The sequence below is a fragment of the Gavia stellata genome, chromosome 10 (assembly GCF_030936135.1).
Source record: "Gavia stellata isolate bGavSte3 chromosome 10, bGavSte3.hap2, whole genome shotgun sequence".
Classification (NCBI taxonomy): domain Eukaryota; kingdom Metazoa; phylum Chordata; class Aves; order Gaviiformes; family Gaviidae; genus Gavia; species Gavia stellata.
Genome location: NC_082603.1, coordinates 26203259 through 26265216, shown reverse-complemented (window position 1 = coordinate 26265216; position 61958 = coordinate 26203259). Strand labels below are relative to the sequence as shown.

The 61958-nt window shown below is 49.1% G+C and overlaps 5 protein-coding genes across 5 annotated transcripts; 2 read left to right on the top strand and 3 right to left on the bottom strand.

Moving 5' to 3' along the window:
• Nucleotides 1–4880: 4880 nt before the first annotated feature.
• On the top strand, nt 4881–14690 carry LOC104260933 (vitamin D3 hydroxylase-associated protein). Its single transcript, XM_059822197.1, has 15 exons — nt 4881–5102; nt 6298–6411; nt 6755–6898; nt 7853–7986; nt 8377–8583; nt 9062–9102; nt 9324–9448; nt 10078–10203; nt 11035–11132; nt 11308–11407; nt 12277–12320; nt 12793–12832; nt 13319–13427; nt 13778–13923; nt 14565–14690. The coding sequence occupies exons 1-15, from the start codon at nt 4893–4895 to the stop codon at nt 14688–14690; spliced, it is 1764 nt and encodes a 587-aa protein (XP_059678180.1). The 5' UTR covers nt 4881–4892.
• Nucleotides 14691–15738: 1048 nt separating this feature from the next.
• Nucleotides 15739–19647, bottom strand: NSUN4 (NOP2/Sun RNA methyltransferase 4). The gene is made up of 6 exons (XM_059822196.1): nt 19540–19647; nt 18400–18830; nt 18084–18238; nt 17765–17919; nt 16955–17079; nt 15739–16166 (listed from the first exon to the last, which is right to left on the bottom strand). The coding sequence occupies exons 1-6, from the start codon at nt 19645–19647 to the stop codon at nt 15893–15895; spliced, it is 1248 nt and encodes a 415-aa protein (XP_059678179.1). The 3' UTR covers nt 15739–15892.
• A 1030-nt stretch (nt 19648–20677) lies between these two features.
• On the bottom strand, nt 20678–22143 carry LOC104260773 (cytochrome b-c1 complex subunit 6, mitochondrial). The gene is made up of 4 exons (XM_059822231.1): nt 22053–22143; nt 21932–21955; nt 21451–21612; nt 20678–20943 (listed from the first exon to the last, which is right to left on the bottom strand). The coding sequence occupies exons 1-4, from the start codon at nt 22092–22094 to the stop codon at nt 20911–20913; spliced, it is 261 nt and encodes an 86-aa protein (XP_059678214.1). The 5' UTR covers nt 22095–22143; the 3' UTR covers nt 20678–20910.
• Nucleotides 22144–22530: 387 nt separating this feature from the next.
• LRRC41 (leucine rich repeat containing 41) lies at nt 22531–30736 on the top strand. The gene is made up of 10 exons (XM_059821973.1): nt 22531–22618; nt 22705–22791; nt 23390–23460; nt 24276–25440; nt 25872–26117; nt 27024–27188; nt 27519–27617; nt 28106–28228; nt 29166–29241; nt 30490–30736. Exons 1-10 carry the CDS (start codon nt 22531–22533, stop codon nt 30722–30724), a joined length of 2355 nt encoding a protein of 784 aa, XP_059677956.1. The 3' UTR covers nt 30725–30736.
• Nucleotides 30737–32136: 1400 nt separating this feature from the next.
• RAD54L (RAD54 like) lies at nt 32137–51997 on the bottom strand. The gene is made up of 18 exons (XM_059821972.1): nt 51970–51997; nt 51806–51889; nt 50592–50711; nt 49766–49826; nt 47853–47988; nt 46990–47059; nt 44247–44535; nt 43652–43776; nt 41677–41827; nt 39662–39788; nt 37466–37540; nt 36905–37035; nt 36691–36801; nt 35809–35932; nt 35423–35501; nt 35138–35317; nt 33567–33730; nt 32137–32364 (listed from the first exon to the last, which is right to left on the bottom strand). The coding sequence occupies exons 1-18, from the start codon at nt 51970–51972 to the stop codon at nt 32163–32165; spliced, it is 2232 nt and encodes a 743-aa protein (XP_059677955.1). The 5' UTR covers nt 51973–51997; the 3' UTR covers nt 32137–32162.
• Between the last annotated feature and the right edge of the window lie 9961 nt (nt 51998–61958).

The window sequence follows — 61958 nt, the reverse complement described above, 5'->3', positions numbered from 1 at the left end:
GCTCAGCCAAAGCTCTCCTGGCACTGAAGTGGATGAAGTGGAAACGTGTCCAGAAGAAAATGGATGAGGTGTGAAACAAGATACAGGTTTGAACCAGATGTAGGGGTCTGTTCAGGAGTTTAAAGAGCAGGTAAGTGCCTCAGCTTGGCAGAGAGCAAAGCACCTTCCTGAGAAAAACTCAGGGTCCTTCTCAAGACAGGTTGTCCATGATGTCAGCATTGGTGCATAAATGTGGGGGAAAAGTGGAGGGGGTGATGCTGAGGGCAGTCTGGTGAGCTCAGGTGCTGAAACTCAAGGAGGGAAAGGCCTTTAGTAGGGTGTAACTTTAGGTTTGCAGGAGAGTTCTTCCTCCAGACCTCCTCCAGGCTGGAGAGAGGATGTCAGCTCCTCCCCACACCCACCAGCACAGTGTTGCTGTGTTTCAAACCCTTCCATGGCTCCTTCACTGTAAGCTGTTGGCCCAGGCTGTGCAGCCCTTGCAGACCTGCACCATGTGTTTGCAGAGTGCTGCCTGGTGCTGACCAAAGTCCAGGCTTTGGTCTGTCTCAGAGAATTACGTGGAAATGCTGCTTGGGCCAAAAGGGCGTTGCTTCTACTAGTTTCTCTCATCTCCAGCACAATAACCTGGCTGTGGTCTTTGCTTTGATCATTTTTCCTCCTTCCTCCTGATTTTAATAAGAATTTAAATCTGCTCTCCTCAACCCACGTTTCATTCTGCAGTCAGATAAGTAACTGAGCAAGGTTGAGAGACTGAATCATCAGACAATCCAGCTTTTTTATTTGGTTTTACTTTATTTTTCAGGGTTTTTTCTTTAGTTTGCAGGCTAGACTTTGTATAGTCACAACATGAGGAGCAAATAAAACTCTCTAGAAGAACTGATATCAGCAGAACATGAGTTGTTGGGACAGGTCAGTTGGTCTCTTACAGTATCCGAAGCAAACAGATCTCTGATGTAACAGAAAGTGGCAGAGGGCGTTTAGAAACACGAATGTCCCCAGGATCTCAGACATTCATTTCAAACAACTTTCAAGGGAGGAGGTAGTTGAAGTAGCTAAAAGCAAAGGTTTAAAAATAGGTGAAATGAAACACCTTGGCATAGCAAGACTCACCCTTGAAACACAAAAATGCAAGAATTAGGGTTGGTGCATCTTTCACTCTGAAACAGCTGTTAGCAGCACAAATCCTCATCTCTCCAAGCACAGTCTCAATCTACTCTTTTATTTTCTTTTTTTTCCTTTCTTTTTTATTTTTCCCCCCTGTTACTGTTCTCCCACTTTGCACTCGAATCACCCAGCTTCCCCCCTGCCCTGCTTGCCCATGGTGAGACCAGTGAAAAGCCCAGCTTCCTGCTGTAAGCTTTGTGCCCAGCTGTGGAGCAGCTGGGAACATCCCAGTCCTTCACCATCAGGGTGCTGAAGACTCTGCTGTCACTCGGTGGGGACAGATCTGTGCAAAACATCAGGCAGGATGGAAGAAGTAGGAATGTTTCTGGACTTCTGATAAAGAACTAAGAGCTCTCTGCAGCATCTTTGCTGATGGTGTCTCTACCTTGCTGGAGAAGTTGTAAGTAGGATCCATACAACCCACTTGGCTATGGGAAGGCCCAAGGAAAATAGTACAATACCCGCAAAAGTGGGAAGGATGTAGGGGTGGTCAGGAGAGAAGGGAGTCCCTGCTGTCAGAGGTGTGAGGGTTGGTATGGGCGGTTTCTCTCTGCATCCTACTGCAGTTTATTCAGGGAGAGCCAACAGGATCCTGGCTAAGCAACATGAAAAAGGCTTGATAGAAACAGACCCTCACCTCTCAACTGGTGTTCTTGGTTATTGGAAAGGTGCAGATTAAGTAGTGGCAAGTTTCTTACCAGCTGTTATGTTCTGTGAGTGTTGGTGGAGTTGGACTGGAATTGAGGAAAGTCTCATGCTTCCAATGGATATTCCAGGCTGAAATGAGTCAGAAACTGGAGGGTTCCCAGAAAACATTTATTCATCCCTCTGAGCCAACTGGAACAACTTCTCCAGAGTGGACCAGCCCATTTCACTGTGATTTCAGCATTTTGTGAAATGTCTTTAAAATTCTTTCAGAGCAGCGTAGTTAACATACCTCGTTTTGTAAATTGTTTTGAAAAAGCACAGCAGAGTGTTTGATTCCAAAAACATGAACATGAGATACAACTGTCAGGATTTGTTGTTTGTCGTTTTAATCAAAATGGAGTCAAAGCTTACTTTAAAATAATTATTAGCAAATTAGAGGGAAGACAGTTTAGTTACAGAAAATTTCTGTCAAAACTCAGCCTGCTTGAGAGCTGAAGGTGTTGGATGGAGTGTGATGATAATAAGTCAGTGCAGTTTTGCTTTTGCAAGCAAAGACGGTGCAGCTCTTGCTGGGGACAGGAGTGGACTGTCAGAGTTGGTCTAACTGCCTTTTTTCTGTGATGGTCCAAAGTGAAGGAGATGTCGTGGATGCCACAATGAAATCCCAGACCAGCTGCTACAGGCTGACTCTTCTGAAAAGGGTCTTGGCTTTCGTCTTAACTCCACTGGTGAGTTTGACCTTGAACCTGTATCAATTCAGGCGAGTAAAACATTGCAAAAACATGCAAAAGCATTGTTTAGTGCACACCAGTGCAATGTGGAGGAGTGAACAGTGACCTGTGAGTCAGGCAGGTCTGTCTCCTCTGCTATGGACTTGATGTTTGACTTGAGACATCCCTTTGCTTCCCTGCCTCAGTTTCCCCATGGGCACAGTGGTCTCTTTCTCAGCAGACTTTTCTCCCAAGGACCCCTTGCTCCCCTTTGTCTAGATGTGGGTCCACACAAAGCCACCCACTGCGACCCAGCCCATCTGCCTCCATGTACCTGCTCGCCTCCATGTAGCTGCTCCCCTCCATGGCAGGGACTCTTTAATCTCCTATGGCTCTTCGAGTGCCTCAGCAGGTCTACTTGGAGGGTGCAAAGCAGGCTTGGATTTTTAAACCATCCCAGTCCTGAGGGTTGATTCAACCTTCACTCCCTCCAGTCACTCCCTACCGCCTGTGTCGCTGCTGCAGGCTGTGCTAGGAGCCGTGGGGCTGCCCATGGCCATGCCGTTCGTGGCAGGAGGAGCCGTACCTCCGGTTCAAGAAGGAGGTGGAGATGCTCGCATATTGATAGGGAAAAGGGCTTCCTCAGCAGCATCCGGCCACCTGGAAACGCAGCTGTGCCTGCTGATAAATCTGCCCTTTGAAACATCGAGTCAGTCCGGACACAGCTGGCTGTGTCTCCATTAAATATTTACCAACTGTTTAAAGAGCAGGATCGGAGCACAGGTCACAGTGTGCAAGTGGATGCGGGAAGACGCTGCCCTGATGCTTCCCAGCACAGGCAAAAAAAATCCCACCTCTGCTCAGCCCATCATAAAGGTTATGTTGCTGTCACACAGCCAAAGAGCCAACCTCTGCCTTGGGAAGCCCTTGCACGGATTTCCGGAGACTGGGAGAGGGCTGGGTGCTGACCCTGTTCACATGCGCCTTCTGGAGGCACCTACTGCAGCCAGCACCGTGGGGCAGGAGCAGGAGCTGGATGGGCTGCAGGTATGTCCCCATGCCGCTGCTCTCGTAAAACCAGCAGTGCCTTAGCTGAGGAGGCATCCTCTGAGCAAGGGTGCCACTGAACGGGAACGCAGTAGAAGGCCAGCTTAATTTGTTACCACGTAGCTAATTGCTGTCAGCTCCAGACAGTTTCTTAGAGGATGCCAAAGCCAATTTTGTTCAGAGCCCTTCATAAATTTCCCCAGTTAAGAACAAAGAGAAGAACATTCCCTGCTGACACATATTGTTACAGAAAACAACAGTGAACTCTTATAACCGTTAATAATGGATGTGACAATGGATGAAAAATCAAGCATTAGAGGACTACCTAGCCCTGATGGGAGAAGGCTATTCACCTTCCTTTCCATATCCAGTTCCACACTCTGTTGGAACAGGATCAGGTTCTGGGCCTCTGGCCATCAAGTGCAACCTTGCAATGTTTTGTAATGCACGATCTAGCTGCCCAAAACCCTTTTTCAAGGTGGGGCCCATAAGAGGACCCACCATCCAAAACCAGCAGAGATCATCACAGACAAACTATGGCATTTGTTTTGGGGCTATGTTGGCTGCGTTATTGCCTTCAGCTCAACTCATGGTTCTTGTGTGCTTGTAGTGAGAGACATCTGTGCTGGAAAGACCTCAGATACTAGCTGTTCCAATGTCTGTTGGAAATAGTTTGCTTCTGACCTGCAAGCCTGTGGGATTTTCTACTCCTAAGGCAATACCAGCGTGCTTTGTCATGGGGTGGAACAGCCTCTCTTTCTGGTGCATGCAGACATCACGGCAGTGCTGAGCCCTACCCCACGAGCCTCCTGAAACAGCCTCTGGCCACCATGGGAGCAGCACAGGCTAAGGGAGCTGGTGAGCAATTGGGTACCCCACAGCTATGCATCTTCTCATCATACCATTCCCCATCCCGTGCAGGGAAGTCTTGTGATTTCAAGCTGTTTTTTCCCCTTCTCCCATTGTCCTCTCAGGCTATGCAGGAAATAAGAGAGCAGCTATTTCCTTGCTTCTTTGTTCAGCTGATCCCACAGCCCTTCCTCCCCAGCGAAGAACTTCCCACAGTCCAGAAAGCCCCTGTAAACCTGACGCCCCAAGGTTCACTGGCCAAACTTCACCTTTTCCGTTTCCCAGTCAATCATTCTCCCCTGCACGCTCCACTGAAGGCAGCTTTGCAGGGGTCAGCTTTGGACTCACAAACTATTTGCTGACCCGAGGCAGAGGTGCTAGGAGGAGGGACAGGTCTGGGGAGGCAGAGAAGGTCTCCTGCTCCTGCCTTGCTTTTCTTTCTCACTCCATCCCCGGAGACCAGAAGGCCACGTTATGATCCAGCAACAGCTGAGACAGCTCCTGCCAGAGAGGGAGGTGAATCTTTCTGCTGCCCTTGCCCTGCTCTGCGGCTCGGCGGCAGCCGTGGTGGTCTGGAAATGGCTGGGCAAAAGGCAGATCCAGAAGAAAATCGAAGATGCTCAGAGGACCCGGGATGAGGGTGTGAAGAAAATGGCAAAGGTTGTCCAGCAGTTCAGGGAGCAGGTAACCCATCCTTCTGGGGGGTCTGAGTCTCACAGGGGTGTCTGCTGATGTTGTTCTTCAGCTCCTTCTTCCAGCTCATGCCTCCATAGCTTTTATAACAAGGAGTCCAGGGGAGGTGTGCCCGCAGCCCTCAGCAAGAGGAAAGGCTGCCTTGGGAGGAAGGGAGATGACTGCTCTCCTCAAGCTGGATGAGATGCAGTGGGAGTCTACAGCCATGGAGACGTGAATTACTTACTGGGAAGAGGTTTTGGACAACACAGATGATGAAGCACTGGACCTTCATTGATCCAAAACCCAGTTCTTTTGGGATCTAGAAATGTCTCTTGCCTCTACGGGTAGAAGCAAGAAAGCTGCTTCTTCTTCCTCTTCCTAACTCTGAGTTTACACATCTCTCCACACCCCCGTATCTTTGTCTCTAAAACCTGGCTTCTGGATGGCTCTTGAGGAGTCTTCAAAAGAGTTTTCACTAGAGTTCCCAGCAAGTGAGACCTCCCAGCCCCGCAGGCTGCCCAGAAGATGCTTGGCCTAACTTAACACTATGAAGCACAGGGCATTCAGTGTCCCTGGGAGCAACCAGGACATGATGTGGGGACAAATGAGGCAGTCACCCAACTAGCATGGGTGTGGCCCTGAATTTCTACTGCAACACTGATTTCTAACCAGTGTGGTTAGATGTGAGTAGACCTTACTCACCTGCGAGTCCCTATCGACTTCTTTGCAGTTTGCTGGGCTTGAGCTATTAGACGTTTGTCCTCAGACCGGGCTAACCCACACTGCTTGTACCCGTTCTGAGGGGTGAAGGGCCAGCCTGAGACTTGTGTGGAAGGACTTTGGTACCTTCTGCCCAGGTTGGTGTTTGCTCAGCTGAGATGATTGCCCCTTGGTCAGTGGGTAAGCCCCACAGTGCCAGGAGGAAGGCCCTGATGTGAGGCATTGCCTTGTCCTCTGCTGCAGTGGATGCACGAAGCTTTTCTGCACCTTCAGAGACAGCAGGGCTCCTGTGCTTGCATCACGTTCATGACATCCAAACTCAGGATGAAACACTCAGCAGCTCAAGGTCTGAACCCCCACACGCAGGGTCCGCCTTTCCAGCAAGCTCTTTATAATATTGGCAAAAATTAAGAGACTTATCCTCTCTGAGCCAAAGGGTAACTGGAGCTGCTGTCCTGGCATCCCCTTCATCTTCCCTTTGCAGGTCCCCAGTGTCCAGACGGATGCCATCCTGTCCCTGCCCCTGCTGGAACTCACTGGGAGACTGCAAGAAGGGTCTCTGTCCCCCAAGACTGTCCTCTACACCTACTTAGAGAAGGTGAGTGCCTGTCTGCGGTGTGATGTGCAAACCACTTATGTTCTCCATGCCATGGTGTGTGGGCTGGTGGATGAGATTTGTTGGAGCTGGTGATTATGACAAGTCTTTAATATAGCAGATATCAGAAGAAAGATATGAAAAGGCAGGGATCTCTCTGTCTTCTGGGTCAGACCCGTCACTGGACAGTCCTTTGAGATGGCTTGAGCTGGAATGCTCTGGGGAGGGGGTTACCATGCATACCAAGCCACTAGCCCTTGTTTTGAAGATCCAGGTAGCTACTGAATGCAGCTGTGTAACGATACTGTTCTTAACTAACACCCGTTTCTCCACATGTCCGGCAAAGGCCCTGGAAGTGACCCAGCAGACAAACTGCTTACGACATTTTATCCCAGAGTGTGAGGAGCAGCTCCAGAAAATACAACAGCAGAGGGAGAAAGGGCTGCTCTATGGCATCCCCGTCAGCATCAAGGATCACATTGGCCACAAGGTGCTTCCCTTTGTGCTCATGAAGTGTCCCAGCGTGGGCTGGGTTGGGTGGTGAAGTGGTGGGACACAGAGAATGGGGAAGGGGCCTAATCCCTCCCTGCTTACACCATGGGAAGCCTGGCTGGGTCTGAGGCTGTGGCCCCACATCTCATTGCAGCTGCAACCCTGGCAGTTAGAAGCCTCCATCAGCAAAAAAAAAGGGGTGAATAGTTATACACTTGAACGATTTCTTCTCTGATACGTGAGATAGCACAGGCTGGGCTACATGGTCATTTGGGCCATAACTCAGACTTCTACACAGAGGTTTGCAGTATCAGGGATAAGAACATGGCTCAGCTTCTAGAAAGTCATTAGTAGCAGGAACCGTTGACCTTGAATCCCTGTTGTGCTGTAGCCTTGCCACTGAGCCCTTTAGCAAAGAGCCTGTGCATGAAATACACCAGGGACCCCCTCACAGACAAGCCCTGGTGAGGGCTGACCACACACTCCTGAGCTGAATTTGTTAGGCAATGTCCTCCGTGTTGACCTACCAACACAGTTAAGAGGACTCTAAGCCCAAACCAAGCTCCAAACACCAAGGCTAACTGAAAAAGGATCACACTGTGTTTGCCTGGGATGTACATTCCCTCCCTGAACATCCACTGGTGGCTTCACTTGGTCACCAGGACAGTGGGTTTGATCCTGAGCTAGTGCACCTATGGAGTTGCATCTGGGTCAGGGGAGAGAAATAGCATGGAAAAGAGCAAGGACAGCTTCAGGAGAAGCCTTGACCCTGTAGGTGCTTGGCAGCCCTCTGCCAAGGATGGAAGGAGAGGGAGTCCTTGGCTCTTCATGCAAGAACTTGCAAGGGAGTGGGTTAGTACCTGCCCCACCCCAAAGGGGACACCAGATCATCCTTCCAAAACTGCAGGGGAACTGAGCTGACCATGTCCGTTGTCACTTCTCCTCTCTGCAGGGGCATCTGTCAACCTGTGGGCTTGCGCAATGCCTGGGCACTCTGGTGCAGGAGGACAGCGTCCTAGTCAAGGTTTTGAAGAGACAGGGGGCCATCCCATTTGCAATGACCAATGTGCCGCAATCCCTCTTCAAGTAATGTACATCATTAGAAATCTTTTCTCTGGTTGTGCTCCTGAAGCTAAAACCCAGCCTGTAGGTCCCGGAACAGGCTCCTTCCTGTCTCCCGAGATGTTGCCTGGACAAGTCTCTCTTCCATCAGCTGCTAACAATCTCAGTTCAACTGAAAATAGCTTTCAGATAAGATTAAGAGGGAAAAAAACTACCATTACATAAGAGAAATCAAGAGCATTTATGCATGGGAGGGAGGGCAGAGGCTCATGGGAATGAGCCATGTTCCAAAGGATTTATGGGATGGCAGGATGGGGTTGGCTATGCCACATAAACTCACTGTAAGGGAGAGCTGACAAACTCAAGGCATTAGGTTGTTTCCAACAACCCGCTTGCTGGTTTTCTTCTCCCCAGCTATGACTGCAGCAACTCCATCTTCGGCCAGACCTTGAACCCCTTCAACCACCAGAAGAGCCCCGGGGGCTCCTCGGGAGGGGAGGGAGCTCTGATCGCAGGGGGAGGCTCCATCCTGGGCATCGGCTCAGACATCGGTGGCAGCATCCGCCTGCCCTCCAGCTTCTGCGGGCTGTGCGGGCTCAAACCCACGGCCGAAAGGCTCAGGTAGGTGCTGGGGTCTGCCCTTCCCACCCTGCCAGGAGCCTGTTAATTTTCAAGCTCAGCAGAAGGGGCGAGGTGCTCAGCGAGTACTTGTGGGGAAAAGAGAGGATGGTTTCTTAAAGGTTGGCTTGCTTTGCTCAAAACCTCTCCCAAGAGGCAGCGTTGTTAGGTTTTGTGGGGAAATGGCTGTGTTTTCATTGTAAATCTGGCCTGCAGTTAAAAGGAAAAGGGGCCTGAAGTGGTTAAATAATGCCAAAATGGAACATTTTTGGTTAAACCAAAACTAAGATTTGTTGGGGTTTAGGTTTTTTTTTTTCATTTTGACCAAAATTTTCTTTTTCACATGACTCAACTCAAATACTTTTAATAATTGCCTTCTGGTTCGGGTCCAGAACTGAAGACCCCACTATGCTATTCAAACATATTGGGACTATCTCACTGTTACTGAAATGACAATATGCTTCTTTCTCTTTTCCCACAGCCTGTCCGGAGTGAGTGGCCCAGTCAGTGGGATCCTGTCAGGTACTTAAAATTGCTTTTCTCTATACGCTGTGAAGAGTCCTATGTACTTCTCTAGGCCTGAGGAAAGCCTGAGACACCCAAGATCTGTTCAGAGTCCATCTGAAACATCCCACCTCATTGCCTGATCATCGTCTGCAGCCAACGCGGCCGCGCAGAGGGGTGGACCGGTGTTTGGCACACCCGTTTGCTTAACGTGGACATCCGCTCTCGTCCCACTCCAGTTCCTTGCGCGCTGGGGCCAATGGCGAGGGACGTGGACAGCCTGGCCCTGTGCATGAAGGCGCTGCTCTGCCAGGAGATGTTCCAGCTGGACCCCACTGTGCCCCCCATCCCCTTCGATGAGGAGGTGAGTCCTTAAGTCAGCAAGCCCCAGTTCTTTCGAGGATGCTGCACGCTCAACGTATGCATTCTTTAATGGTCCAGTGATCTTTACTGTACTGGTTGCCAGTAACTTGTTAGCTTTCTTTGAGGGCACAATTCATAATTATTAGAAAAAAATATGTTAAGAAGTAGTTATCCTTTCTGCCTTCTCAGCTGGCATGTAGCTTATCAGATTGAGAGAAAAAAGTGGGGAGGAAGGCAACACCAGGAGCAAAAAGATGGAGATTTTTAGGGGAAGATGAGACACGATCAGAAACTTCTACAGCAAATCTCTTGACTGAGGACATTTCCTTTTCCTCTGCAGCAGACAAACTTCAGGAGGTTTCTCCACCTCCATCCTTTGTAGCAATGGTTGAATCTATTAGTCTTGAGTGGCTGTGCTCTATCTGAAGGGAGGGATGAAGGGGAGGCTGGAGAAAAAGGCAGGGGTGGACATTTGGAAAGGGTAACGTATGGACTACAAGCAGCAAACCAGAAAATTAGTTACTCCCTAACATCTGGAGCTTTTGTCCCCTTCTACAGTGGGCTTCAGCACGGGGGAAGTCCTACCCCCAGCAAGGTTGGAAATGCTTAACTGGTGGCTCTTTGCTCCAGGTGTACTCCAGCTCCGCTCCCCTGCGGGTCGGGTACTACGACACAGACGGCTACTTCCCTCTGCCCCCCTGCATGCGGCGGGCAGTGCAGGAAACCAGGGGGGCTCTGCAGGCAGCCGGGCACCAGGTGAGCACAACCACCCCGCGCTCTTCTCCCCGAGGCGTCCCCAGCTTTGCTCCTCACTGCTGAAATCACCCTTCAGAGACCAGACATAGACCCCAAGCCCAGTTGTGGGATAAATGACCTAGCAGAGGTACAGAATTAAGTTACTACAGCCACATAACACAATGCAGACGCACGCCTACCTGGGCTAGTAGTGCATCTCATGGGGAAACAGCACTAGCAATCAGCAAGCTTGTACCTGCAAGGTGCAACGAATCCATCTCTGATCTGGTGGCTGTGGTCCGCACCAGACAGCAGCATCCATAAAGTCCTGGATTTGACTCTGGAAGGTTCCTCTGGCATTTTCTAGGTCTGTTGTTCCCCAGCAGGGCTCTGAGAGGTGTTTTTTCCCCTTCCTCCCCAATGTCCATGGAGACTTCTGTTTTTCCTGGACCACTGAGGGAAAAGGACTGTGAGACATGGCATGGGAAACACCTTTCTCTCCCTATGGAAACATGCTAGTGGTGGTCTTCATAGCAAAGTGAGTCCATGTCTGAGCAGGTGTTGATTCTGCTGGGACAGGTGGGAAACTGGTGTAGTTTCTGGCTCAGTGAATGCCTGAAGCAGGATGGAGGAGGAAACAGCTCTGGAGAGATCTCAGAGCTGAGCCAAACAGCCATCAGGGAGGAATAATCCCACAGGGAGATGCCTGGGCTAGTAAAGTGTTGAACCGGGACCTCCATTGGCATGTGAAGCCCAGGGAGGTGCTGCTCTGCCTTTGAAGTATATCCACAGTCAGACCTCGGAAATTATTCACATCCCCAGACTGCCACATAATCTTGTGTTTTGGTGCAGCTGGTGCCCTTTTCTCCACCTCGGATCCACTATGTCATGACTGAACTGTTTTTGAAGACGTTTTTTGCTGACGGAGGCTGTGCTTGGCTGGATGTGTTGTAAGTAGGAGCCTCCTGGCAGCAGTGCTGTAAAATACCTCCACCCCCACGCCCATGAGCACAACGCACAGGCAAAAGGAGCCCATCTCTCCCACCCCAAACAGGAGATACTCAGGTTTCTGAGAAGGAGCAAACAGCTTCTCTGGCATGATCCCCTCCTCTTGTCATCTCTCAGCACAGGAGATATTGTAGATCCAAGCTTGAAATCACAGGTGAATTGCTGCAAGATCCCAACTCTGGGGAAGAAGCTGCTGGCTCTGATTCTTAAACCTCTGGTGAGTCCCTGGCCTCAGACTTGAAGCAGAGTGGTGTCAGCAAGGCCTTGAGATGCTTGAAAGTGTGATGCTACTGAGAGACTCCTTTAACTAAAAAAAACTGGTATTTCAGGCCACAGCACATGCTATCACTTTGGAGGGTCTTTTCTAGACCCCTGCTGGGATTTCTCCAATGAAAAAGGAAATGAGAGAAGGACCATCCAAGAGCTGTAAAAGATTAATGAAGAGCCCACCGCAAGTGGTTCCTCAAATGCTAGACCTAGCAGTGCCCGGTTTCCTACAGATTCATGCATTGGGATTACTGCAGCAGAGGGACTCGAAGTTGAAGGTCTATCCCTGTGTTGGAGGCCTCCCAAGGATCACAACTTCATGGGGACTCCTAGTGATTAATAAGGGCTGTCTCTCCCTGTAACCCTTTCACCAGCTGCGCATCCTTTTGTAGGGCTTTTCTCCTCCTTTTTCTCTGCCTCTCTGTCCAGTTGGGTTGTTCTCAGCTGAAAGAACCAAAAAGGTAGCAGTGAGTGGGAGTCAATCAAAGTGCTTGTAGAGGTCTTGTCTTGTTTCTGTGAGATACCAAGCTAAAAAAATGTTTGATTTATCAAAAATAATGAAAGGTGGCTTAGTTCAAGTCAGTGCATTCCTCTGTGAGCAGGAAATATAGGGCTGTAAGAAACAAATTGGGAACCAACAACCAGAAATTGGAAGCAAAGTAAATTCAGAACCATGAGAAGCATTTTTAATTATCATCATTCACTCTCAGTGCAGCATCCCCAGGGACGGAGGCAGGATGGGACCGGGGGTTTCCCGGGATGGCACAAGTTACTGCACCCCCATGTCATGTCCCTAACAGGAACCTCTTGCCTTTTCAGTTTCCCCGCCTGGCTGACTATCTGAGTGCCTTGGGTGGAATGAGGTAAGATGGCATCATCCCCAGGGATGTCCATGAAAATGAACGGTACTTTCTCCTCTAAGTGTCCATGGTGGGGGGAACTGGATTCATGACAGGCTCTGACCTGCTCTCTGCAGGGGCTGTCCCTCCACCCTGGACATGGCTTCAGCCTTTAGGAACACATCTCCCCAGTGTTGCACTGCCCCTAGTGTTATCCTGAAAGGATTGAGGGACTTGGATGGATAAGGTCATATAGGAAGCCTGTGCCGGAGATGAGTACTAAATCCAGGCTCACAAGAGAAACCTTCTCTCTACCACTTCCAGACATTTGTTGCTTAATTGCTCGGCTAAATGCCAAAGGAAACTTTAGACAAATTGTGAGAGATGTATTGTTTTAAGTAATTGCTAAAATTGCCAGGGCTTATCAACCTGGAGGATTATTTAAGCAACTCCTCCTCTTAAAGCTTAAAAACGTTGCTACGCTTTCCACTTGCAGGTCAGTGAAGGAGATGTGGAATCACCACCATCAAATAGAGGTACGTTTTGAGGACTTTTCTCTCTGGCATCATGCTTCAAGTTGAGGCTTTATGGCAACTGCCAGCTCAGAGGATCATCAGTTAGGAAAGGGGTTGTGCAGGGGCATGCTGGGGAGGAGACAAGACAGAGGGAAAGGCACAAAAGAGAGATAGAAATGGGTTAGACGGGCTTTTGGGTCAATCCAGCCAGGACTTTATCAGTTGCCCACAGTGCTTATGCCCAAATGCCCACATTCGACAGTCCCAGCACCACAAAGGCTGTCCTGGGAGTGGGATCGGCTGAAGAGGGACCTTTCCAATTCCTGGCCACGGTCTGGCCACGTGCTGTGGAGGCAGACACTTACACACTCCCCTGCCTCTTCTCTTGAACACAGCTGCCTGCTGCTGCCTCCTTGGCCATGCCAGAGCCTGGTGCATACCCTAGAGAAGCTGAGATGCTCCAGGCATGGACTTGGCCTCCATGTCATCTCCCCTCTCCTCCCCAAGGTATACCGCACTGAGTTCATCGCCCAGTGGAGGGAACTCCAGCTGGATGTTGTGCTGTGCCCTGTCCTGGGCCCTGCCTTCACCACGGGATACCCCGGGAAACTCCTCAGTAAGTGAGTCTGGGACCTTTCCAGGAGGGCAGAAGACCACAGTGGTTGAGACTGGACAGAACCGTCCACTACCATGGAGGTCTACCACCCACCTAAGCATTTTATGGGCATTAGAAAGGAAAAATAACTACCGCAAAGGTATCTGAGCAGGTGGAGACAGACACATGGAGGAACAACAGTTGGCAGTTGTTTCTTGCGGTAGAACTTGGACCTGCAGGTGACCAGCCCTGTGCAATCTCTCCTCCCAGCAGCAGCTGGTTCTCAGGGGCTTCAGTGAACACGTAATGTGTAAGTTTGAAGGAAGACAGAAGGCTGTGACTACCTGCATTCTCTCTTCTGCTTCTCTCAGCTGCCATCTCCTCCACAATGCTGTACAATGTCTTGAACTTCCCTGCTGGGGTTGTGCCCGTCAGCACCGTGACAGAAGCTGATGAGGAAGAGCTAAAGCTTTACCGAGGATACTGTGATGACCCCTGGGACCGAACGCTGAAACAGGTACGCAACATGGGAAGTGGTGGAGCAGAGAATGCTGATGGATGTTCAAGTAAGTTTCACTGAAATCAGGGGCTCCTAAATGTCTCCATCAATAGGGGCACAGTGCAAAAAAATTCACCTCTTCTTTATGTACCCCTTGCAAATCCCTTTTCTCCCAAGCCCCAAAAAACATAAGTCACTAAGCTTGAGGGGACTGGGGGAGCAGCCCCAGGCTGGATAATAGGCAGAAATCAGAAAGGAGCCATGCAGCAAAGCTTCTTTGGGTAGATCCTTGTGACAGCCACAGCCCACAGCACCTTCCTCCTGCTCTGTGATGCCTTCACCAGGCTCAGGCTGTCAGTGGAGCATGGATCAGGAATGAGGATGCTGAAGGAAAAGGGATCTGGCTGCAAGACAGCTCAAAGCAGAGCTGGGTGGGGGGGTGGGCGTCTTAAACACGCTGCCCAAGATTTGGTAACCATTTCATGAGAACAGCAAGAGCCTTCCCTCCGCCTCAGCGCACTAAGGCTGCTTGAATGGCAGGGCTCAGCCTCCAACCTCCCACTCTCTGGAATGAGCCACGTGCCTAACCCAAGTTTCCAAAAGCTGCTGGAGGTCTGAGCCCCCCGGGTAACCCCTCACCGCTTGTGCCCCCGCTGCAGGCTGTGGCAGGAGCCGTGGGGCTGCCTGTGGCTGTGCAGTGCGTGGCCTTGCCGTGGCGGGAGGAGCTGTGCCTTCGCTTCATGAAGGAGGTGGAGACCCTCAGCCGTGAGAAGAGAGCGGGATAGCCTCCATAGTCCCACGCCTGCAGGGCCAGAGGTGAGGGGAAAAGGACAGTGCTGCACGACTCCTCTTCTGCAATCAGCAGTGCAGAGATCACAGCGAGGAGGGAAGGAGGAAGGAAAAGCTATTTCCTGACCTCCCTCCTTGCCAGTAAGCACAGATCCTGTAAGGAACCAAGATGCCATGCAGAGGGCAGGACTGGCTTAAGCTGGGTTCAAATGATGATAAATCTATGAACTGTACCTTCCTGGAAGGATGGACATGGATGGGGAGGTTCACCTTCATTTTCATCTATGCTGCCTCTTGCAGAAGCAGGGTGATGCTTGAGAGAAAAGGATTGCAAAAGCTCAACAGCATTTTCTTGCTGGCACTGGAGTAACTTCATATGGATGTAACTGTGGGCTGCCCTGTAAGGAATACAGCCATGTCTACCCTCCCCATCACTTTATTTTGCTCACAAAAATAAAAATGTAGCTATTAAGCAACTCTTATTCTAAACTCCAATAATCCTGATGGCTATGATTATACGAATGCACAGTTTTTACTCAAAATCTTACAAACACCCTCCCACTGGACATTAAACAGCATCTAGCATGGGAATGGTCACACCCTCCCTCTCAACCACAGCTATCCTGTCCGTGAGGGATGGCAACAGTCACTGGCCTTTCCACAGCACCAAGCTCTTCCCACCACCAGTTTTGGAGCATCCCAAGCACATTTTCAACCTCACAGCAGGGGCATTCTTAGGACCCTCTTATTTCAGGACCTCTAGCTGCTCTTTCTGAACATAGGAGATGATAGATAACCACAGATGCAACTCAATCATGCAGATGGTGAGATCTGGGACAGAAAGGCTGAGACCCCCAGATGGTGTTTGTTAACCCAAACCTGTTCATGTAGGATCAAAGCAGGAGGGAGAGAGCAGCATCCACACAGGGCCATTTACCCCATCCTGAGATGGATGGATAAATAGCTCCCTCTGATAAGACCTCTCTCTCTTTCCTAGATTAAAAACCTCAGTTTCAAACAGATAAATATTCAGGAGACTACACAGCAGGTCTTTCTCATTTATTCTCTACGACTGCAGTAAAAAAAGCAGACCTCCTTTGGGACATTTTAAAAAGAAAAATAAATATAAAGCAGTTTTGCTTTCCCTGGAAATTTGGGGTATTTCCTGATAGCCAGCAGACGTAGTCTGTTGCCCCTTCTACATCCGACGTAATTTGCAGAAATACATAGGTCCAAAGTTGGCTGTGAGGTGGGGCAGCACAAGCTCCCCTAGCCGGCAATCCGAAAAGAAGGAAAACGTGTCCTGGAAAAGCGTCCGAAAGTGCCTCAAGTCCTCAACGTGGACACTGATGTTAAACTGGGTTTCTGCAATTTCTACCGCTCTCTCGATCACATACTCATTCTGCAGCGGGGAGAGGGAGCACGTAGAATACACCACCTCTCCTCCCGGCTTGGTAGCGAGGATCCCAGCCCTGCAGACAAGAGGAACACACACACCGTCACAGGAAGAGGAGGACTGTGTGGGATACCAGCATTCCCACCCACCGAAATGGGGAAGCTAGCACGTAACTCGTAGGAGGCAAGAGACAAATCTCCTTGAACTCCACAGGCTCAGCACACTCACTGTGTCACTGCAACCTGAGGGCTGTTTTAGACCAGGGCAATATGGGTCAAACAGATGTTTAGATTGATAAAGTACTTAACATGGGAGAGACGCTACTGGAGAGCAGCTGGAAGGAGTAATCCTGCACTCACCTCCAAGGGAATAAGAGTATGTACAGGTGAAGAGGCTCTCACAGTTCAAGCGCTGACATGGGACTCTAATCTGTTTCCTTATTGCCGCAGCTCGCAGTCAGCCCATCCAGCCTTCCCAGCAAAATGGGGTGATGAAGCGCCCCTGTGTCCTCCCACATGCTGGGAGATGTGGACACTTGGGAATCCTCCAGGGCTGACTGCCAGGACCCAGGAGATCATCACACAAAAGGACAACACTATATCCATCCTGTTCCTTACAGGCTCCTCCCTACCTCCTGTGGCTACTGCTGGGCAGGAAGGACATTTGATCTGACTGAGAATATTTGCACCTTCTTACACTTATGATGATTTGATGTGTTGACCTGTTGCCATTCCAGAAAACTACACATGGTTTCTACATTTCCCAGTCGGGGACACACAAAGTAAGAAGAGGTTTCGGTGCTGGCCATGGAGAGCTGCTACCGTAACACAAGTAGCACCAGAACACAGCATCGAGCTCACTCACATCAGCAGCTGCAGCTGCAGCATGGGCAACATCTGACGCTCCTTGGTTCGTCTCCTGTGGAAGATGTTGTTGTCGTCCTCCATGACAGAGTGCCTGTCCGTCGTGCAGGGCACATCCACCAGGACCTGCAGCAGCAGAGATCCTGCATCAGTCCCGGGTCCAAGCCAAGCTCAGCCAGTCTCCCAGTGCAACATGCCCCTTGCCCAACTCCTCCACCCTCACCACCCACCAAGCAGTTGTCGGTACCTGGCCTAGCTGATGCTGCCCGAGCGCAGGTGTGCACCCACACTGACCTGCAACTCATCTGGCTGCTTTTGTGTTTCGGGAATGTGCAAAGAGACACAGAAATGGTGGCTAACGCCACATTCTCACACGTGTCCTCATTTAATGTTTCTGCTCTGTGCGTCTTCCTGGTAGGTGTTACTGCAGCACCTACAGCTGCAACCATGCACGGCCAGAGCTCCTGCAGCGATGCCTCCCAGAGTAACAAACCCAGCTCCCGTGGCTGGACATGGCTGAGAAACAAGAATTATCTAAATCCCCTCCAGGTGACAGATTAGAACAGGATTTTCAAGGGATATTACACCGATAACAAGGTACAACTCCCTATGCCCATAATCACCAGATCCTGCAGGAAGGGTATGGCAGAAGGAAATGTTACTCCCTATCTGGCTTAGTCTTCTCTCTTTCTCTGCATTTAAGATTATGGAAAACTATACAATTATACTGTAGGATAAACTGCTGTCTTCCTCTGAAACAGGAGGAAAGTGAACTAGATGGGTTTATCTTCAGCGGTTCCCAAACACCTACCTTATGGAAAGTGCCACCTTCCAGCTGCCCCCAGTCCCTTCCATCGCAGGACGTGACACTCACAGTTTCCCTGATTTCTTTGGGAACGTAGCTATGGAGAATCTGGTACAGCCTCTTTGTCCGGGAAATGGATATGTCGTTGGCTGCCAGATGCCCTGAGAGGACAAAACAGGCACACCGGGAATGTCACTCCTGCAAAAACACAACTGATTTCCAACTCTTATAACCAGAAATGATTAACGGTCAGACATTAATGGGCACAGCACATTCTTCCAGCCCTTTTTATGCATGGGGACAAGGAACACCCGCCTCCACTTACCACAAACCCCAGTCTGCAGCAGAGCCAGAGTCTTGCCACCTGGAGCCGCACAGAGATCGAGGACAAAGTCATCCGGCTGCACATTGAGCGCCAGGACGGGCAGGAGAGATGCTGCGTCCAGGAGATAATAGTCAAGGAGTCCCAGAGTGTCCGGCCTAGAAATCACCAGTTTGCGTAAAAAAAGCAAACGTGCGAGGGGAAAAGAAAACAGCAATTGGAAGTGAGGATGGGGACATACAGAAGCAGCAGGTGCTCGCGCACGTGCAGCCCCCGAGGCTGGCAGTGACAGCGGGCGTATCTCCCAGGGATGTCTCACCATGCAGGGCGAAAGCGCGTGATGTCCCCCCTGGGGAAGGTGTAACACTTGATGTTGGAGCTGATGGAGGCATTAAGCGGTGGTGACATCTCTGCCTGTGTCATCATCTCTGCCTGCATCACTGTCCTGCCCTCGCCAGACCCCTCCTGGGACCTGCTTTCCCCTCTCCCCACTTCCTCCGCAGCTGCACCCTGCTGCGATCGCTGCGCCTTTTTGGGGGCTTCAGAAACAAAATCGGTGGCATTCAGCAGCTCCAGCTCTTGGGTGACATGGTCAACATGAGAGAAGTTGTTGAGGAGGGCGCCGTACTTCTGCTCGCAGAGCAGGCTGGCGCGGACCGAGGGCCACAGGTCCTTCAGCTGCAGGCTGTAGCTCGCGTCGAAGTGGTGCAGGGCCAGCCGCGTCGGGGGGATGCGGGGGGCCGTGGCAGCCTTGGGGGGAAAAAATCAGAGATGTTAAAAGACAAAATACCTCGACATCCCAGTGCCCCCCTCCCCAGCCACAACATTTTTTTTGGAGAATCCAGCACCGGGTCCTGTGCTACCAAAAGTCCCTGGGGCCTTTCTGCAGCCCCACAAAGGGCTTGTGCCCCCGACACCCATGGGCTGGTGGGCCCCCAGGGAGGGTTCAGGACTGGGAATGGCTGAATGGGGCTGGGGGCACGGGGGGGGCACATGAGGAGGGGAACGGCTGTGTACGGAGTGGCGTAACGGGGGTGCAATGGGGGTGCGGTGGTTGAGGGGGTGCAATGAGAGGTGCAAGGGGGTCAAATGAGGAGATTAGAGGGGTGCAATAGCAACATAACTGGGGTAAAATGGGGAGGCAGAGGGGGCGCAAAGGGTACAACGAGGAACGGGGACAGAAGAGGCGTAAGGAAGGTGGGATGGGGGAGAGGGGAGATAGGAAGGGGTGCAGCAGAGGCGTAACCCGAGCGTAATGGGGGAAGAGGAGACAGAAGGGAGGGGGCAGCGGGGGAACGATCGAAAGAAGATAAGAGAGGATGCAGGGGGAGAAAGGGGGTGCAAGGGGGTGCAGAAAGGTTAGCGGGGAGAAAAGAGGGGGTGCAACGCAGTACAAGGCGGGGAAAGGGGGTGCGGGACGGGCGGCCGCGGCGCGGGGACCCGCTCCGGCCCCGCTCACCCACTTCTCCTTGTACCGGTGCCGGCGCTGCCCCGGGCCCAGCCCCGGCGGCGGCCCCCGCCGCAGCAGCGCTGCCGCCGCCCTCCCGCAGCCGCCCAGCGCCGCCATCGCCCGCGCTGCGCCCCGGCGCCTTCCGGGGCGGGACCGGCACCGCTCCACCGCCCGCCCGTCCCCCTCGGGGCTCCGCACCGCCCCCCCGAGCGAGTAACACCCGCGTGGGTTTCCCGGGTGCGGGGCCGCAGGAAGCGCTGCAAGGCGGGGAGGAGCCGCGCTCGGGCATCAGATGCTGAAGGGGATCCAGCAAGGGACCGGGCTTGGCGGCAGGAGGAAGGCATGCGGCGGGGCCGTGCCCCCAGCCCGGCGCCTTCTTTCCAGAGCCTGTGCTACAAAAACCTCAAAACTCCTAATATTAACATGCTACACTCACCCTAATAAAGCTCCGTTACAGACTGCTACTTTGGTAAAGAACAGCCAAATTTAAAAGGTGTTTGTTTTCACCTTGAAGAATAGCTGAGGAAGGATTTGCTGCCCGGTGAAACATCAGTGTTCCTGCTACCGAACAACCTCATCAGAAGAAAAACCAGGCAGAGAATGAACTTGACCCTTCCACAAGACAGTTCCATGTGAGCAGAAGGGGCTGGTGACTCACACAGAAGGGCTTTAGTTCCCCCAGGTGACAGTTCGTGGTCTGCTCAGCCTTTGAGCCGGTAGAACCACCACCATACCTGTCTCCAGCCATATGGTCAGTTGCTCTGGACAAGAACACAAAGCCAACTGTGGCCAGGAGGCTTTTGCAGCCTCTAGCAGCAGTAGGTGACAGTGAGGGACAGGTGACAGCTTTCCCCCAAAGGGGGGGAAACTTCTCTGCTAGAAAAGGGTCACTCCCTTTAGTTTAACTTAGTCAGAACTTGTGTGAACAATATTGGTCTTGTGGGGCTTGGAAACATCATTGTGGCTCCACAGACAAACTTCTTGCCTGTGGGATCATGCTCGAGCCGCTGTGCATCATGGCCACACAAAAAGGATGTTCCCACAAGTGAGGAAAAGTCTCCCTCCACAAACCGGGCTCTGACCCCCACTAATTTCATCTTAACCCAGTACAAGTCACAAACACAAAGAGCTAGGAAATAAACGGAGGGTATTTCCACGGGAACTCTGTTTAATATGGAAAATTACAGAATATCAACATGTTTTTTGCGTGGCTACACATCTTCCACGAGAACAGACGCAGTGACACGCTGAGGCTCAGTCGCGGCAAAAAAGCTGTTTCGCTGACACTTGGCATGGAGAATGAACAGGCAGGAAGCAGTACTGTGAATCCAGGAACCACCGACACGGGCTGTGGCAGCAGATGGAGAATCACACCTGCCTTCACTTCAGGTTTTTAAAGAGTTTGTGAGCAACCTGAAAAGAGACAAAGCAATTGGTAACTCACAGTTTAGGGCTGGAAATCAGCATGGTGCTACGACCTGCATCTTGGTTTTCTGGGCCACTAACACACATGGCCCCACAGCCCTCCACTCTTTTCATTGTTTTGCAACAAGTCATTCAAGAAAACTAACAAGCTGAGATTTCTTACAAAGTTTCACCTCAGGTTAAAAAGGTTTAACTTTAAAATGGCAGATACAACACTGAAATAGCAAAGTGTCGTTTGCAGGGTAGAAACAATGCATTTGACTTATTTAATTAATAACCTACTGAATCCCAGCTGGAACTGTTGCAACAAGGAGGAACCAAGCATTTAACAGGAAAAAGCATCAAGCTCACAGTTGCTCACGGTTCTTTGGAGCTTACTGCAACTGAACAGCTACCACGTCTCACACTTGAATTGTCTGCACTCAGAAGCGCAGCTAAAGGCAGCTCTGCTCCCACCACCAGCAGGCAAGTTGCATCCACAGGTGTTGCACTTACACAGTGGTCCCTGGCGTGCAGGAAGTCAAAAAGCTCCTCTGTACACTGCTCTTCTGTCTGGGACCTGGAGGACACCCGCGCATCACACAGCTCCAGCCGCTCCCGCGCCTTCACGCATTTCTCCATCTGCTCGCAGTGCTCCCGAACCGTGGTTAAAGGATCCTGCAGGCACGGGGCTGCCGTGAGAACAGGGAGACCCCGAAACGCCGTTTTCCCCCGAGGCCCCTGCTTTAACAGGGAGCCGCATATCCGCGCCGAAGCCCATATTCAAGCCGCCTCCCCGCTAAGCTTTGTATCGCAGCACAGAGCAGCGACGGGGGCCCGAGCCCCTACGAGTTTGTTTATCAGTGCTGAAAGGCACCGGGCCTCTTCCCCTAGGAGCAACGAGTCGCTCTAGAGACTACGGGTGCACCCCGCCGCCGCCGAGGCCTGCCAGCTCCCCGGGCAGGGGCGGCCCAGGCCCCCCCGCCCCACATCTTACCACCAGCTCTTCCTCCTCCTCCTCCTGCGGAAAAAAGAAAGAAAGCACAGCCGTTACCGACCGTCCGACTGCCCGCGGCGCCTCGGCGCGGCCCCCGCCGCCCCGGCCCGGCCCCACTCACCTCGGGCTCCCCAGCGTGAACGACGCTGTCGCGCAGCCCCATCCCTCCGCTCCCGCCGCCCAGAAGGACTCGCCAGGGTCACCCGCCGGAAGTGCCGCTGCTCGCCCCGGAAGCGGAAGCGTGCCCGCAGCGCGCTGGGACCGCCCCCAGGGCGTGGTGCCTCAGGCCTGGGCTCTTCCCCTCCAAACATGGCAGCCGGCGGCGGCTGCGCCTGTGACAGTCTCGAGACGGTTATCGCACCGTTCCCCGCCTTCCTTTTACTCTTCTTCCTGGGGATCGCAACCTTGGAGCCGGCTCAGCCTGACTGTTGCTGGCGGCCTCTCCGGCCCGGCGTGGGAAGGGGACGCCGCTCGACGCGACCTCCCTAACATGGCCGCCCGCTTCCTCCTCCTCCCAAGATGGCGGCGGGGGCGGTGCGCGGGTTGGGGAGGGTGTCCCTTCCCAAGATGGCAGCGGCGCGGCCGCGCTGAGCGGGGCGATGGCGGCGGAGGGGCCGCGCAGCCTGTTCGCGCTGAGCGCGGCGGCGGTGAGCCGCAGCATGGGGGCCCTGGAGCGGGACGTCTGGGGTAAGGCGCGGGCGGCGCGGGGCGGCGGGGCGCGGGGCCTGGGGCCTGTCCGCACTCTGCCGCCGTCTCCCTCTGGCTCTCCGCAGCGCTGCCCGGGCACCTCCTGCGGGGGCTCCTGCCGCTTCTCACCGTCTTCCGCCTCGAGCGGGCCGAGGGCGCTGCGCGGAGAGCAGGTGACACCGGCGGGGACGGGGACAAACCCTTGGGGGTACCCCCGGGCGGGAGGGATGAGCCCTCACAGACTGATGAGGCGGACAAAGCCCCACATACTTTGGGGTGATGTTCTCCGACCTGGAGAGGTGAGCCCCACACCGGAGGGACCCCCAGCTGGAGAGAGGAACCCGCGCTGGAGGGACGAACCCTTCCAGGCTGGAAACCTGAGGGGTGAACACCTCAACGGGGTGGGGGGACACCCCCGGAGCACAGTCGCTGCCACTTGGGCTTGGACACCCCCTGTGTCCAAAACCTTGAGCCCCATCCTATACCCTGGCAGGGTTCACACAGCGATGCAGGCCCTGCTGTAACTTTGCTCCTTTTGAGGACCAGCAAAACCTGCCATTTTTTAACTCGCGTCCCTTAAAAGGTGATGGTCTTCCCCTCACAGCAAAGCACTGCCCTTTTGCTGCAGCGGTCTGGGTCTGCGCCCCCCAGCACTGCCCCTCATCTGCCCAGCGCCCCTGTGAGCTCTGCGGGGGAGAGCTCTGGGACAGGGCACTCGGACGGGGAGAAAGAGGTTAAAGCGCCCAGTTGATTTTTTTTTTTTCCCCCCAGGCGTCTCGACACAGCCCATCTGGCGCAAACTGTGGGATGATGTGATGAAAACCAGGCCGCCGAACTCGGAGGTGAGGGGATGCTGCCGATGGGAGAAGGGGCACGATGCAGGCACCCCGTTTCCGACATCTTCCACGAGGTTTTGTTTTGAAGTCTGCCGGTGCTCCTGGCCACCTCCGAGCAATCGCTGGCGCTTGTTTATAAGCATTCGTAGAGCTCAGGACCAAGGCATGACCCTGGTATTACAACCATTTTGGGAAACGGGGTTCATAAAAGGAACTGTACTGTACAGCCACACCCTTCATTTCACAACAGTGAGTTTGCTGAAAGACTAAATCCTGTCTTTAGAGATGTAATTCATAGGGAAACAGAGGATAAAAACAGTATCTTATATCATGCTGACGCCTACACTGGCAAAAAAATGTGCTGATGCCTTAGAAAGCACTAGAAAAATACTTACAGAAGACCATGAGTTTGGAAGAATGGTTTTACATACGGAAACTGAAGCAGCTCCGTTGATTCAGCATCGTGAAAGAATCGTTAACAGACCATTTAATGACAGTCCTTAAATAGATGTTCAGGAAGAAAATTCCTGATGATGTGGTTTTTAACAGGCAAAAACATGGCTTAGCTTCAAACCACTGAATATGTTTAAATTAGGCCAGAAGCAGGATGAAGAGAAAGCAATGGGAGTAACTCAGTTTTTCAACAAATACACTGAGGAAGGATGTTGAGAACTAGAAAGGCAGTCTCAATTGTGCTAGCAATAGGTTTTTTTGGGTACCGCATTTACCAGGTTAGCAGGTAGCAATAATTTAACTTAAAAAGAACAAGGAAAAAATTGTGGCTGACTTTTTGTTAATATGGTCCTGTTGTTTAATTGCAGAGTATAACCTGCTGGAGGAAGAAGTTCCTTGAAACGTTCTTCTCAAACGTTCTTCACGGTGTCTTGGATGTTTCCTCTGACTGGCGTCTCAATGACCATCACTTCTCGCCACTGCTCCACAGCTCCCCGCATGTTTCCCAGCTTACCCTCTGCAACATGCTGCAGGGTGCAGTGGAGCTCACTGCTGAGCACAACCAGAAAGTGCTTGAAAACCTGGCTGGCTCCCTGCAGATCCTGAAGTTCCAGCATCTCCTCTCCTCTGACCAGTCCATCAGGCGTTCGCTGGTTTTACTTCTTCACCGGCTGATTCACCATGGCTCTGTCAGCCAAGTGTCCATGTATTCCTGGCCTGTTCCCGACACAGTTCTTCTCGTTCTCATTTTGAGCATGAGTGCTGGATTTTGGCGCTCGGGAAATGCTCTCGCATATCACAGCAGCCCATGTGGCCTTTGCAGAAAGGAGGACAAAGCTCAAAGCCAGGAATCAGCACAAGAGCGAGCAGAGAGGGGCCATTGCGATGAGAGTGAGAGGAGCAACGGCGAGAACCAGAAGAGATCCCCCAGGGCCCCGGAGGAGGCTGATGCAGAAGTGAAAGGATGCGGGACTGACACTCGCCTGAACTCTGTCCTCTCTGGACCGAGAAGTCCTCCTCTGCAAAACCAAGCATGCAGTGAAGCAAGCAGCAAGGTGCCCTGTGACCACACCAGCATTCAGGGAGGATCTTCTGATTGCATCTCAGACCAGCTGTCCTGTCACCCCGTTCTTCAAAAGACACGCAGACGGCTGAAATCTGCAGTGGGGAAGAAACGTCGCTGCCTCAGACGAAGCAGGGGACCATATGCTGACCCAGAAGACCTGTATGATTTTGTTTTTACTGTTGCTAGAGAGGATAATTCAGGGTTACTTGACAAAAACAGCACAACAGAGGGAGAAAACACTGAGAACTGGACTAGTTCCTCCCCAGGATCTCTGTGCACTGGCCATGCTGGCTGTAAGAAAAGAGGAGGATCTCCTGGGATCTTTTCTCTGAAAGCTGCTCACCGCTTCCGAAGCGTGTCCACGCTGGAATTGTTCTCCATTCCTTTGACTGGGGAGACATGTCGGACTCTGAGTAACCTGCTGAGCTCCTGGGTGTCTTTAGAAAACTTGGTTCTGTCTTACAATGGTTAGTGGTGTGAACAGGTTGCTTCCTTCCAGCCTTGGTCTAATGGTCTGACTTACTGTCCAGGTTTACCCTGATTTTATGTTTATATTTATTATGGAATGGGCATTGTAAGAGTATTGGTACCTGAACTTGAGAATGGTGTCGGTAGAGATGGTTAATGAGTGTGAGGACTTGTTTGAGGGAGAAAATGCGGCCCTTCTGCGCCAAAACAGCCCCTGGCCTTGTGCTTAAAGACCATCCAGAGAGGGCGAAGGGAAGAGCCAGATCTCCATCTCCCGTATACACAGTCTAGCTTAAGAACGTGTGGATAAAGCAGTCTGTGAGTTTAGCCTTTGACTTACGTTGCTTGGCTGCTGGTGCAGCTCCAGCTGCATGTGTGTTGGTGTCTGTACAGGCGCAGCTAACACCTTTCTGTACAAATGCTGTTCCAGGCCTGGGTGCTAACATCTTCTGCATCCTCACTGGGCTCCGGGCCCTCTCCCGCCACTCGGACTGCCACCTCCGCGTGGTGCGTGTGAGCGACGTCTTCTCCCACATGCCCTGCATGGACCTTGTTCGCTGCATCCTGAGCGCCTTTCCCCAGCTCCACACACTCTCAGTCAGCTTCGACCTCAAAAACCAGCTGGAGGAGAACAGGCCAGAGGGGAATCCAAGCTGCAGTGAAGCAGAAATCCCAGGTAGGAAATAGATTCTGAGTAATGACCCGGACATGGCAGGCAGATAGAGCTGTAAAAGCTTGGCATGGAGATTTGAACTCTACAGTGTTACAGTGGTGTGTAATTAAGCAATTACAGTCTCACCTTTCTGATTTAGGTGGTGTTGCAGTTTGTCATTTCCAGTCTGTGACGTGCTCTGTGGAGCCTGAATCTCGGACAAAGCATTTTATTGCTGTATGCCAACCTGCTGCAACATCAGCTTTCTACGGGGCCAGTCATAACCTGCTAGCAGTGACTGTCCACGCAGCCCATGGGGAATGTATTCCACCAGATCTGTAAACTGGTTGGGAGCTTCTGCTCTGTCCATCCTATTGACTGAGGCTCTAAGCCTTAGATGGACCCTTAAGCAGAGGGAAAGCATCTCTTGGTCATCACAATACCACAGGTGATGGCAAAGCGCTGCCCAACCCTCTGGATTACAGTCTGGGAGCTATAGCAGCATGTTCTCAACTCACAGGTCTCTCATCACCCTCATTAGCCCTTGAATGACCAGAAAAGCAGTAAACAAAGCCTGAGCAAGTATGGAGTGGGGTTAGTGAAGAGCTGTGCTCTGGGAAGGCACAGACTGGTTTGCGCATAAAGGGTGACCTTTTCTCAGGCATAGTTTCACTGCCAGAACACAGTAGAAATTGGTGGCCCTGTGGACTGGCAGGAGTCCTGAAGTAAGCCTTAAGTGATTTATATTACCATAGGTCTGAGCTGGCATAGAGCCCTGTGAGGCAGGGCACATCGCATAGCGGTTTCTACTAACCTAAATGATAGTTATGTCAGGCACACAGACTTCTTGCTTGCTCTAGGACCTAGCTAAGTTGAAGACGGGCACTCCAGACCAAGCTCTTTCATTGTTGTTTGTTTTTCTTCCCTTAGAGAGCTGCCTGGAGCAGCTGGAGATCCGATTCCCCAGGGAACCTCTGCACACCGTGTTCCTTCTGCCAGTGCTCAAGGCGTCAAAGTCCCTCCAGCAGTTGTCCCTTGACAGTGCCACGCTGCCCTGTTCTCAGGAGCTTGGGCTCCTTTTGGAGGCACTCAAAGGTACTCTCCTAAATCTGTGACACACAGAGTAGCTTCCTTGCTGTGATCTTTCATCCATTAGCATGAAGCCAGCTCAGGTGGGTCCATTTCTTCAGTGTGGACATCCTCAAAGTCTCCTGAGAAAAGGAAATGGGTGTCAGCCATCCCACTTTCTGTGCTGAGCATGTGAATGGTCCTGCACAGCAGGATGGTTCCTTTTTAATTACCCACAATCCAGCACAAATTATCCACAGTCCAACTCAGTTTCTGGGCGTTAGCTGGTACTTGGGTCAGGGTCTTTTTACCCCAAGGACATACAGTACTTTAACTGAGAACTTGTTTTGCTTTTAGAGTGTAATCCAAATTTGAAGAAACTGAGCTTTCATGATGTGAACCTGGCTGAGCACCAGAATGAAGTTCTGCTTTTGCTTCAGGATCCTGTCCTGCAAGGTACAGCAAACTCCTGAGTGCTGGTGCCTGGAAAGGTGCTGCAGGTGGCTGCTTTTGGCTGGGTGATGTTTAAGAGGTGATCTTCGGATGTGCAAGGTTTAGTCAAATGTCACTGGGGCAGATCCGTAGCTGTTGGCAGAGTGGAAACACGTCTGGCTCTTTGTGCCAGCAGGGTAGAGAGAGGAGCAGCTGCAGAGCTGGTGTGTGCTGCCGAGGAGAGTCCATATTCTTAGCTATAAAATGAAGGTTTTTAAACCTGCAGAGCACATTAGCCCTTAACTGGGTCAGCTGGCAAAGCCACTTCCCTGGGTGTGATCTCTGCTCTCTTCCTGTGACAGAGCAGTAGTGCTGTTGTATGCAGTCCACTGCTGGGGAAGCTTTGTTCTTGCATACGGATTAAGGGCTGGAGCTGTCTGCAGGATGTAATTATGGAATAATGAAGCACGCAGGGTGTACTAACATGTACTGTCAATCCATTTCTTCTGTAGAAATCACGTTTTCTTTCTGCCGGCTGTTTGAAAGCTCTACTACTGAGTTTTTGTCGGAAATAATCAATACAGTGAAAAGAAATTCATCTTTGAAGAGCCTCAAACTGCCTGGGAATCGCCTTGGTGCGTACTGTGAATGTTGCTGTGGGTCCTTGACCTTAGACCAGCTCTCTTGGAGGTAACATCAGGGTTGGAGTTAGAACTGTTGCTAGCTGGGGACCTCCATGCTGAACTTAACGCGTGCATGAACAGAGTGGATTTAGCTCACAAAATAAGGAGCACCAAGTTAATTTTTTAAAGGCAGAATTTCAGTTGCATTCAGCAATGTACCAAGAGCCCAGGTGCTGCGCAGGCATTACGGTTGCTTTTCTCTGCAGCAAAAGCAAGTATCAGTGGGATTCCAGATTTGACTGAACACTGATCTGCTTCAGACTCTTTAACAGGAACAGATCTAGCAGTAGATGCACTGCCTGTCAGCCAGAGGCACAGATTTTGCCCAAGCTTGGTGATTTTGTGCCTTAAAAGCTGTTGGCAGCCACTGGAGGGATGGGGATAAGAAAAGGAAGGGTTTGTGTCAAAGAAGAGGAACTGAATTTACATAAATGATAGGCTTTTAGATCACAGGCCAAATAGAAATGTCTGAGAAATGAATTTCAGGTAAATCCAGAATATTGTTTTCTGTTCTTTTAATGAAATGAAATGTGAAAGCTTGGGAGCACCTGAAATACACCTAATTTCTGAGGTTTGATTTTAACCATGTGCTATCGGCCATTTTTAAAGCAAAGCTGCATATTGACTTCTCAAACAAAACCAGGATTTTTCTAGTGAAACAAACTGCCCAATCAGCAAATGTTTCCATTGCCTTGAACACTGTGCTCAGCGGGGTGAATTCGCTTTAGGCCACTGAGGGGGACAAACTGAGGGTGCAGAGATGAGCCCTTTGTCCTGCACGCACATGCTTACAGCCTCATTTCTGCACGATTATCCCAGCCCTGTGGCCATTTAAATATTTAACACAGTTCCCAGTTTGCATCTAACAGCTGTATTTCTCCCCTCTTAGGAAATCACAGGCTGGTTGCCCTTGCAGACATTTTCTCTGAAGATTCCTCCTCTTCTCTTTGCCAGCTGGATGTCAGGTATTCTGCTGCTCTAAACACCCTGAATTTCTTGTTTCGGGAGGGCCAGAGCTGAACTGGGCTCAGACAGCAGGAGAAGCCTGAGCGTGGTTTTGTTCCTTCCTCAAGGGGACATGTGCCCAAGAAAAGCTTAGAGAAATGCTGCAATGGGCACATACAACCTCAGGGACCTCCAGCATCTCTGAAGCATCTCACTGTCCCTTTTATAAATGAGTCAAGCTCCATCTTAAAAGCAGCTTTGGTTTGCTGCTCCCTTGGGAGGCTGCTGCAAGCCCTTCCTGCGCTGTAGGTTAGAACTAACATCCCTACGTACATTTATTCTTAGGCATCAGCATGAATAGTTCTGTTCCCACTGCCCTGGAATAGGGAGAGAATGCTGTCATTGTCCCTGACAGACCCTGTGAATGCTTCTGCATTCCTTTCATCATCTTTGGTCTTCAACCTGAACTGCTGCTCTCTTCCTGAGCCTCAGTGGCCATAAAGATAGGCAGTAACCTTCATGAAGCACATGGAGGGTGGCATTTCTGCAATAGTAATGACTTTTTTTGCTTGATTATTCCCCCCATCCCCTTTACATCCTAGTGACTCAGATTGCTGAGAGTACACAGGCTTGACAATTTATTTAACCACGGCCACTCCTTCAGCAGCCTTGAATCCTGATTGTTACTGTGCCGCTCATGAGATTAAGTCCAGCATGCAACTTTGTATTTATTTACACATCTGTGCAGGGGAGATGACCTTTTAATCTAGAAACACCAGGACCCTACACATGTTCTCCAGATTTTCTCAGAAGGAAGAGATAAACTATCACTTACTGCTGAGGTTTGCACTGGGACCTGTAGGTTGGGCCAGGCCCCTTGGTCCAGGCAGTTGACAGCTGCTATGAGATTGAAGTGCTCCTGGCACTGTTGAGCCAACAGCTTGGGGCCAGGAACATTTTAAGGCCACAGCTAGGTCTACTTAAGTCAGTAGTAAGGAGGCCAGGATAAATGAGTTTAACTTGTCAGTGGTTACCACCTTAGTTTTAAAAAGCTTCTAGCCCTTCATATTACTGTGCTTCAGTTTTGTTTTTCATCAAAACTGGAAGACCACTCACTTTGTATTGTTGAAGAAAGTTGTACTTTGCATTGAAACATCCTCAAGTACCTGCACTGGCAGTTACTAGAAGGGACTGTAATTTAAACTGCTCAAATTATAGCCTAGACTCTTAATGACTTTTTTTTTTTGTGTCCTCCTTTCCCTGGAAAGCTCAAATTGTATCAAACCTGATGGACTCCTGGAGTTCACAAAGAAGCTGGAAGGCCACATCCAGCAGAGAGGGGGACAGATTCAATTCACACACCTCCGCCTCTTCCAAAATTGGCTGGATCAGGATGCCGAAACAGCTCAAGAAGCCCTCCGGCGTCTCAAAGCTGTGTGCAGTGTGGTCAATGACTCGTGGGACTCCTCCCAGGCCTTTGCTGACTACATCAGTGTCATGTGATGGACACAGGAGCAGGAGCTTGAACCTAAGCAGCATCAGCTTGAACCTAAGCAGTTCACTCCCTGGCCAATAAGATCTATTTCATAGCATGGGTGGGGCTTTCTTCCCCTGGTTCAAGCAGGGTACAGTTCTTCACTTTTCTATTAATTTGAAGAAGGGGTACCACAGTGAAGTGACACACAAGACCGCATGTGTCAACAACAGCTGTATTTCCAGGTGATCTAACTCTTGCCCTCTTCTCAGTTTGAATATTTTAAGTGGGACAGATATCAAATGAGCTTCTGTGACTTCCTGCAGACATCTGGACAAGCAGTTATTTATTTCACTGGGTGTTGATACAAATTTTGTGTCTCATCAATAACTGTCTCCATTGTTGGAGAGGCTCAAAAGCTATCTGGTTGTGGTCCTTGGCAACCAGCTGTAAGTGACCTTGCTTTTGAGCAGGGGCCTCAGACAATACGACTTTGAGGTCCCTTCCAACTTCAACCATTCTGTGATCTGTGAAATAAAGACTCCTCCCTCCCTTCTAGTAAGGGGAGTAGAAAACAAGCTAAAAAAGCCCCCAGCCTTGACCTCTTCTTACCTTTGGAAAATTTTACTTTATACAAAGAAAAAAAAACTCTTTCTGTACCAAGTAGCTTGCTGTTTATTTGCAATCATGTTGCCTCTCTCCAATGTGTGCAGTCATGTTACAGAGGTTTTGAATAGTTTGTTCTTTTGTAACATTTTTATAATAAAAATATAATTAAGACCCATAACATACCAAAATGTGAATTTTATTACTGGTATGTAATGCAATCTAATTAAAACACTCTGCTAGATAAGGGGATCCTGCCCATAACAAAGCAAGTGGTTTTAGAAATGGAGTTACAGTAATAGAGCCTGATTTCGTACTGCCTGCATGATCTTTCAGGCCAGATGTTCAACATACAAGCTGAATTTTTTTTCCTTGTACAAATCCTCTTGTTCCTGAGTAATCAGCAAGGTTCACATTTCACAACAGAAATGGATCCTGCAAGTTTCTGATCAGCAGCTGTAAGCCATAGCTGTCAAGGAAAAAAACATGACTGTGCACATCAAGTGCTATAAAACTCAAGACAAACGTTGGCTAAGTAGAAGGTGCAGACACCAACAGCATGAGAACCTGTGCTGAATCTGATCAAGCACACAAGGTCCAGTTATTCATAGTTCCCAAAGGGCTGTTTTTCAGGCACACAATACAACAGCAAAGAAAAAGCCATGGACTCCTTGCTGTTGCAGTAGACTGAACAATGCTAAGGGCCTTCCAGCCTCTCAGAAACCATGTTGTTCTGCTATTCCACAGCCACACAACAATCCAGCATGTACTGCTACCCACTGCCCCTTTCCTTGAAAGGGAAAAAAGTGGGGTGGACTGCCACAGCAGCCTGCCCCTGCCCCCACGGGGGACAGTAATCTGTTAGGGGATCCCTCGCTGCTCCTCATGGGAGTGATGATGAAAGGTGAAGGTAACGGCAGCATCCCATGCAGCCTTCAGCACAGAGTCCTGCAGCCCCCGCTTATCAGCACAGTGGTTCCACTGGGAGAGGTCAGAGGTACAGTCGGACCCTTCAGGAGGGGGCCGTACCTGGTGGCCGTTCACACAGCAACGACACTTGATCCTGGAACAGAGCCAGCACAAGGTCAGTGCAAGGTTCCTCCACTGCTTCAACACAGGGGTTGTTTAAAAAAATGCAGCCCAGTAACATTTGGATTAACTCCCCTTCACCTGCAACACTAGCAACTGGATTTTCAGACAGGATTAATTACTACCACGTTTCATTTGAACACACAACCACCACCTGGCACGTGTGACAGATAAGGAATGACTCTCACATTTTGGAAACCCTGGGGTTCTGCTTCTAAGGGCACTCCCCCTCCATGCTTAGCCATGTGGGAACAGTCCAGCAGGACCCAGAGGAAGTTCAGGAGGAGTTTCCCCTGAAAGGGGAAATGTCGCTTAGAGCGGATCTTGAGCAAACACAGCTCCTGCTAACATGTTCTTAGCACTGTGTCAGGCTTCCCGAGTTCAAGAGAGCACACCATGCTCCAAACCGCTCCATCCTGGCTCCCACCATGGCCACTGGGTTGTGCTCAGGCTGTTTTGGAGATGCCCTGCTGAGCTGCCACGTAAGGAGACAAAGAGCAGCAGCAGCCCTGCCAACAAAGCTTGTTGCCACACAGACAAGATACCTATACAGAGCTAAGCTTTGAGTCAGCTTAAAACTAATCCTCTTCACTTCTGGCCTGAACTGAGAGTCTTAATTTTAACAGTGAAGCATTTTCCTGCACTCCCTGTCCTCTTTCTGGTGGCTACAGTACCACAGGTCTCAGGGATGGGGGAGAAGGGCAGATAACGGAGAAGAGGATTCTTTTAGTTCCCAGAACAGCACTTGGGTTGGCCTCATGAATTCTTAGCAGATGGAATAGCCCTGGCAGTGGAAGCAGCTCAGCCTTTGGAGATCACAAACCACCACGAGGAAAGCAGCAAGGAAGGACCAAGTTGGGCCCCAGCAATTTGAACAGCTCTGATCAATTTCTGTCTGTTCATTAGCTGTTGTATTTCACAGCCTCCAAACACATGCAGCAACAAGATAGTTTGCTCCCTTGTCCAGCCAGCACAGCTTTTCTAAGGCAACAAAAAGGGAGGACAGTAAGGAAGTGCTCATCTCCAGGTGGTTAACAGCTTCAGAAGCAGAGACACTTGAGGCCCTCTCTCTCTGAGCTTCCTCCTGCTGCCTGAGGAACCCATGAATCAGTAGACCAAACTGTGAAGGGGTTTTTTTTTTGCCGACCCCATCCATTAGTCATTCAGTACACTCACTTGTCATGGGTGTCACTGGTGGTGGTCTCATTCAATGTGAAGAGCTCCTTCAGCTCCCCAAGTGAGAAGTGCCTTTCTACATCCTGCTCTTCATCCACCACGCAGCTGCTGAGGGCCTTCTTGTGGGTCTGGCGTTGGAATATCTTCTCCTCTATGGTCCCTGTCTACAGGAGAGAGAGTCAGAGATGAAGCACAGTTAGGACATCAGCGTTAAAGGAGCACTACATTGAGAAAGTGTCACAGATCAAACGGCAGTAAGCTGTCAGGACCATTTAGTGCCTTGCCAGATCAGTACAGATGACAGGCAAGTTTTACTAGCTGCACCCCAACCATGTCCTATTTGGTTGCTGATCTAACCCAACTCTGCTTCTCTTGCCTTTCACCGTGGCTACAGGAGTGCATCCAGTGGAGATATATATGAATGAGGAAGAGGTGGAGCTGCCACTTGTGGCTGGAGCTCACACACCGCACCAGGTTGTGCTGACAGGAAGGAAGGGAAAAGGAGCTGAGCAGCTACAGCTGCTCCCTGACAAAAAAAAAACAAACACAACCTCCCCCAAAAAACAGCAACAAGGGCTAGCCCTGGGTGACATAAGCATCAGCAGTATTTGCTGGTTCACCCACACAGAGATCAAATCACACTCACTGTCTGGAGGGAGATGACTACTTCTAGAACAGATGTGCAGAAAGCCCAAGTATGCTACATTTTTAAGGCAAAAATCTAAGAGCAAAATGTCTGGTTTGCAAACAAATGTAATACAAAGGAGGGGGGGTGATTAGTCATGATTTGCAGACCAGTTTCCTAGTTCTAAAAGCAAAGGAGCTCCCTGCTTCCAGGTGCGCCAGGTCAGAGAAAAAGTGGAACACCATAAGGAAGAGATGGACAAAGAACATTGTTTTGTCAAAGTAAAATAATAATTGATCAAGGAACAAGCTTACAAAAAACCAAACACCAACAAAAAACCCAAACCAAAACAAAAAACCCCACAGTCTGAAGTAACGAGAGGTGAATGTGAACAAGGGCAGAGAGGGGACATTTCTGAGCAGTAATCTCTACTGGCACTGCTAGACAAAGAATTACAGTAGCCTGAAAAGACTAGTCTCCTTCATGCTTTTCCTTTACAGAGCAGCTACCCCACCTGCTAACTGGTAGCCCCATTCCAAAAGCTGCTGTAATTCTGGGAATGTAGTTGCTGTTTATTAAGTATACATACACCCAACCGACTGCAGCCAGACTGAAAAACAGCAACTTTGGCATCAGGCACCCCACAAAACTGAAATCAGATGCCTAAATGACTTCAAAGAAGCATCTGATCTGGAAAGCTGCAGTTGTTTCTATTTCTCAGAAGCCAGTCACCATTAGAAACCAAGGCTTGCAGTAATGACCCTCCAGCTTGAACCTTCATAGTTTTCCACAGCAACACATCTAAGGGTAGGAAGCGATTAAGTTCCAATCAGTTCTGGTCACTGACAAAAAAGCGTTCTTCCCCTTCTGGTCCCAATCACAGCAGCTGCAGTATGGGCTGGCACCAAGAACTCCATGTGGAGGAGGTGAGAGGAGTAAGACTCACTGAAAGCAGTCGATAGATGTAGCATGTCTTCTTCTGGCCATCCCGCCACACCCGAGCCATGGCCTGCTCATCATTAGCTGGATTCCAGTCTGGGTCAAACATAACCAGTCTGTTAGCCCCAATCAAATTCAAACCACAGCCACCTGCTTTGCTGCTTAACATGAAGATAAACTCAGGGCTCTGTAGAAAAAGGCAGGCTTGGATTAAACTAGAAGCAGCCATACTTTTACTCACAGCATTCAGAACTGGCAGGAGAGCTGCTCACATCTGGCAGGTTCTACTTACCGAGGGGCTGTTGAATCGCTCCACAATCTTTGCTCTCTTTTTAATGGACATGGTGCCATCCAGCCGGACGTATAAATACCTAGAATATACAGCATTTACTACAGACCGCTGCAACCTTTAGAGCATCCTACTTGAAAGAGAAAAATCTTTCACTTGTAACAAGGGCCTGGGCTTTAAGGAGCTTTTGCAGAGGGCCAGAGCTTTTCTGCTGAGTGACCCCAGTAGTCAAAGCACAAGCCACATTAGTTCCAATTCAGGAACACCTGAGGTAGAAGACAGATCACAAGTTCCTGCTGATAGAACTTTAAAAATAGCCAGTTTCTTTTACAGTGTAAGCTGCAAGTACAGTCTTGCAGAATTAAAAAATACAAAGCCCAAAGACAAACCTTCTGTTCCTGCAGAGCTTTTCAAACAGGTCCAGTGTCTGAGTGTAGTTAGACACTAAAACCACCTTGTCACTACTGGTGCTTTTTGTAACAGCAAGGATGTAATCCAAAACCAGCATCTTTCCTGGATAAAAAAAGAAAGACGACAGCTAGAGCAGAAGTTCCCAAATTCCAGACCTTGGAGGGGCACTTGGAGGGGCAGTGTGCCGAGGTGGCCAAGAAGGCTAACAGCATCCTGGCCTGTATCAGAAACAGTGTGGCCAGCAGGAGTAGGGAGGTGATCGTGCCCCTGTACTCAGCACTGGTGAGGCCGCACCTCGAATACTGTGTTCAGTTTTGGGCCCCTCACTACAAGAAGGACATTGAGGTGCCGGAGTGTGTCCAGAGAAGGGCAACGAAGCTGGTGAGGGGTCTGGAGCACAAGTCTGATGAGGAGCGGCTGAGGGAACTGGGGTTGTTCAGTCTGCAGGAGGCTGAGGGGAGACCTTATCGCTCTCTACAACTACCTGAAAGGGGGTTGTGGGGAGGTGGGTGCTGGTCTCTTCTCCCAAGTGACAGGGCAAGAGGAAACGGCCTCAAATTGCACCAGGGGAGGTTTAGACTGAATATTAGGAAGAATCTCTTTCCTGAGAGAATGGTGAAGCATTGGAACAGGCTGCCCAGGGAGGTGGTGGAGTCACCATCACTGGAGGTGTTCAAGGAACACGTAGACGTGGCATTGCAGGACATGGTTTAGTGGGCATGGTGGGGTTGGGTTGATGGTTGGACTTGATGATCTTACAGGTCTTTTCCAACCTTAGGGATTCTGTGATAAGATGCTACATTCAGTCTCATGGTTGCCTGTGTTAGGCAGCACATTTGTACTGTTGAGTTCCACACTACCTGAAAGCTGGGGCTCCACAGATTTGGTGCTGTAGCCATCAGGGAACAAGTCCAGGGCTCCCATAAAACCTTCTTCCTCTTCCACACACTTATCATGGATAAGAGCAGGGTCTGGAGAACAAAGCTCAGAGACTATGGAGTGCACAAGGGAGACCCAAAAAAACCCCACCAACAGTACAAAACCCAAACCCGTTACATGAATGGAACAACTCACGATTGCACAGCTTCTTCAAGGAAGTGATGGAAGAGAGAGATGACACACTGATTTTGCCCTCCTTCAGCTCCTCCACTGGCTTGGCTTGCTTCAGGAAGTTCTTGTACAGCTCAGACTGCAGAGGCGTCAGTCTGAAACAGAACAAGAGCTCTGCAGTCTCAGCCTGCCACCAAACCAACCCCATCCTTCCTCGTCCATCTACACAGTGCGTTCCTTTTAGCCCAGTTTTTTTAGCTACAGCACGGACAGCCTAAAACTGCCTCCAAGGCTGATGGTAGAGCATTGATATCCCAGCCCAGAGCTGAAAGAAGCTTGCAGATAATTTGCATAGCCCAGGAGTCTGCTGTACACAGCTGCCCAGAGCATGCCAGCTGGCTGGCAGAACCACCAGCTGTGGGTTGTCCATCCCTGCTTCAGGAGGAAAAGCAACATAGTCCCAATGGCTACAATCTCATTCCTAGAGGGAAGCAGTCACCACAAGCATCAAAGGGCTTTTTGCAACTTTTTAGCCCTTCCTGTTGCTCCTCCCATTTCCCAGGCAGAGTACATGCTTTCTCGTACCTGCAGCAGACCACCTGCTCGATCTTCACCGGCAGGTATTTGGACAGGATGTCAGAAGTTCTTCGGATTAAACACCTGCAGGGAGGAAAATGAAGATTAGATGCCTGGATGACATCAAAACCCTGTTTTATCACTATTATTCCTCACAGGCTCAACACAAAGTCCCTTCGATAGCTGACCTCCAAAAGTATGACAGTCCAACACATGGCAAAGGCCAGACACCCACCATCCACACTAAGCCATGCTAAGATGCTCCATCAGCCCATGCTACACAGCCAATATAACACACTGTCTTTGTGAGGCTTCCAAATTTGGTTCATGAGTTTTGGAGGGATCAGGCATGATTCCACCTAACAGAGCACAGTCCTTACGAGAGAAACTTGGCTCTTCTTCAGACTATCAACGACATTCTTAACTTGAGCTACAACAGACCAGTGGCATGGACAGCAAACAAGGACAGGATTTAACCACCACATGCTATGGACATAACCCGAAGTAGAAGCAGGCAGCTCCCCACGCAATAAGTTAGTAGCCATCCTCAGCCAAGATGGGTTCATTGTTTGGCCCAACATTTCAGCAAAGGGCATAACCTTTGGAGTTCTAGAGATGCCCCATGGAGCACTTCTACCACACTTTAGAAAAGATGGGATGGACTAGAAAAAGTGCTGAACTGAGCAACCAGCATAAGAAAGAGGTGCAGAAACCCAGTTCTGCCAGGAAACATCGAAAACATGATGTTATGAAACCTATACAAGGCAGACAGCAGAGATATATGTCAGCCCCAAAAATCTGTCAAAGGCTGTTAAAGAAAGCAATTATCTGGTCTCCAAACCCATAAGCAGTAGGATGAAAAGTAACAGGCTTAAACTGCAGTAAGGAAGATTTATGTTACACATTAAGAGCATTTTCTAAAAGCAAAGACAGTGATGCCCTGGAAAAGGTGTCCTGGGGAATTTGTAAGGTCTTCAGTGCTGGGTGGGGGTTAAGTAAGGATCGGTTTAGGTCTAACACCTTCTACCTTAGGACAGCAAGAGGGATTAGATGCCTTCTCCAGGGCCCTTCTAGCCTTACACCTATGATTCCACAAATCTTTGCATCACTGTCTCATTTGTAATTCCTACCAAATTCAAACAATTCATCTGTTACCACTTACATGCTTCATCTTCCCTATTTGTGTATCATGACTATTGCACAATAAAGGAAAGGACACACACCTTGACACAGCCAGGCACAAGCATTCCTGAACACACTTTTACACCCCTTTTCCATCAGCTATAAAAAGAAATAAATGCACCTCAAGAAGGAATAAGCTCTTCTCCTCCCAACCTTTCTTTTCTCTTAGGCTTCTGCAAGCTGACCTGAGTCAAGGTCACTTCTCTACAGAGAAGCTGTACTCAGTGTGAAATTCAATTTACCATGACTATGAACTGCAGGATTGTATTTCTGATGATTGCAAAAGCTCATACTAAAAAAAAGAAATTAAGACACCAGCAATGCTGAGAAATCAAAAGAGTCTCTAGTAAGAGTTCTTAGAGACAGACAAGCGATTGTCAGCAGATGTGGATAAATCGGATGTATTCATGAATAGAAAAGAAACCAGGTTTAAACAAATACCAAAATTCAACCAAAAAGAAGACAGCATTTTACATCCCAGAGGTGCTTCTTGGGAATCAAAAGTCACATCTCTGACACAAGTAGTCTAATCCCATTAGCCCTACAGAGCCAACACAGCTATGAAATTGTGAGCTGGACTGTTTTGTGACTTTGGCGATCAACAGCAAAACTGAGTGACATTCCTTATACTCTTTCTGTCTGCCACTCAACATCTGGGCTGGATGAATGTCAAGTCTGACCCAGTCTACACTGTAGTTATGTTAACACAAATAAAAGCATGCTGCCTGACTATTCAGATCCCAGGAGAAAACAGAAATGTAAGAGTCAAATCACGATTCGGTATCTGAGTACATTTGCTTGGGGGTGACTGCAGCTAACTGTGCCATTTCAGTGTGCTATTTTTCAGACTAAAGCTACATGCTATATAGACTTCTTAGGCAATATATACTTGCACAATCACTTGCTGAATAGATGTAACTGGCAAGAGAATTCATTACAGCTACAACTGTAATTTGGAAAGATACCAATGTACACCAAGGGTTTATGCAAAAGCTCTGCAAAGAGAAGAGGGATGAAGTTCACCTGTTCACAATGCTGATCAGCTCCTTAAGCCTCTCTTCTCCCTTGTGTCGCTCAGCTTCACTTGCATCCGCATCTCTGCCTTTCAAGATGGGAATTTCAAAATGTCTTTTAAATTCCTGTGCAGTCCCTGTACAAAACAGAAGTGGAAACGTGACAACTACTACCAAATAACCTTTGATCAGTACCCCACAACCCCAGTTATCATACCACAAGCATGGGGCCCAGCAGATAAAACAAACTCTTGCCCCGTTGGCATGATTTGTTTTCCCTTCTAGCAGGCAAATCTGTACAACAGAAAATAATTTTGTACTCCAACAACAATGCACTGCCAAAGGTCGTACAATTTTAGTTAAACCTGAGCCCAGTCAGGCATGTACTGTTTTTGTTCACATTCCAGCTGTACTTTTACTCCCAGATTTTGTCCTTGCAAACAACAGCACAGGTATCACATGTGCCTGTTCCAAAATTATCTGTAATCAGTTGCTTATTACTAGTCACAGGCTGAAAGCGGGAAAAATGACTACTGCATGCATTCAGCTTTGCTGGCAAAAGTTACACTATTAACCTCACCTCAAAAAGAACTAACTGGAAGTACAGAGAGACTAGTCTTGCCCAAAGTACAGGTCAAAGGGGCAGGGAAAATCACATCAGCTCCCTGTAATAACTACTCAAAATTGAAGCATGTGGAAAAAGCAGATGCAGAACATCTACCACCCCATCACATCCTTTCCTTGAGAAATGCTGGGGGCAGAACAGCTGAGCAGAAAAAGATACGGCCCAAACGCTGTTTGTAAGACTAAGAATCTGATGAGTGGTGTTTAACTGGAGTTGTGTGTGCACTGGAATTAATGAGAAGCCTCTTGGACTGGATGCCAAACAATCAGAGACAAACATGGGTGATGAGTTACAGCAACAAGGAAATGATTTACAGATTAGTTTATTTTCATTCCTTGACAGAAAAACATGACCTCTCTTGACAAAGACAAACTGCTCCGCAGTGGAAAGCGGTAGACCTGCTCCTAACTCAGTGATGCGGGAGAGGATGCAAAGACTACCTTGCTTTTAAAATGAAAACAGAGCTTGCAGACATAAGCAGAGCATAGGAGCCAGAGACAGAATATTTCAGTCTGCTACCAGCAATTGTAGAAGGTGTTTGATCCTGAAAATTCACACTAATCAGTATGTCTCCTCCAGACTCTTTTCTTTCTAATCTCAGATGAAGTTAACCCCATATTCACAGGCCTCCATTGCCTTAAAAAACAAGAGCAGTCTTAACTTCAAATGCTGTACATCACCCTCAGCTTTCTCTCAGATTATCTGAAAGTGGGATGGCAGACTGCCAGAAATTCGGGCTTTGTTGCCTAACTCTGCCACAAGGTACACCATTACACCTTGTATCCATCTGCCACAGGAGGCTGAAGTGACTGATGCAAGAGAAAGCAGGGAAAAGCTGTCTCCCAGGCTGCCTCTGTACGCAAAGCAGAGAGCATGTCATGCCAAACCCTCCTCTCCACAGAGCCTCTCCTACAAAGACATCATTCCTGGCTTAGATTTCTGAATTTGCTATAGCCTGGGAGTGTTGTGGGAAATACCATTATGAGCTGGCTCTTCCAGCCCAGCAACTCCTGCAGTATCTCCAAGGGCTTATTGTCAGAGAAACTCCTAGCCTACATGGACATTTTGGCTGACCAGTATAGCTACTCAAGACTACCCACGTAGTAGTCATACATTCATTTTACCTTAATAATTAATTCCTCTTCCAAAACACCTGTTAGACTGGTATACTTAAAATTACAATCTTCTTGAAACCGAGCTCTGATGATATACAGCCTCTAGAACAGAGGATTCTGATCTAGACTTTCTGGATACAAACTGAAGGAGAGTAAATCTCCAACTTGTACATGATCTTTCCTCTCACTAATGTCTCAGTTGCTGCTTTCACTGGCACTGGTAGCTAGGGGCGGCCTTGCCAGCAACTTCCCCTCCCTCATGTCTCTCACACATTCACATCTTACCTAGGATGCCTGAATTGACAAAGTGCACCAGGCTGAAATATTCAAGCAGGTCGTTCTGAATGGGAGTGCCTGAGATAAGGACTCGACGAGGTGTATTTAAGCTGTTGAGAGCCTGGTATGTTTGGTTTTCAGAGTTCTTCAGTCTATGGCCCTTTGAAAAAAGAAAAAAGGAATGAAGCTGATAAATCCAGTGGCCCTGATAGGAAGCAGCTTGGAGATCCTCATCAACACTGACATGCTGAATTTCCCACAAGGCATCTCACCACTTTTCCCATTCCTGGCAGCGGACTAAGTGTTGTATGTGTATTCAACCATTGTGACAGACTTCTTTCAAAGGCAAGAATCTGGTGGGAAACCTGAAGCCGTTACGTGAGGAAACATGACATCACAAGCTTCCAAGACTAGGAACATCTGAGTCACACCCAGGCAAGAGGGCCTACCATGAAAAGAAGCACCACCACATAGCCTAACTATAAAGAACTGTTTCCTGTTCAAAGACAGGGACATTTTCAGCTACCAACACAGGGCACTGAACTCTGGAGCAATAACATTGCATCACCAAAGGTCAACATCACAAACCATTCAGACCACCTATATCCAGGACTGCCAGGCCTTTGCACACTAATAAAAAGAGGTTCTGCACCTCTTACAGGGGTAATCTGAACACAGGCCCCATTTCCAATGCCTGGGAAAAGCAACCTTATTAGCATCTGAGTGTTATGCTGTAGGACAAAGCATAAGCGATGAGATGCTTTTTACAAGTGCCAGACCACTGCAGAGCTGAGTATTTATTGGGAACATACGGAAGACGCAAGGCCAAGGACCTGCGTTCCCAGCATCCCTAGCTGCTGGCCCCATCCCGGGGGCACTGAGAGATGTGGGAGTCACACTTGTGAAGATGCGTGCTCTTTTTAAGCTCCTCTCAGCACTGTTCTAGCAGATACAAAACCAAACCACTGTGTGGCACCGCTATATAACAAATCTCCTCTAATTGGTAGCGGAGGACACCTCAACAGTGGCTGAAGCTCCCAGCTCCATCGTTTCAAGGAGTCAGAGGGCACTTTTTTCATTTTGTCCTTCATAGCATCTCTGGCTCTCACTACCCATAACCACAAATGGGAAACGATAAATGAAAAAACAACTCCATTTCAGCCATGTGAAAGCAGTGCTTCACAACACAGGCTTGGCAAAGCTAGATCCAGCAGTCAGTGAGCAGGGAGTCAAGCCAGGTCTATCTCTTCCTGAAGAAGAAACACATGAGGTAACTCCTCACCCAGCTCTCCTACCTCTGCCCCAAGCAGGAGGCTACAGAGAAGGGAAGATGGTCCTGCCATGGGAGTGCCCTTCAAACTTGCCCACAAGCACAGAACAAGACGGCCAGATAAAGTGGCTGACAGCAGCCAACACTACACACAAGAGCATGATGAATCACAGAATCATTTAGGTTGGGAGAGACCTCAGGAGTTTCCAGTCCAAATTCTTGCTCAAAACAGAGCCAAGTTAAAAGTTACTGGGCAGAACATGCGGCCAGGCCAAACAGAAAGTACTTCTCACTTTAGCAAAGACAGACACAAACAAATGAAAACCAGATCAGTGAGCCAGGGCACTATCATCCCATCCCAACAGAGTAAGGCCTCTTTCAGAGTCAGAGAAAGGCAGTAGACCTCCCTTCTGCTACGTATTTCACACTGAGAGGACCCTAGTAGGTGCCCCCACCCTGCCAGGGACCTATGAAGTGGCCAGTTACCACCTGGATTTTCCTCATACCTCAGCTCCTGAAAACACCCTCTCTTGTTCAGGCTCACCCAGTATGAACGAGCCGATTGCCCAGTGCCTCTCAAACAACAGAATGGGTGCTGTCCACAGCTAAACCTTGTTTCCCGCTGCCTTCCCCCCTTTTAAGAAAGCTGAGACAGTTTTGCTCAGACCTCAAGAAAACATCAGGAATATATTCTCCTTAAAGATTCCCCTGTACCTCATCACATATGACCAGCCCAACACTGCCCTTCTGTAATGCCTCGGCATGGAGTCGGAAGGTCTCATAGGAGATGATCAGGATGGGTGAAGGTACTCGCAGGCCACGCTGGTTCATAAAGCCAACTGCGGATGGAAAGGGGAAAAAGGGAAAAAAGAGGAATGAGGAAAACTAATAGAAAAGGGTCAAAGCTCTGTAGTCAAAACTTTTGCCTTAAAAATCTAAGAAAACTTGTCTGTTTCAATTACTCTGTAGCATCCCTTCCACCCAAGTATATCCATGCTCCCTTCCCCACACCTGTCCCCATTTCCATCCCCCTCCCACTTCTGCCCACTCCTTTCCTGGCTGGAGAGCAAAGAGGCAGCACTGGGACTGCCCTAACTTAAGCACATGACTGGACTTGCATTATTCCAAAAGATCAACTATTACCAAACATGCAAGGGCCTGATCTAAACATGTTAGTGGAGAGACTTTCACCAGTCTCCAAAGCTCTAATGACAGCTCAGAGATGTTCACATCAGCTGCTGTAGGCTTCTTCCAAAGTAAGATTTTGACCTAAGCCAGCCAACCGCACCGTTTGCAAACATTTCTGTACCTAGTTTACGGTCAATCTCTTCTTTGGAGCCTCCATCAATGGCCAGTGGCTGGATCCTTCCCCCCAGCCACTTCTCTACTTCGTTGTACCAGTTTCTCACCAGGCTGGAGGGGGACACCACCATGGCTTTCTCAATTTCAGGCTTGCAGTCTGGACTTTGCCGGAGAAGCGTCCACATGAGCGTGATGCACTGCAGGGTTTTGCCCAGCCCCATTTCGTCTGCCATGATACAGCCATGACTCCCGGGGATCCGCCGGCTCGTCACGCAGTCCCAGAGGAATTTCACTCCCTGCCAAAAAATTGTTCTCTCAGAGCAGAATGGGGACATCAGCAGAATGACAACTTCATTACAGCAACGCACAGGACTGATACTACAACAAACAGCAAATCTGTGTAGCACATCCCTGGGGACATGCAGTGTTCTAATGAGACAGAGGGAAATCACGCAAGACACAGCTAAAATGCAGCCACATCTGGTTTGGAACAACAATACTGGTGCCAAAACGTACCTCATAACACGCACGAAACCTTACTACATTTTAACTGTACAATTATAACTAGCTTCCTGACATGAATTCCCAGAAATTTCTATCCTTGACTGTATTAGATAGGCCCAGGCCATCAGCTAACCTGCATCAATCACTGCAAACAGGTTAATCATCTTAACAACACCCAGTTCGGTAGTTTTAAAAACACAGAATCATAGAGTGAGCAGAATTGTTTCTGCTGCCTGATTAACTCCCAGAATACCCTCAGCAGCCCTCATCGCTTCTGCCTAGAAGCGCAATGACTCACCTGGGGACTCAAGGTCCAAAGCAGATTTAGCTTCAGAGAAGACACAGGGCTGAGGTTATAGCCCATGTCACATGGCAGGAGAAGAGCTGAGCCCTGCATTAGGCTCCGACACATCACCAAGACAGATAAAAGGGGAAAAAAAGACTTTGCAAAATGTTCCTCTATCATGTGATGAGAGAGAGTCAGAGAAAACCAGGGCATTGTGCTGGGAACGCACAAGCTCCCTGCATTGTGCTGACAGAGCCGGGAGTGAGGGACACAACCTAAACACACCCGGATGGAGTCACCCCTCTGTGCTCCACTATTTAGGACTGGAAGATGGAGCACCTTCACTTGCACTTTCAAGTCCTTTTCTTTCTTTCTTAGGCCCTTAACAACAGGTTAATGAAGTTTATTTCAGCCAGTTGAACAATTATGAAATACCTCACTGACTAAAAGAGTGCATTTGGCTGGGGATCCAGTTGGGTAACCTCCCAGCAACTGGGCAAAAGGCAGGACAAAGATGGAGTGAAGCTGTACAACAGTCTGGGAGCATCACCTGAATAAAGCAGCACAGGAATCTTAGCAGGCAAAGACTTACTAGTCAGACTAGAACAGAGACTGCTTTATCAGAGATATCTAACTGTCAAAAAACAGTGCACTACGACACCAACATAACTATCATTAGTTGACAAAAGCACCAGCAGGCAATATCTTACCCAGAAACAGAGTGCCTCCAGCTATGTAGCCAGAGATGAGCGTTACACTGGGTCACAGGTTCAGTACCAACTCTGAGATAAAAGTACAAGCTAGAAGCAGCCTACAGCACTCTCAGAACCATCTGAAGATCTTCCATGCAGGGACTCGTCCAGCTTGACCTGCTTAGCCTGCAAGGTCAGCAATCACAGCTTCCACCTGTGCTGCCTCTAGGCTTAAATGATAATGTACTGCATCTGTGATGAGCTTTGAACTGTCCAGACACCTACACTAGGTATTTGGAGATTAGTACACACTGCTTCAATACTGTGATATCGCACATATTTATGACAAAGTTTTTTGGGACTCTCCACTGGCAAATTCTAAGTCTGTAGGTCATGGACAGCTCACACCTACAAAGGGTAGCCTGCAAGTAAAACACAATGAAGTAGGAATCTACTCCACACTGTGCTGGGAACCACGGTACCAGAAAGAAGAGCTTCAGTGATTCCTGGCCCAGAGACTGCAGATCAAATTAATTCTCCTGACCAACAAAACACAGTGGTGGACAGTCTGCCCTGCCCAACTCAAGACTGGGCTGCAACATAATTTATTGCAACTATATCCCATGACCTTCCACACCGAGTTCCACTCAGCAGAGCTACATCTCCAGACTTCAAGATAAGTAAAGGCTGGACTTTCATCCCTGACTCTGCAAGATCCCATCTCCCTGCAGAATCTGGCCTTTTCCTGAGGTATCACTGGTGACACAGAAGTCAGCCAATGTGCTTTCCTAGACCTGTGCAACCAGTGCACAATGGTCACAAAACCCCCAGTTTCCACTATCAGCTGACCTGACCTACAACCCCAGAGAACACACCTGTGCATTAGGCAGCATCATGTTTAGGCTGGGGAGTGCTCTGACCCTGCTACATCAGAGGCAAGAGAAGAAAGTTCTTACCCACAAGAAAGCAGCAAATTTCCACATTTTTAAGGGAAAACAGGACTGTTGTAATACTCCCAGCATGTCCTCTTGCTTAACACAGGACAGAGAATATTTGCAGCATTCAGGCCTCTAAGAGGATAGTTAAAACAAGCGTTTCACTTTGCATTTGCAACAGACCAGAGTCTGTTAGACTGTCACAGACTGTCAGTCTGTGAGGTCTATGTAGACCTCACAGTTGGTGGGTAACAACTCCTGCAGAGGAACTGCAGCTTTTTGAAGTGCACCAAGTCCTCCAGCCATACCCTCAGGTCCCAATGGAAAACTTACTTCTCTCTGATGGGGCCGTAAAACACGGCTGAGGACAGGATCCACCACAACATGGACCGGTGCTTTGTCCCTGCAGGAGGCAGTCAAGGAAGAAGACAGTGTGATTAATGAACTCGGCACAGCATATGTTTAGGTTTTGGTTTTTTTTTAATCTCACTGCTGTACTGAGGACTCCCCAGTGGCACAAGGGAAGCAACTGCCAACAAGAAAGTGAAAAATTCATTAATTCAGTTTTGAGAATGAAGTCACAGGGGCCTGATCGACAATCTAAAACATCAGCGAAACCATCTATTCAAGGCTGTGGTTAAAACAAGGGCAGAATGTGGTTCAGAGACAGTTAGAAAGTCATTATTATTTTCCTTGTTTCAATAACAATATTGCAACTGCATTACTGGAGAGAGGAACCCCCTCTTCTGTCCATGAAGATCCAGCTGACAGCCCTTTTAAGTTACAACAACAGCACAAAAGGAACTACTTCAGAATAAAAACCATTAGGCAGCCTAATATTTGACTGTCAGTCATCACCCTTTGCTTGTCCTTAGATGCTGATGTTTCCTGACTAACGAGTAAGCCGTAAGATTTTCTAAGCAGCTTCTCCATGTGTGCATGCTCACTCCCTGCAACAGGTTTAAATTTTTGTTGAGTGGGAGATGAAACAGCCTGTGGAAGAATGCAAACGATCCAGCATGGGTACATCCCTTCTTTGATTGCTACATACCTGAAAAAATTCAGAGGCAGAATACTTGGAACCAAACTTCCCTTGATGTTCAGACCCCAGCTCAGACACTTTTGGGAAGAAAGCACACAAACCTACACATACAAGGAGGTCAGAGCTGAAGCATTTGTGCCAGGTGATGACTCACTTGTCTATTTTCAGCTGATCGTGGGCACTCAGCAGCGGGGGCTCATACAGAACCAGAGCTCCTTCCTCAAAAGGGTCATGAAGCGGACTCCTCAGCCCTGCCCGTTTGATACCCAGTGCGCGCAAGCCCAGTGGCCCTGAAAGAAAACAAAGGCACAACTCAAAGAACAACTTCTTCCTGGAAGAAAGCAGAGCCTTGCAGAAGAGTCTGATTACATTTAGGAACAGTGAATTAATTGGGTGCTGGAGTGGAAATGCAGGCACAGCTGGTGCAGACAGAAAACCCACACAGGGCTGTTTTTTGGCAGCACTCTGCCAGCACACAGCAGGTACCTCTGTGGAAGGAAAGAATACAATGAAGGAGCAGGGGCAAAGATGGAGCAATGGCACTGCCCGCTACACTGGGTGCACCAAAAATAGGCATGACTGTGTGGAGCAGATGCTATTTATGCTGGCACACAACAGTATAAGCTGTCTTACAAGGTGACTGACAGCTTCATCTCAGACCTATGCCACTGGCATCCAACCATAAACAGGCACAATGTCTCCCTCAACTATCTCTGGGCATCAGAGCTACTCCTAGTACCCAAAGGTGGTTGTTCTAGTTTTTTGAAAGACAAGCAGGATTCCAGAATGTACACCTAAGCAGCTCAATAAATACATTCCCATGTACATAGTATATACTGGGTCAAATCTTTTTGGATCACCTAACCCAGACTTAGCCAGTTGCATCTTTTACGCAAGGTCAGGAATTGACTTTTAACAGTGATGAAGTTTTACAGTATCATAGTTAGCACCATACTGCCGTTACCTACTCTAGGGTATTATTTTCTCTGTGCTGAGTGATAGTAGATGTTTGGCCTTGGAGCCAGTTTCTGTGAAAAGCAGAAACCAAGCATGAGTCCCTTTTCCTAGTCCTATATTTTGATGTCACAGTTTTGGAATGGAGATGAACACAAAAAGAACATGCATAGAAATCCCTTTTCCCATCAAAACTCAGGCAACTGTGCTCCCAGGATTGATTGTGCTTGGGAAAGCTTCAAGCAGGGTCAATTTGCCCACTGCTTGCTAAAACTCCTTGCAAAATGAGAGTATATCACAAGCTGAGGCAACACTGCATACACACCAAGAAAACAGCACATGAAACAGCACTGTCTCCCAATTAAAAGAGGAAGATAACAGCCACAGAAAGCAGCTTCCCCAGTTACAGTTCTGTTTCAGCCTCTTGACAGATCTGCTTTTCCACAAGCTAACTTTGTCAAACTCTTTTGGGGCTTGTCATTTCATAGTCAGTGTCTGCTTACAGCCATATTTTTATAACTAAAGTTTGAGTGAAACTGGTTGATCTGCATTTGAATTTTTCAGCTGAAGGGTGAAGGGGAACAAGGGGTCAAGAACAGGCTTATTTGTTTCTGAGATCTTGTGTTTCACTGATTCAAACCAGCTGAGGCTGAACTTCAAAACTGCCTCGCTTTGAAGATCACCTTGAGACTCAACACACCAAGCCAAGCAGAAAGAAAACTGGCACATACTATCTTTTTCACCTACAGCCTTCTGTCTGTTAGTATCATTAGGGTATTATTTAGATGGTAAACCTGCATCGCCTGGAATTCATCTTGCTTTTGTATTTGCGATATGATATACAATCTTCTGGCACTACATCAAATACATAGCAGTAAGAATACAAAATCCAATTCTGAAACATCAGATTATCCAAACTAAACACTAGTAAGAAATATGAAGACTTTGCTAATGTGCCAGCATTTTTCTTTCGGAATTAAGCAGGATTTCTGAAACATATGCATCAGTGCAAAAAATAACAATAATCCCCACAGATATATGAGACAGGCCTGAGCATCATCTGTTTTACCCGAGTCAGTCAACACAGACAATCCTTAAACCTCCTCATCTTACCTTTATAATTTGGAATGGGGACTTTGAAGGGTTTGGACAAAATGCTGCGGATAAAAGCCTCCTAGGAATTCAGAAAGAAAACACGCTTAAGAAGTCTGAAATCAGAGATTGCTCAAGAAGGCAAGCCCAGGACATTTTTTGAGAACTCAATTTTGCCAGGCGCTGAGAGTCCTTCTATTCAATCTATTCGAGGTTCAACTCCAACTATTTTCAAGAATATCCAAAAGGAAGAAAGTAACAAACCAGCACAATTCCCCCCACCAACTCTGCTTTTCAAAACTGTTTTCCTTTGGGGTTTCTAATGCATGAAATTGATTTTTCTGTAACTCCCATCTTCTCAAATCCACTGGTATTATTCACTTCTTTAAATGCTATTCCTTCCCCCTTCCTTGGTAATTCAGTCAGGCAATTCATTTCCTGTAAAGGAGCTGGGTTACCATTGTAGAAACATCCATGCTGGACCAGCAAGCACCCAGCCAATCCAGCACCCGGTCTCCAGCCGTGGAAGCCCAGAAAGAACCAGGCAAGCAGACAGCACTTGAGCCATCTGTGTGGAAAGTTACCCACGTCCCTGGGCACTGTCTTTCACCTAGACCCCACAGAACTCCCTTATTCAGGATTTCCATTACAGAAAGTACCTCCACCACATCTCCTTCAACATTAAATTGGAGCTAGCAAAAGGTGTCTCCTAAGGACTCTGTGTATGTGTGGCAGTTCCATAACACCCCTGATTAAATGGGTCCATGGAAGTGTTTGGATTCCCTTGATGAATGAGCTCCATATGCAACCCACCTGCTATGGTGTGCTAGCAGTAACACCCACTTACATGTTGACTGCTATCCAGGCAGTGAGGCCTATTGGTCAACTGAGCCAAGGGTTTCCGGAAAGGTGACCTGTAACATTCTCCACTCTCTGTTTCACTGATGGGCTTCTGTCTCTTACGAGTCTGAAAAACAGAATCAAGACAAAACAACTCAGGAGCAGCTGCTGAGACCAGAAGATAGATGCATCTCTGACACACTCAGTAAGCACCAAACCACACAGACAATCCACCCAGCCAACTGAGTATCTCTGAACAGACACAATCATTACTCACCCCCACTGCCAAAGGACAAAGCTACCAACACCACCAAGGTCACCATGCTCTAAAGTTTAACCTGCCTGAAGGTTAAAACACTCTCCTAGTAAAGAAAATAGCTACCACTTTCTAACCTGTAAAAGGGCAGGCTTGTCTGTGCTAAGATTTGTCCTGCTCCCCCACCCCCAAAAAAGCAGAAGAAAAAAAAGGAAGGTCAATAGCATGGAACAAACTACGTGAAAGTCCCCAGAGGCTCCCACAGCATCTGTTGTTACACAGGTGAAAGTCCTCACACTGAAACCTAAATTTCAGATGCTTAGCAAGGCATGAAGATAAGTAAGTCATTGATCCGTTTCCTGATCTAACACAGCCCTCTTCAGACTGAGGCACAGTTTTAACCACCTGCTGGCACAGAAAAAGGGATTTGACACAGAAAGCACTAGGTGAGACTCTTTGACCTGTGTGACACAGAGCAGTTATGTCTTAAACATCTACCTATCCCTAATTATCCGCCCTCTCACAAAACACTTGGAAGCTATCCCGGGGCTAGTTTTTTCCATAACCACGAACATCACCTGTACACAGCAAAGTTCTGCGAACTACAGGCCCAGACACGAGTTTTCTCCCAACTGGTGAAAACAGCATAAACTTGGGGGCTGACCCTCAATCCCCAGAAGTCGGGGGCGATAACAACCTCCGGTCAGGCACCAGGGACTGACCTGGGCAGCGGCGGGTCCCCACATCCCCCTGCCCGGGGCTGGAGAGGCTCCGCCGCCCGCCCCCCCGCCCCTTCAGCCAGGGGCGCACACGCCGTTCCCCCTCCCCAGCGCGGCGAGGGGCGGGCGTCCCACCGGGCCGAGCCCGCCCCAACCCCGCCTGGGCGAGGCCGGCCCCGACGCCGAGGGGCGCGGGCGCCCTCCGCCCCCCGCCGAGGCCCGCACATCCCGGGGCCCCTCGCTCACCGCCGGGGCGTGCCGGTCCTCCTCCTCCTCATCCTCGTCGCCCGCCTTCCTCTTGGCCAGCTGGCTGGGCGCCAGGCTCCTCCTCTGGAAGAAGGGCACACCACACACCGTGAGGGGCCGGGGGGACGGCGCAGCCCCGCGGCCCCCGCCCGCCCCTCACTCACCATCGCCTCACGGGGAAGGGGAGCGATAACGTCCCGCGCACACAGCGGTTCGCGCGCGCCAGGGTAGAGGCGGGAAAGGCGCTGGGCACGCTCCGCCCCGCCCCTTCTCCAAGGCAACAGGCGTGGCCGAGCGAGTGCCGAGCCGCATCGACGCCGTCGGGGCTCTGCTGAGGGACGGAGGAGGCGGGGCGCGAGCGGCTGACTGAGGGGCGGGCGGCCAGGCCGGAGGCGGCCTGCGCACGGGGCACAGAGCGGCGGGGCCTCCGCCGGGGCCGCCCGCCCCGGCTGCTGGAGCACCCCCCCGGCTGCTGCAGCCCCCCCGCCGGGCCGCGGGCAGGGGCCTCCCTGCAGCTCCCGGTAACGGGGCCCTCAGGCCCCGCTCATGCGGTCTCGGTGCCAGGGATCAGGCGCTGGCAGGTCGGTGGGCGCACAAAGGTGCGAGGACGCGGGCCTGAGCTTTTAAGTGAAGGAAGTAGGACACTGGCTCTGAAGGCAGAGCCCCATGGCTGTAGTGACTGCTGCTAGCAGGGGTTAAATTACCGGCTGTTGTGACAAAAGCAGGTGGGTGACCCCTCACACCGAGGAAGGGGAGCTGTGGAGAGGGAGGTGCCTTCCCTTTACGATCATGTTTCAAAACAGACTGACACTTTCGCACAATTTTACGTTATTTTACATACGTACCTGTTCAGAGTGTGGCTGACCCTAAAGCCCTGATGATGGACCAGCATCAGGGTGTGTAGTCACAGAACAAAAAGGCAGTCCCTGTGGTACATCCTGAAGGGTATTTGGGGGGGTTCAGGGTGACAAACAAATTCAGAGCAGCACCAATTTGGGCATAGATTTGTTTTCCTTGAAAGAGAAGGGTGGGCTAGTGCTTGGGAAAGAGCGAGGCTGTTGCTGTTCCACGGATCACAGCTGACATGATAAATGAGGACTGGTGCTCACCCAGCAATTTAAAGGACAGACTTTTTACAAATTGCAAAACCACAGCATTTTGGAGACACCCAGCTAAATTCTTCTGGCTACACAGGGGAAACCCCAAGCAACTCCATTCAATAAGCCAAGTCCTCTGATCGATGCAGTTAACTCTCCCATCGGTGGGGAGGGAAGGCACCCTCAAGATGAGGTTCCCACACAGCTTGTGTGCCTCTCACAGGCCTCAGAGCATGTCCTCCGGAGCCAGTGGGTTCCCGGAGGCCTCAGCGGCTGAGAGCATTTACAGATCTTGGGAAACTCGTCAAATCTCCGGACACCGTCTGTGGAGCCCCTGGGGACAGACAGGGGGTGAATGTGGCCTTCAGTGCAGTCCAGTGGAGCAAACAAGTCAATGTGCAATGCCCTGCAGCTCTTAAAGGGATTTTGTCTTTCCTTCCTCCTCCAAGGGGGGAAAGGAGAAGGGGAAGGATGGATTTCCCTTTTGTTGGTTGTTTCACTGGTAAATCTGGGAAATAAATTAAATGCAAAAACTTACTTCAGTCACTTCCAGTTGCACAGCTGACCTTCTTAAACATCAAGAAACACAAGAAGCCCCGTTGACAGTATCCCTACCTCAAGTTACATGCTATTTTTCTATTCAGTTTATTAAACACCTGTGTTATACAGCTATGCACCTTTAAAACATAAAATAGAGTGGATATAAGACAAAGCCAAATTCTTGCATCTGCAGGACGTGAGGTGTAAGTGGGCATAGACTCCCTGCAGCCGTTTACCCCTCCTGAATATCTAGTACCTTAACTTTACTTTCTTCCCTGTTTTTTTCTTCTAAGTCCAAAACCATTTGTCAGTATTTTATTCCCAAAGTGCTTTCAGAGCTCAGTAACAAATGTTAGATGTTGCAATTACTGGCTCACTGGGCAGAGAGTGGTTCTATAGGAAGGTAATTGGCTATTTTTCCTGGCATGAATAATATTCACATTAATAGCCTCCCTCACCATGGCTTTGAGAGCAATTCTGCTGCATGCTTTTTTGCCTGCGATGGGAACAGACACATTTACCGGCCCAGGCCAGGCTGGGTCAATAACAAGGGGAAGGGGAGGCAAAATGGTCTTTCCTGCTTTGTGTAGAGCAACAAGAAAGATCTTAATCACCTTACACCCAACACAGGACTGCTGAGGACTCCATCCTGCGACAGCTTTTCTCTTCTAACCATTCGTGACAAGTCCCAGAGGGAAATTTGGGTTAATGCTAATGCGTGAGTGTGGGGCAAGGTGGATATGCATGAGGGAGATCCCCTTTCTTCCCAAAGAAACTGGCTAAGAGATACAGCAGAAAGAAATATTTTGTTCTTTCTCCAGAGGGGAAGACCAAAGGGCTGGCCCAAGGTGACAGGAGCAGCCGGGGACAAGGTCAGCAATGGCCCTTTCCGGTGCTGTGGGTCCCAGCTCAGGTGCCACTCGGTGCTCTCTTTTCCACTCTTCTCTCCAAACTGGCACCTTCAGGCAGAGGTTAAGTCCTCCCCTCTTCCCCCTTTCTAATTACACAATTTACTCCTTTTCTAGCTGTAATCAGCTCCCATTTATACAGCCCTGAGAGATCACACGGTAATCACCATGGGGAATAATCCTGTGATTTCCCTTGCCATCTCTGCAGGATGCTGAGTCCCTCCAGTATGAGCAAGGAGAGGGGAGGATGCCAAACATCTTCCTCAGGGACTCTACAGGATTAGGCCAAAAGAACAGTCCAAAAAAATTTAAAAAATCATCAAACAGAGCCTGTCTTCCAGTCACCACCATGGTATGAACTCATGGCACTCCCTTGGTGTCAACCACCACCACACCTCTGTGGGACCACTATTCCACCCAGACCCTGGTGGAAGCAGTGGCTCTCCAGTGACCTCCCTGATTTGTGGGATCTCCCTTCTTTTACACCCCCGGTTGGGTTTTTTTGAGGCTCTTTCCTTTTGCTGTGGTGCACAGGCCCTCCCCAGTTCCCCACAGAAACTTTTAAGAAATGTGTTGCAAGAATTGGGGTCTCATATCCAGCTCTTTGCAGGCAGGTATAAGGGCAGGTCCTGGCCAAGAGAGCTTGTGACCTTTGTAGCAGGCAGAAAACAGCATGAGGGAGAGAGAATGTGAGAAAATGTCTCCTGATGCAAGGACACCTCAGACCTCATCTAACAGCTTCGGCCATTCTCCAATGAAAAGCGGAGGTGAGAATCTGTAATCACGATAAGAAGGGCAGAGCTACAAGTCTAACAAAATTCAGCAGTGCCGCTTGGATCTTCTCAGGTGAAGCTCTGAAGGGATCAGGACTGCAGGATGAAGACCCCTACACACCAGCATAGCTTGGCCATATTCAGCTGGGAAAGTAATTAGTTAAATATCCTTCCAGTTAATTCCTTTGCAAACCACCAGAGGGAAACTGAGTATGATCATACCAAGTTGCTGTCAGCTGGAGTTGTGATCCCATTTCATCATTGCCAGAGACAGCTCAACTGCCCTTCCACCAAAGCCACTTATTGAGAGAGGAAACAGTAAATGCTTTAAAAATATTAACTTCAGGGAGAAAAAGTTTTTTCCCTTCTGGAGGTCAGGTGCCATTCAACATGCAACCGGGCTGCACGCTGGACGGAGGCAGAGCTTCAGCAGCAAAAATCCCAGTACTGCTGCTGCTGCTTTTGGCACATTTGCATGAATATCACCCAAAAGAAAACTGAGTCACGAGCCCAGACTGATGCAAGTTGGGCGGCTGACATGCTTCCCACCCGCGGGCCATCTGACTGCTGAGCCGCCACAGCACTCAAGCACTTATACCTGTGCCCAGTGGCAAAGGGCTGTGGCTACGGGGCTGACCCACAGCCCACACAGCCATAGGGCTGACCCACAGCCCACACAGCCATCCCTGCGGTACCCTCCACCGCAGCCGTGCAGCATCTGCTTCAGCCTGAACCCCACTGCGTGCTGAGCACACCCGAAGGCACAGCTTTCGTGTCCCACAGCAGGGTGGCACAGCCGGGTGGCCGCTGCCCGCTTTGGTCTCGGAGCCCTTTGCCATCACGCATAACATATTAGATTTCACAGTTTCTTTGGATTCATTTATGACTGCTGTCCCTTTGGCCCCAGTGGTACCTAATCTTTATTACTGTTAGAAGAGAAAAAATAAATCTTTGCTAATCTGGTTTACTTAAAAAAAAAAGACCCACAAAATCCTATTTCCTTAAAGCAGCAAAGGCAAAAGGAGCAGGGAAAAATCTCCACGGCTGCTACTCCAGTGAGCTCTGAGCCCTAGAAATGCTGCACGCCTGCTTCCTTCCTCACGAGTTTGGTGCATCCCTTTCCAAATACCTCCTTGCCCCTCTGTTGGAAATCAAGATGACAGGGCAGACACTTCCGCACCATGCTGAGCCACACGTCATGGCTTGAAAGCCATGAGGTGGAGAGGGGACCGGTGGCACAGAAACAGGAGGAGGACAGGGTATGAGCAGAGAAGCAGGAAGAGGGGTGGCTTCCAGGTAATGCAACAACCTCCTCTAGAGGCAAAGCCCTGGGCTTTCTCCTTCAATGTTGTTGCTGCATCCAGCACTAATCACAGTCTGTCACTAATTTGACATTAAGCAGCTGATTTCTCTCCAGGCTTATGGCACAAGCGGAAGAGTACCTGGAAGCAGAGGCTCACCCACCAACCTGGGTTTAGCATCACTCACCTACAAAGCAATATCTCCCCTGTTCCAAGAAAACCATCAGCAACTTGAGTGCTTCAGCTCCTTCCTACTCCATGGAACTGCTTTCAAGAGTCAGCCCTTCATTCAAGAGGAAGGCTGTCCCCATGGGGTACTCCCCCCCTGCACCACCTTTGCTTCTAATTTAATTTTTTTGCCAAAATGTTTTTAAACATGCTTGAGGCTGACTCAGCAACCCAAAATATTTCATTTGATGCAAAGCAAAATGTTCTGTTTTGTTTACAAGCTAATTAGCCAGTCTTATCTCCCTCACCTTTATAAGCACAGGCAAGTCAACAACACAACCTGCAAACATTAAAAAGCCTGGTTTTAGGAAACATCAGAGTCAAGCTGTGCTAGCACGTCCAAAAACACATCCCTCATTTCTTAAGGGGAGGAGGCGAGGCCAAAATTACTTCCCAAATTCAGCTTGATTTTGCAAATTGGTTTAGCCCTGCTGAAGGTCCATTTTTGCAAGAAATTTACAATCAGTTGCAATTTTCCTTGCCAAGCTCAGACATTTACAGAGCACTCAGAGAGCTGCAGAACAAATCCAAGGGCAGATCTCAGCCTTATGGACCAGGGACAGCCCCTGATCCCATTGGGTCCTCACCAACCACCCAGCACCGCCATCAGAATTATTTGGGGCTGCATTCAGCGGCACTGCTCATGGGTACAAACACACCTTCATGCAAGTCCAGTTGCAGGACCAGGACTGAAATAAGATTGCAACCATCTTCCCATAACAGCTACCTCCATCACATCGCTTTTATGATCTATAGAGAAACACCCACCATAGTAATTCTGGGTGTGAAAGGCAGAATACATATGAATATATAATATACACACACACACACACACACACTTACTTTCTAAGCAGTTAATCTACCAAGCACCCCCTACCACATTTAAAAATTTTTGCTTGACCAAGAAAGACTTTTCTGCAAATAGGTTTTTTCCCAGGGCAAGAGAAGTTGCTTCCCCCTTGCTGCCTGAGCTCCACAGAAACCAAGTCCTGGCTCCCTTGTGAGAACAGTTTGGCCCTTGTATACGATTTTCGTGATTTATACAACCTCCAAGGGCCAGGAGTGAGGCTGGTTGGCAGCTGAGGTGCTCTCTATGCTGAGACCTGGGTTTGAGGAAACTGGCTTAACAGGTGGTAGAGGTACATCTCTTAGAAGATAATTCTGAAGTGTGCACGGTCCCCAAACACTTCAGGTCCTCTATTTCAAGGGGGGCTGGCAGGGTTTGAGAATAACACACAGGCAACCGGGTTTTCAAATTATTTTTGTGACAGCTAGTGGTCCTTTCCAGACCTGCCCATTATGGTGCCAAGTTGCTCCAGATCCTGTATGGCTCCAGTGAGCTCCAGGTCCAGCTTGGGAGCTCACAGCATGGACCGTGCAACCTTAAAGGCACCTAGTCTCACAAGGTGGACAAACCATCACATTGCTCAACCAGATACTCCTGAGCTAATAAGGGAAGTGTCACCCCTAACCACGTGTGACTCTCCTCCACTGCTTTGTCTTTGCTTAGAGAAGTCCTTCCTCTGGCAGGAGGCAAAATGTTATTCTCTCTGCCCCTGCTTAAATATCAATAGAAAAAAAAAATCTGGCTCCTATAAGTAATGGCTCAGGACAGAGGAAACATCATTTCATTGGGGCAATTAGTGCAGTCTAATTAAACCCTAGTCTTCTATCAGGCTCTGCTGATTAAGTGGGTTGCAGATACTCTGGATTATATTAACAAAATGAATCAGTTAATTACGTGACAATCAATAAGAAGCAAAAAGTAGGACAAGCAATTTGCCTTTAAATGACCATCTAAATTCATCAACATGATACATGTTTGTAATTGTTAAGGGAAGGGGCTGACATGACAGATCTCTTAAGCGCTAAGATAATAATTTCTGATAGCTGCAATTCATGAAAAGCAGAGAACGTACAGCATCTCCCTGAAAAAATAATTGTTTTTTAATAATAGTTTACAAAACAAGCAGGGCACTAGTGACCTCAACTACTGGGGAAAAAAAAGCCTTCAAAAATGTAGCTCTTTAATAAACTGAAAGTCTTAGTTTGGAGTTGTGACCTAAAATGGTCAGCATTGCTTTGAGCCAGAGACATTGTGGTCTTGAATGATTATCTGACTTAGAGCTCCCATCCAAATTGAAAACCTTGGTGAAGTGGGAGCTGAAAAATGACATTGTTAAAGAGGCAATTTTTACCCTGAAAAGCTTACAGCCTGAATGCAAGGGCTTCAAAAATAAAGGGGAAAAACTATTTTGTGAAAAATACAGAAATACCGGTTGTTCTTATTTTGCAGGGTTCACAACAGGCAGACCGTGAGGGATTTTCAGCATTTGTAATGAGTGCTTTTAATAATTTTTTTAAAAAAATAATTAAAAATAACAGAAAGCGTTATCAAGATGGCTATTGAGAATTTCTCCTCTCTGAAAGCAGGATTTTCAGTCAAGCTGAAAAGCAATAACATTTTCAAGAAAAAAATTCAGTGAAAATGTCATAAAAAATGAAATGTCTGACAAGCACAACAATCTTCCCAGCCTTGAAAAAAGGGATTGGGTATTTTATTTTTGACTTTCTGCTTTATGATTTTGGCTGGGTGGATAATGCAGAATTAGGAAGGTGACTTTTCCTTCTTCCAGAGATGGAGACCTGAGGAGTAGAAAGATGAGTCTTAACACAAACCATGCCTGCAGTCACAGACTCATTTAGGCGAGGAGGGACGTCTGGAGATCTCTGGTCCAACCCCATGCTCCAAGTGGGGCCAACTTGCCCTGCAAAGATTAAATCAGTTTGTTCTGGGCTTTGTCTGGATAAGCTTTTGAAGATCTCTGAGGATGGACGCTCCAGCACCTTCATCTGAGTCCCAGAGAAATTGCACCCAAGTTTTCTGCCTCCAAGTTCAGTGCTTAGATGAAAAAATGTCCTAATGTCCCTCACTGCCCTGGGATTGTCGTGGAAGAAATCCAGGAGGGTTGGCATACACAGCGGCATCTACAGTCACAGGGGAAAGAGCCTCGAAAAGAAAGAGGTGTGGGCCAGAGCTTTTTGAAACCTTCAGGCTCTGTCCACAGCCTTCAGTAGGGACATGAGTAATCGAGTGCGGGTGCTCTCCAAACCAGCCTCATCCAAACCAGCCATGCTGTAGACACTCAGCCGCACCACAAGCCAGCCTCCAAGCTGTGCTCCAAAGCTGTGATACCTGGTTTGTCATCCTTGTTCGTTTTACCCCCCCTTTCAGTCTGCTAGCAATTGCATTTCTGGGGGCACAGGGCTCATTTTGAGTCTCTGCATCAATAAAACAAAAAGAAAGAACCTCAATGCCATGGCCTGGACTGCCAGGCAAGGAATTTGCTTGCCACTTGTGGGCAATCATTTGCCATCTTGCACGAGAAGTGGATCAGGCTACTGGGGGACTTTCAGCTCCAAAAACCACTAGAAAAAAACTGAAACTGCCAGGAAGCAGAGGAGAGTGGATTGCAGTGAGACGGCTCAGCTGTCCCAGCGGCAGGTTTTACTGATGCTAAGAGCTCCAGGATCCTGAAATTGCTTTCCCAAAGTCTCTCCAGCAGGCTGCCAAGGTAGAGCCTGCAGAGAGTGGAGGCAAATACCTTTCATCTTTTTTAAGCTTTATTTCCAAAGGAAGCAGAATTATGCCACTGTTCTCTTTTTTTTTTTTTTTCCTAATAACTTTTAAATCCTTTGGCTGCTTGCACCAAATTTTTCACAGGGGGACCAGACATGCAGTTCTGACAAGTCTGGAATAAACAGGCAGCTGGGGAGAGGAGAGAGAAACTCTGCTAGCACAAAATGCCTCTTGTCAACAATCACACTGGAGCATGAAATGTCTCATTTACTGGGCACCGTGGAGTCCAAGTCCAAGTTCCTGCCCTCCAGGAATAATTCCATGGGAGACGGGCAGTGCCAGTTCAGCGCCTTTTACCTTAACCAACCTTAACCAAACCTGCCTTCATCTCACAAAACCCAGGGTGCTTGGAGTACAGAGGCACAAGTTCAAAGAGACAGCAAGAAGTTAATCTGAAAGCAAAAGATGCTCTTCAGGCAGGCGGGAACAAGTAATTAGAAAGCACAACTATTCCAAAGCTTCAGTAAATGACATCAAGGCAGCCATTATACACTCACTAAAGCACGAGGGTCCTCCACTCTTGTCAATCAAGAAAAATCCCAAGACTGTAGACACGTGGGCTAGATTGCAAAGGCAGGAGCTGGTAGGGCTCCTTGCCACCCTGCTCGAGCAGGCAAAGGCAGCTACATCAACATCCACTGTGCTCCATGAGCTCTATGGAGCTCCATGAGCTTCAGCTTTCTGTAGGCAATGTCCCATTTTGGTGTTATCTGTCCAAAATGCACTGACTTTTTAGTTCAGCATTTTAATTATTATTTCATTTCACCTTCAAAAACTATAGCCTGGCCCACTCTGGTGACAAATCAAAGGGCACTTACACTTTCATATCTCCCAGCTCAGGCAAATGTAACACCTGAGAGGGATTCAGGATCCTGTCGCTTCAAAACTGCAGATGCAGCTTCTGCATAATTCTTCCATCTCTAGCTTCTCGTCTGTAAATCGCAGCTAAACATTGTTCAGCTTTTGTCTATTTAGGCTGTAAGCTCTTAGGGGCTATCCAAGGACACCACGTGTGAGGAGCCCCTCCATCAGACAAACAGAAGACGACTTGCATGAGCTGAATGCAGGCAAGGCTGGCAGTGAGAAATGGCATCTTTTATCAGAAAAATTGATTCACAAAAGCCAAGAAGAGCCGTTTTCTCTCCAGCAAGCAACATCAATATACACATATGGATCCAGAGCTAGTGTTTCTCCCACAGCATTTCACCACCCCCCTTTCAACATCCCTCTCTACCCCTGTCCCGTAGCAGCGTGACATTCAGACAACTGCTCCCCAACTCAGGCTTTTCACATCCTACAGCCAGACCTAAATCCCACATGGTGGTGATGCAAACCCAAAACCTCTCTCCTATGCCAGATGTGTGCCAGCTGCAGCTGAGCAGCATGAGCTGCAATCCTCCGCTCAGCTGCCTCTGGCTGAAGGGGCAGGCGGAGGTTGTGGTACCCGGCTGCTGCTGGAGGGCAGGAAGGGAAGGGATACCGCTGAGCAGCACAGCACATCCCTTCTGCAGACCAACAGCTCCTCTCTCTCCTTCTCCCCCAAGCCCAGGAGGCACAAGCTACATTATGCAGCGTGATGCAGCTTCTGATCCTCGAGGGCTCGGAGAATCACCTGAACACTGAGCAGGCTCTCGCTGGAGTTTGGAAGATGCCCGTGTGAGTGTGT

Coding starts and splice junctions, on each gene's coding strand:
- LOC104260933 (XM_059822197.1), top strand. CDS start 4,893: ATGATCCAGCAACAGCTGAGACAGCTCCTGCCAGAGAGGGAGGTGAAT. Junction 11,408..12,276: donor CTCTGATTCTTAAACCTCTG/GTGAGTCCCTGG, acceptor TTGCCTTTTCAG/TTTCCCCGCCTGGCTGACTA. Junction 12,321..12,792: donor AGTGCCTTGGGTGGAATGAG/GTAAGATGGCAT, acceptor TTCCACTTGCAG/GTCAGTGAAGGAGATGTGGA.
- NSUN4 (XM_059822196.1), bottom strand. CDS start 19,647: ATGGCGGCGCTGGGCGGCTGCGGGAGGGCGGCGGCAGCGCTGCTGCGG. Junction 18,831..19,539: donor ACCGGTACAAGGAGAAGTGG/GTGAGCGGGGCC, acceptor TTTCCCCCCAAG/GCTGCCACGGCCCCCCGCAT. Junction 18,239..18,399: donor ACGCGCTTTCGCCCTGCATG/GTGAGACATCCC, acceptor GGTGATTTCTAG/GCCGGACACTCTGGGACTCC.
- LOC104260773 (XM_059822231.1), bottom strand. CDS start 22,094: ATGGGGCTGCGCGACAGCGTCGTTCACGCTGGGGAGCCCGAG. Junction 21,613..21,931: donor AGGAGGAGGAAGAGCTGGTG/GTAAGATGTGGG, acceptor CCGTGCCTGCAG/GATCCTTTAACCACGGTTCG. Junction 20,944..21,450: donor TGCACGCCAGGGACCACTGT/GTAAGTGCAACA, acceptor GTCTCTTTTCAG/GTTGCTCACAAACTCTTTAA.
- LRRC41 (XM_059821973.1), top strand. CDS start 22,531: ATGGCGGCGGAGGGGCCGCGCAGCCTGTTCGCGCTGAGCGCGGCGGCG. Junction 23,461..24,275: donor CCAGGCCGCCGAACTCGGAG/GTGAGGGGATGC, acceptor GTTTAATTGCAG/AGTATAACCTGCTGGAGGAA. Junction 27,189..27,518: donor CCTTTTGGAGGCACTCAAAG/GTACTCTCCTAA, acceptor TTTTGCTTTTAG/AGTGTAATCCAAATTTGAAG.
- RAD54L (XM_059821972.1), bottom strand. Junction 47,060..47,852: donor GATCAGCTGAAAATAGACAA/GTGAGTCATCAC, acceptor TGCCTCCTGCAG/GGACAAAGCACCGGTCCATG. Junction 35,502..35,808: donor AAGCTCTGCAGGAACAGAAG/GTTTGTCTTTGG, acceptor TGTATATTCTAG/GTATTTATACGTCCGGCTGG.